The 72,089-nt window shown below is 40.9% G+C and overlaps 1 long non-coding RNA gene across 1 annotated transcript; it reads right to left on the minus strand.

Annotated features, from left to right (window-relative positions):
* Positions 1 to 11,920: 11,920 nt before the first annotated feature.
* LOC113141139 (uncharacterized) lies at positions 11,921 to 58,265 on the minus strand. The gene is made up of 4 exons (XR_003296717.1): positions 57,682 to 58,265; positions 26,198 to 26,257; positions 14,444 to 14,508; positions 11,921 to 12,688 (listed from the first exon to the last, which is right to left on the minus strand). It is a non-coding gene; the product is annotated as an uncharacterized LOC113141139 (long non-coding RNA).
* Positions 58,266 to 72,089: the final 13,824 nt, after the last annotated feature.

Genomic DNA, 72,089 nt, shown 5'->3' on the forward strand with positions numbered 1-72,089 from the left:
GGGGAGACAGTACAAAGCTGTTCTGCACTTGTCTTTCAGTATGACTGGGTTCTTTTTGGTATCACTTTACATCAGCAGCACCATGCAATGAAATGTACATTACATACATCTCCCTGATTTCAGCTTTAACACAAAAATGATGTCATTGTGTCGAACTGGTTCTGCCCCACACCTGCACAACTACAGTGTTTGCGTATTATTGGAGACATAGACATAGACTAGTGGTGCATACCCTCAAAGACAAACATATTCCCACCTTTAGAAAACAAAAATATAATTGGAAGCACATTCTCACCTTTACAAAACAAAAATATATTGGAAGCAATCTTTATTCCAACATATGGAGCTACTTCGCTTAATTTTTAATGCATTTCCCCTAAACAACACTGTATGGTAAATGGTCTTATACTATACTGGACCAGTAAAACCAGGAATCAAACCACCAACCGTATGGTTCAACCTGCTCTACCTCCTGAGCAACAGGCATTGTATCACTGCTATATCAATTCATCTTAAATGGTAGATGAATCTGCTGGGTTTTTATCTCTCCCACCTTTTGTGTTTCAAGGCAAGGTGAGCCACAGGTTAACTGAAGTCATCCATTGTTTTTTTTGTAATGTCTCTATCTTATTTAGCTACTGTTTGCTTTTCAGCCCACACAGAGACAAGATTCTTGTCAGTGGTTATAGATGACATCATGAGTGAGAGACAGTTCATTAGAATACAAGTTGCTGCGGAAGTGGGACTATGTCATTTTTATGTAAGATAGAAAAAGAAGGAGAAATATAGTGAAGTGGGAATTAGGAGGTGCAGCCCACAGTAAGTCATGAGTTATGGAGGAATGAAGTTCCAGTTTAACTCCATGTCCTGTACAGAGAAGCTGTACAAAGAGTATAGTGGCAGAGGCCTTTCTTTTACACTCCTTCTTATAGTCTGTTAGTTATAGAATTCAGTGATTTTGTTACTGCAGATTCTGAAGAAAAGCTGAAGAATTTCTAAATCAGCAAGAAAAAAAAAAAAAAAAACAAAGAACATTATTGCTTTCTTTTGTCTCCTGCCTACTGGTAATCCTGTAAGACTTGACTGGTTTTTGTACTGGACTTACTCAGAGCTGTGGTTCTGAATCTCATCTCATCCTCTGTGCTGTCGGCACAGTTACTGCTGCTAAATGCACAACAAGGGTTTGAATTTACACTATCGTTTTTGGGGGGGTCTCGGATGGGGAGAGAGTTTTTCAAACTATGGGACTAAATAAGCACAGAAATCAAACCATCTTTTTTGGAGATTGCACATATTGCATACAAATAGCACATTGGCATCCACATTTTTATACCACTGCCTTAACACACATTTTCACACAGGTCTGCTGAATACAGTGTGAGAGTCCCTTTAACTTTACAGGCATTTAAGTACAAACAAGGACAATGCAAACTTTACACACATTTTCCCTAAACTTCATACAGCAGTCCTTAAGCGAAAACAAATAAAATTATGTTTCAATAAATTAAACAGAATGAAAAATTCCTACCTTTGAGCAGACAGAAGAGATCAAACTGGACTGTTTACAGATGTGCTCTACTGAGTTGCTGTTTTGCAATTAGGCCTCAGGTTAGCTTTTGATTTTATTTAATCCACCAAAAGCAAAATGTGGCTCATTCTTCAGCAAAACTTTGGCTTATACAACAACAACACCAGAGTCAATGCTAATGTTACAATGGCTTAGCCACTTCTGGGTGTTGTTCGAACTTTCCCTCTGCCAGTATTATCATCTTTGGTGTTCTTTGTAAATCAGAAGTTAAATAAATTAAGAAAGATTTGCTTGTGTTCATCTTCTTGTGTTCTGACACTGTTCAAAATAACAGACTGGACTTATCGGTTTCCTAAAAATGGCAGATACAACAATGACCTCGATCTTCTTCTTTGGTGGCCAACCTGATTGCCAACCTGACATTGTATTACTGCCACCTAATGTCTGTACTCTATACCACTGTCCTATTCTTCAATATTTTATTTATTAACTCAGTCCTCCTCAAATATTATAAAAACACACAAATTCGACTGCACTTTTTAAACTCAGCTCTGCTAATACCTAATTCCTGGAACTAATGGCTTTGATGGTGCCAAGTTAATATTAAAACAATGACTTCTTCTCCTTCTCCTTTTCTTCTTCTTCTTGTCCTTCTCACTCACCCTGTGGATATTAAATTTATGTATTAAAATATATGGGACAAACCTCATCTGCATTAATTCATTAGGAGACAGAATTTTATTTAGCAAAATGGGACAATCCTGTATTATAAGGTATAGATGGGACCTCTATTTCCTAAAGGAATTGTAAAGTAGCATCAACATTAAATATATATATGTTTTGGTTAAAGTTATTATGTTGTGCTGATTTAAAAGTGAAAATAGTGCCCAAATAAGTGACAAAACTATCTTTATTCAGACCTTTGATACAGCTGTAATGAGTGACTTGCATATCTTGACTGTTAATCTTACATTGTATGTCTCATTGCAAACACTGTCTGTGTTTGTGAGTGATAAGTGACTGTGTGGGTGAATAACCAAAAAAGAATTAAGACAGAACACATGCAGCATTACCTGTCTGTCACTGGGAGGAAAAGAATAAAGAACAATAAAACACTTCCGCTCATGCACCTTTGGCAAACATCCATTTAAGTCACAGAAGGTATTTGGCTTTGGGGGCTGCCTAGTGATCATGTGATTACTTTGTGTGTAGGAGAGAAAGACAAACATTGCTCTACATTTGAATGTAAATGCTACAAAAACAATGACTGAACTGCACACAATATGTTGATAGAACTGTACACATTTTAGGAAAACGGTCTTTCCTGTAGATGAATATCAGTGTGCATGCACTGTCCTGTCTGGTGCTATTCAGGTGCAAAGGAGGAGAAAGAACGGAAGTTGAAGGACTTCATGGTGCTGTGTGAGGCAGCGGTGGGTGGTAGGGGTGGAAGTGCAGTAGAGATAATCCCCGGCTTTTGCCCTAAGTCCTGTGCATGCTGGGCAGATCAGGGACTGAGGGAGGAGTGGTGCTACCCCGTGGCAGTCACCCAGCTCCGAGCCCTCCACCTGACCAGCCTGGCAGCCTTGCAGTGTGCAGGCATGGAGACTCAGCCTTCAACTTTGATCAGGAGCTGCTGAATAGTTACAGCTAAACCTGGCTTAATAGGCTTGAGCCTGCTGTTGGCACTGTGTCCTTAGCACTAGCATGCGCTGAGTGCTCTCTCATATGCAGTGCCACCATTTCCTGGTCACCTCAAATGCTTTATCATATCTCGCATTTTAAGATTTACTTGCAAATGAGTGTCTTGAGACATATAATAATAGCTATTGTTATTATTAAGTGAGGATGAGGTGTCCTGTGTATCAATGAGCAGGACAGAGGGGGTCATTGGGTTAATGTGTTCAGTATGGCTATGCATTTGGCCCTGGGGAGAAATGAAGTTGAGAGGTTAGCCCAGGGGTCAAAAGGTCAGGTAACCCCAGAGCACTGATCCAGGCCAAACAGTGATTCAGCTGGAGACCCTGAGGAGAGTCTCCTTCAACCCACACATCACTCTGCATGCAGTTGGGAGCACCAGCTGTTAAGAGGAGCAACTAAGGGAAGGAAGAAGGGAGAGGTAGAGAGGGAGCTCAGCTGACAGGATGTTCTCCAGTCCCAAGACATTCTTTCACTCCCATCTACCCATCCCACACTGTGTTTGTTATCAATCATACTAAAGTCTTTCTTTGTTCACATAAAGCAAAGTTTTAACATTTTATGTTCTTATATGAAACATCTATAAGTAATGCCTTTAAATGTCTTTAAATGACATCAAATCACACTGAATAAGTTCTGGATGTGCATCCAAAGAAACACTGTGGTGTCACAGTTAACTGGGACCCCAGTGGTGTTGAACTGTGGGCAGTTGTAACCTCTCGGTAACCCCGCCACCACCGCTGTCATTATAGCCATCACAAGAGTTCTAATCATGCGATATGCAAAGTTTGGCTCCATCTGTGAAGCCACAGCTTCACACCCATGTCCATCAACTCGCTGACTGATTCCAACATGCCCTGGTTGTAAACACATAAACAAAAACCTAGCACTTTGCTGAAGGGATTCTTTAGGAGGGATTCTAAGCTGACTGTTTCCCCAGTCTACACTACAAAGTTGCTGTCACTTCCCTTTTTCAAATTATGGCAAATAACTCCCTCTTTTTGCCTCTTTGAGGGGAGTTCCCAGGTGCTTTAAATGAGAGGCTGCAAGACAAAAAGATTGTATGAGAAAAGGAAGGATAGCCTTAATTTGGCTAAAGAGCACTTAATGGTCTTACTCTCAGTACGTATCAAGTATGAGTAAAGAAATGTGATCAGATTGAATTTGAGGTAGGTCTCTTTGGTGTAGCCTTTTATGAGGTGAACAAAGATTATATGACTGTGGGTTAAAATAGGCATGCTGCTTTCTCACAGCACAGAAAAGAAGAAAATGAAAGGACCTCAGTGAGAGTACTTCATAGACTAATTGTGATTTCTAATCAGACCACAGTATATTTGCATTATATCCCATGAGAAACCAGGATTGAAGCAGGTGCCAAATTACACTCACCTGCAAAGATGACAATGTCATTCAAACTGCTGCAGGTGGAGATGGGACTATTTGCTAATGGCTTTTCTCAGGAGGCTTCAACGTGGGAATGTTTTTTATCCAACAGTGAGTGAGCACAATGAAACTTTTGACATTTGGATTCACAGAAAGAGCTAATCATATCATGCCAGGATTTGCTAAGAAGCTGTACTGAAACACACCTGAGAGAAGTACATAAACAAAGCAGCAAATGCACAGTTAGAAGTTCCTGTATTTTCTCAAGCTGAACAATGTAAAAAATGTAGGCTGTATTTTGGCACAAAAATCTTAAAATCAGATTTTGAAAACGGGCTGGGAGGCAAACAGTCCCCTGATCCTGCCCTCTCACTCAGACGCATCCCAAGAGAAAGGATACATGGAGCCAACCACTGGAAATTTTTGCAAAGTCTTGACTTAGTCACATCAGGCGCCCACCCTAAAGCACTGCTCACTGTCAGTGATTGGTGAGTGTTCATACAGGCTCCAGAAAACCAAAACGTGCCTCAGCATATGAGCATGTCACACAAAGCATCCATATTCATCATGTCTAGCCGTTCGGAGTGAAAAGGGGGTTTTCAGTGTTCCACTTTGCAGTATTATATGTCATACCTTCCCACTGAGAGAAGCTACTGATACACTCTATTCCAACCCTTTCACTGACTGGACAAAGGCCAGTCCAATGCTTTACTACATCCAAATAAAATTCCCTTAAATTAGTGAATTCATGTTTGTTTCTGAGGAGAGTAAAAGTAAACTCTGCTCCAGAGTAGCTCCGCTCGGTTACTATGTTGATTTAGCAAATGGACTTGCTGAGTTGTGTCCAGACAGTTTTGCACAGGTAAAATGCACAGAGCTTAGATTCTTTCTATAAATACTGTACCAGTGTTTTGAAAATGATTCATGAATTCGTTCGCTTTGAAGATAGCAGCATCATTTAGAATATAGTCAAGGTTCACCACTGAAGAAACAATCAATATACTGTAAAATCCTTATCTCTCACCTTTTAGTGTGACCATTCCAGCCACTATTCTTACCAAGTCCTGAGCTGAAGTGATCAACCTCTGGGGATATAGTCATATAAAATGCATTTAATGTAAAAATATAAACGAAGAACATTCATGCTAAAGACACTGATATCTATTCAGTGGTGTATAACTGTAACCCAATCTATAAACATATTCTGATTATTGCAAAATGTGTCTGTTACTTTTGAAAAAATAAGTATTGTGTGAATGTAATAATTATGTAATGTGTTGATCTTCTTACTCAAGATACCAGTTGAAATGCACCCAAAATGGATAAAACATGATATACTCAAAAGAATTACAAATGGTAGGGAGCCTTCTGCTTTTGAAGAAGTAGAAAGCGTTTTAAATTTCTGGCAAGGACAAGAACATTCTGGGGCTCAGTGATAAAATCGCACAATGTCAACTTTCTGGGCTACATTTCAAGTGGGATGAGCAAGAAGACAAAACTGGTTTTGAAATGTGAAGAAAAACCCTGAGTGTGCAGTATTTTAATCATCCTTGGCTTAAAAAAAAAAAAAAAGGCAGGCCTAATTTTGTCTTAGATTTCTGCCTGCAGGATGCACATTGGATTTAACCTTTACCCTTATTTGGTACAGTTTAAAACATTCTCTCTCGCTCTCTCTCTTATATATATATATATATATATATATATATATATACAGTTTAAAACATTCTCTCTCTCTCTCTCTCTAGAGATATATATATATATATATATATGTGTAAACAGGGCTGACTACCCTGAGAGCTGATGGCTATCGACCAGTCCAGGCCCAGGAATGACAGGTCTTATCTGTAACTGGGATTGGCTGTGTGAGATACATGTCTGTCTATGTGTGTGAGTGTGTGTGCAATACCTGCAGTATGGTTTAGGTATGCGCTGTTCAAATCTCTGGAGGAATGGGTTTAGGGTTTATGAAGAAAGACATGGGAGAAACATTCACACAGGATTATTACATAAGTGGCACAACACCACCATCTTGTTTGTACTTTCATTGTGATAGATGGTTGTGTGAAACCTTGTTGTTCATCACCCTTCTGCCAGCTCTACACATCAGGAAACGAAATTCAAGTGCTCCATGTAAAAAGGAACTTTGTGTGTGTGGGTCAAGGGGTCACTCTGTTCCCTGACCAGAGGATTCCTGCAGTGTGGCAGGCAGTAAACTGTCAGATCTGTCAGGATAGAATTATAAGATTGTGAAAATTCAGTGTCACACCATATGACTAAAAAACAAAAAGTCACTGAATATATATGCATAATGAGCAGAAATCATCAGCTACTGGGTAGAAGAAAATGACCTATTTCATTTGGAACTTCAAGCTGGTTCATTATGAGAACTTGAAATATTCCTCGAAATGAGTTGGACTGATTGGAGGGATCATTGATATAGTGACATTTTTAAAGCTATTGTACAACATTATTGTCCATGAAAGCAGAAGACTAACCAGTAAAAAAGATGTCCAACTTATGACAAAGTGAGTAAAATCTCTAAGAATCTGCAGGATGTATGAAATAATTTTGAGAAAAATATTTATCACATCTGAAACAGGCAGTATGGTAGACGCCATACATTTACATGCCTGTACGGTAGGTTGTTTTTGGACATTTCACATGTCAGCACATGATTTTCACATCTGCTTTTTAGGGGAATTGTTCTAATTATCAGCTCAAAAAATGTTGCTTACGATTTTATTTTAAAAACACAGTACACATAAGGTGATTTTTAGAAAGTAGAAGTTAGTATATATTTTTATTTTTAGAGCCTGCAATGTTGTTTGCATATCACACAAATAATGGGGCCAACTTACTGTGACATTTCTTTCTGACAGCTTCAGATGAAGACATCATTAATTCATGCAGTTGACAGGTTGACACCCTGTGTCTAAATTCACCAGCAACATAGTGAGACATCTTTATCTGACTGTGTTTCCCAAGGTGAACTCCAGAATAACACCAGACCTTCCAGTGAAGACGACAAGTACTGACCTGACCTTTGGCTTGACCTTTATTTCACAGAGAGAAGAAATTAGCAACACTGTTACTGTCAGGGAAATGCACCTTTAAAACGCTTAACATCTTGCATTTAAATTTGATTCTTCCTCTTTACCAATCAGTAAAGGTCAGGGCACCAACGCTGCTGTGCTGAATCACCCTCTGCTGGAAAATGTACAGATTTCAAATGAAAAAAGGGAGAAAATAAAAATCATTTGTCATAATTTTCCCCGCTGGACAGATTTGGCAATGCATCTAGTCGGCAAAAGTTCAAACGTGGTGTTCAGTGGGCTGGGAGTGACGTTCTCAACCCAAAGTGTTTGAGGTTGTCTCTGAGCCAGGATTCTGAATCCAGGAGTGAAATGGCCTGTCATAGTGATGTATGATGCAGAGGGGACAGAGGTTCAGCTTCATGCTGGACCTGGGGAACGTCTACCACGCCCCTGTATTTCATGCAAGCAAGCAGGATGCAACACGCATAAATTATTTTACTGTTTCATACACAAATATGAGGAATTATGATATACTTACATGTAGAATGTGTGATTAGGAGGTAGATACAGTATGTTGACAACTGTGAATTAAGCTAACATCCTAAGGCACAGTGGAAGACACTGGACTTGCTAATCTGCGTTAAGAAATTTCCACTTGCTGTGGGACGTAAAACATAAACTCAACATGAGAAAGTATTTAATCATAGATAAAATGTTCATGATTACTGGTTTCACTTGAGATGATGCATTTTTTAGTTCCTCTGTCTATAAATATGTCTTTTCTTGTAATCACTTCTCTAGAGACCAGACAGAAAGGAAAGGGAAATGCTGCTTTGAATCAAAATGTGCTTGCTCATAAGGTCAAGCTCACATCATCTTTACCATAATTGAGAATACCCCCCCATCCCTTATCCCCCACCTGCCCCAGGGCACCACCACCACCTCTCTCCCTTTCAATTTCTTTACACTCTCTTCTGATATGCCACGATTTCCATCCTCTCTATCGTGCCCAACCCCACCCCCCAAAACTCTCCCACACCCCCTTGCCCCCGCCCCTTGCCTTGCTACTGCCTCTCTGCATTGATGCTGATAATTACCACTGAATGGATCTGCAGATTCCCATGGATGTCAGTGGAGCCTTTGGCCTGTTTTGCTGCTCCCCCTCCTCTTTCTCCTCATCCTCTCCTGCTTTCCGAGTCTCCCCTTCCCCTGCTCAATGGGGATTAAGCATGAGGGAGAGAGGCGTGGGATGGAGAGGGTGAGAGAGGGTGGGTGCTTGCCCAGACTAAAAGATGGTTTGCCATGAAACTGCCTCATCTATGTCACCTTGCCAATCAAGCCCATCAAACCTGAATAAACCAGAAACACTGCTGCATGTTTTATGACTTTTGGGCAGTACATACCATTGATGTCATTATCAATTTTCTGTTGATGTATTGATAAAGTTCTTACTTTGGAAAATATGATCATAATAAAGTCAAGGTGTATCCCATGACACATTAGAACGAGAAAACCTATAAAGAACAAATGTGGAAAATACAGAGAAAAAGGAAAGTAGTGGATTCCCACCATTTCTCCAGTGCAAGCAGAGCTAAGTGTATCGACGTCATGGTCACTGGGAGCCCACGCACCCTCAGCATGCCAGAGGAAACTGATACCCAGTCAGCACTCATCCAAGCTTGAAAACCCACTAAAGCTGTGATTTCTTCCAAAGAAGTCCAGGGAGGAGTCAACCAGCACACCACAATTAATCACATCACACCATAGGGAAAGCATGAAGAGGGGCACTTTAAAGTGGGCAAAAAACCGGGCATCATGAACTAGATAAAGACAGAAGCTGTATGAGAAGCACTTTTCCCAGTAAAACCAGCGTGTACCAGTAGAAGTACTACTGTGCATCATATGCTGTTTTTTAAGTAGCATTCACCATGAAACGTGGACCTTGTCCAAGACCAAGTGGTAATTCTGTCATTTTTTTTTTTGGACGCAGCTTCAGTTTGAGGAAATGGTTTGGAGTATGCTTAAAGGCATCTATGCTGCAGGAGTGTTTAGAACCAACAAGGTTTGGCTCCAGGCTGCATGTCAACCTCACTTCAAATTATCCTCATTAACAACAATTCCAAGGGGAAACGGCCATTTGTATGTGTGTGATATTCTGGTGTTCAGGGCCTGTAATGGTCCTGGATGCACACCAAAATGAAAAGTGGCATTTATTAGACAGGGTCAGTTAGAGGTATTTGACGTCATACACTGATGTATGAAGGAACACCCCTTTACTGCCCCTTTTCAGATTGTGGGCACATAGAAAAAAAGGAAAAGACAATCTGAAAACATGTCATGCATCCCTGCATTTGGCTTCTTATTTTCAAACTTAACATAAAACTTCAACTTTAAAAATACCTGAGTAGATACACTAATATATAAGAAAAGGCAACAATAAAACTCATCTACAATCAAATGGATGTAAATATTATATTATAGAGGAGCCATTGGCTGTTCATGGTCCCTCCTTAATGTCCCCATATCTACCATCCCATGAACACACACACTCTTCTTGAACCTGAGAGAGAAAGTGACACACAGTGATACTGAACACTGGTAGAGTTTCAAGTGAGAGTGTAGTGTTCAACAAAAAACTTGACATTAAAAGTTTGTGACTTGTCACTTCTTGCTGAAATACTTTCACAGTTGCAGGGAGTTCCATCAACACTCTCAATAGAAGACAAGTGGAATGAAGACTCAATATGAAATCCAAGACACTGTTCTTCATCCCTTGCCTTCCTCCCATATCCCGCTATCATTTTCTGAGACTCTTTACTGCATACACAAGAGAAACAATACCTGAGCTCATTATGGACAGCCAAGTCACAATATACTGCCAAGTCCTGCCCCACGGTTTGGGCCTAATTCTGTTGTCTTGGCAACCCAGCATCCAGGAACATGCAGGGGAGGGGTGTTGGTTATGTGCTGGTGCTGGTTGTGATGTTTTGGGGGAGGGGTGGGCGAATGATGTCATCCTGTGGCATGGAGGGGGCCAATCAAACCCTGAGAAAATTATGTCACCTTTTGTTGAGCCGGTCCATTCAGGGCTATAGAAGTGCAGTGAATTGAGAGCAGCAGAGAGGTCATTTTTCCCCCTGAGTTGTGTATGTGTGTATGTGTGTGAGAAAAAACTGAGGAAAAAAAGGAGGGGGAGGCAGGGAAGCAGGGAAATGCATTGTCAACATGCTAATGTTGTTGACCGTAAGCAGAGCCATAAAGATGTCACGAAGCTCAACTTCCAGAACATCAGTGCTGGGGCCTTCACACTCCTTTTCTTTTTCAGATGGCACTGACCTCGTCCCCCACAAATTTGATTCATAATATGAACCCTATGATGCTTTAAACAACTTGTCAGAAAATTGTCAAGCGCTAGAATAAAAGCCTGAGCACATTGCAGTGGAGTCTAGCCTGGTTGGCTTTGTTTTATTGCAGAGCGAAGGACAACAATAAGCAAACCCTTGAGGAATAATTACCGGCTTAGAAACTCTGCCACCCCACACTCCTGCGCCAATGTCCCATTCCCCGTGGAGACTGCAGCTTTCCCCCCCTTGAGCCAAACCCTATTGAATCACAGCTGAAATTGACAGTGAAAGACAGTTGAATGGGAAGTCACTGCTGAACTATTAAACTTGCTAAAATGAATTGAAAACAATAAATATATTCGTAGTGCATGCTAGAATATCTTTCTACAGAAGACTGGGCAGCTGTAGGGAACTTAATCCACAAAACAGTGAAAACTCCCTGCAGTTTGGCCTATGATGACCTGTGACATTAAACACTTCTCTGTCATCAACACGCATACAGAAACCTAACAGCAGGCAAACACAATTTCTATGATGTCATCTTTGTTAAGAAATGTTATTTCCTCAAATGTCATAAAAACAAATGATTTATTCAACGTTATAATGTTTTAAAATTGACCTATTACTGACACTAGTATTAGTGAAGTAAAACCCTGTCATTTTCTATAACAATTCAGATCATTAACATGTAAATGTCACATTTTGTCTTTTCACCTGCACAGGAGTGAGAAAAGAAAAGAATTGCAAATACTGGTGCAAGTAGTAATGAAGCCAGCTTGACTAACAATAACAGCACACACATTTGTATATGCATAACGAACATCACAAAAACATGGCATCGCATCGGTTATTAATCGCATAGATCTGCAGCTGCAATAACAAAATAAACAGACAGGAGCTTGGATACACATTTTTATTTCTGTTAATGGGGTTCCACAGATACAACACAAGTTATGGAGCTATAACTCACCATGAAAATAAACAGTTTGACAGGATTATTAACTAACAGGCTGCCAATGTGTCATGATGAAATGCAATGTCAATAGCATTTCTGGTTTGCATTCATCATCACCTTGACTACAATGGTTTCTTTGTGATCACAATTAGAAGAGGTTGGGCTAAATAGTCATGTTGAAGAATCTGTTCACATCTATTCATTTGTTTTACTCAACAAAGACATTTCTTGTGCTCCTCATTAGATCAACTTTATATGGTATTTAACAACATTGGTCCTTCATCAGTAAAAATATACTCTTAAAAAAAAAAATTGGATTATTTTCTAGAATAACACAGTAAATGTCACAACTAGAGTCTATGAGCAACAATTTTAATAAACTCTGAATATCAAAAACAGATGTATAATGAATTAACCTGGATTAATAAAAAAAAACAATTAATCCAAGTTCAGTTTAAGAAAAGTCAAACAATATCCGTTGTGGTAACTACGGTAACTCTACATTCATCAAGTTTACTTTCAAGCACCACCCCAGATACAGCTGACTGATCTGTTCCATTATATCTGAATACACTCCACTGTCCTGCTGAGTTTATACCATAGCTTCTCCAAGTCAATCTGCTGGTGTTGGATCCTGACAATGACGCTGTCGGTGATGGAGCTCATGCTGTCAGCAACCATGCCAGAAGCAAACATGTACTGCAGTGGATTCTGATCGACAGTCCAGCCAGAATTTAGCATGATCCTAGGAACATAATACAGAAACCATTGATTGAGTCCAAAACCCACTCGAAGCTCCAACATTGACATGATTCTGAATCCCATACAAAATAAGAAATGACATGCTTCTCTGGCAAGAGATTCGTAAAACACCCAAAACTGATCAACTCAAACTTCTGATTCTTTCAGCAGAATTGATTTGGCTGCTTTCACAAACTTTCCACACAAAAAGAGATTGAGGATTCAAACTGGCAGAACCACCCAGAGCCTCATCCACAGCTGAAATGATGATATTAAGAGTGGTGGCAAAAGGTGGAGTGTTTTGCTTCCAGCAGTGAAGATACAATCACCAGGCCTGCTCATGGTGCAGCTGGAACGAGCCATTTTTCAGTCCAATGCCAGAATTTAGATGTCACCCTAGTATTGCCTAAGGGCTTAACAAATCGGAATGTACAATACCTGCTTTTTCACACATGTCAGAATATCCCAAAGTGAGGTCATGCAGGTAGGTGACCTCTTGACAACTCATACTCTGTGTACCTTTGCATGTGCATACAACCACCCACAAAGACATTACATTATTTTCCCCCACACACAATCCACTCAGCCCTGTGGTTGCCATGGCAGCAAAGTGGCAGAACCGGCCGGTCCCACCTGTTCTTTGCCCAGGGACGGAACAATGTGTCAGAGGATAAGAAGTCATCCATCAGTGTTTCTCATCTTCTTTCTGCCTGTCTGCACTAAGCTGGTTTACCTGCGAGGAGTCACGTTCCACCAGCGTACAGGATGTGGCCTCACTCACAAACTCTTTCTTCATCTCCCTCCTTCTGCACTTCTCTCTCCTTCCCCCTCGGCCTCACACATCATCATCCTTTCCCAGCTTGCTTCTCCTGGCCTAACCTACAACCACTGTCTCACTTTTCTGTTAACACTCTGTTATTATCTACCCACATTTTTGATGTGTGCTTTCTCAGCTTCACCCCTAAACAATCTCTCTTTTACCTGATTTTTTCTCTCTCTCCTTTCACCTCTATTCTGGTTTTTCCCTTCCCACGTTTCTCCTCTATGCCTCACGTTGGTTTAGAGCCAGCAGAGCTGCATCAGCATACAGGACCAGGCCCCAACCTGCCTCTGAGTCTCAGCCTGCTTGTCTGTGCCTGGGGCTATGACTGAGGCCAGCCCCTATCTCCCTCCCCCATCAGCACATCCACTGTACCTGTCTGCTAGCTCCCTGCCATCCACATGCACTGTTCCCCTTCATTTACTGGGAGAACCAGGTAAAAGAAAATAATCTAAACCTAAAATCTATAGAAAAACACTAATCATTTTGGGTTCAAGCATGTTTGACCTCCACTGAGAACTCCCACAGCTACCCTGACAGGCGCATGTATTCGGTACCACTACTGGCTTCCCCCTGCAATCCCATCAACAGGACTCTTTGAAGGCCACCGACTCTGTGGTGGGCCATCAAAGCATATCTTCATTCAGTTCCACTGAAAGGATCTGAGGCTCCTCAGAGAAGCTGTGTTTGAAGTGATATCTCTGTGGCACTGCATTCTTTACTGTGCAGTCAGGACTTGAGTTACACAATCAAAAAAAGCAAGAACATGGGCATAAAGCCAATGCCACCACCCTGATCACGTCTCTTATACATGCTAACTGTGTTTGAATCTACCATACTCTGGTTGTTTATAGCAACTGTCAGTGTAATAAAGCTTCACTGTGTGTGATCACATATTCTACTGAATGAAGATCAAACAAAAACCAGAGTCATCCCTACCTGTTGAATCTCTTGGGATCATGTTTCCATTACTCAGCCTCTTCTCAGTGCTCACCTGAGATCAACTGAAAAAGATAAAGGTGGGAGAAATGTAATGATTCAGAGAGGGGCACTTTCAAGGGCAAACATAAGAACTGAAAGGAACCAGATGTAATTTAGTGCAGCTTTCCCCAAATTTGCATTTAGACTCCAGAAAACATTTATCTTCCAACCATACAATTAGAGAGAAAAGAGTTCCTTTCTCGGTTTTCATAGGTAAGATCAGGTTATAGCACACGAGTTTACAACTTTTGATGTGCAACATGTGATGACAGGCCAAATGTACACAGTGCTTCAGTTTAATAGATCATTATTTCAAAGCTCATTCTGTAACCATGATCTCTCCAAAGTACAATCGCTGCACAAATGCAAACAGTGGCAAAAAAAAAAATGTTATTCCACCAACAACAGTAATATTGTTTTTCTAGGGCTTAGGCTATCACTTAACTTTGCTGACTACCAACCAAAACTGGTTTAAAATGACCACATGACTAGATTTTCTTCACAATCTTCCCAGAACATTTGAAAGTGAAACTTGAATCAGTGACACAGATTAGCTAACTCTGATGTAAATCTGTGGTTTCAGTGGAGCTATGCGGCACCTGGCAGCTCAGGAGAATTGAAGCACTGAAGCGAGTGGCTTTTTCACTGCATCATTTGAAATTTGCTTGGTGTGCTGGTTGGTACTGCAGATACTGGATCAGGAATCTTGCAGATTTCCCCATAGAAACACTCTGTCAGTGTTGAAGACTAAAGCTGTGGTCTGTTGACCAGAGACAACTCAGGTCCCTCTTCATCAAAGGGTGCTCTCTGCTTCTAAGTTTCACCGTCCCAGACCCGTTACCTTGGAAACAAGTGCACTGTTTCCGAGTGACACAAAGCCTGAACTTAAAAACCTCCTTTCAGGTTGAAGGCTCCAAGAGTTGAGGGGAAAACAGCAATAACAGGACGGCAGGGAGAGAAACTGAATACCAACAAATTGCTTCCCAGAGTTTCTGGAGGATATGGTAAAATGATTCTTTCTTTTCTCTCCCTTTTAAAATACCTTTCCCTGGCACCAGGCACCATAGGTAGTTGTATGCTGGTCCCATTTCTTTTATATCCCTTCTTATGTTTCAGTTTTTTCTAGCTATCATACCGAGCTAAGTGAGTTATCGTGTTCACCAGAATGCTGAAGCTGCATGTGGCTAGGCTAAGCCTCCAGATGAGGTAATGTTTAGAGGGCTGGCAATACAGGAGAAGGGTTTCTCAGGTCTTGATTAGTCTAGGGGTAGGGGCTCTGTCCAATATTGGACGACCCTTTGTGTGGTGAGATTACTACCTTATGAAAAACTGCCCCTGCTGACACTCCTGATGAGATCAGAGCTTCCTGTCTGCTACATCTTCCTGCTTATGAGCTTTCCACACTTGACAGAAAACACACAGTGAAACACGAAGCGCACACATACGAGCCACTTGAAAAAGATCTCCTAGGGCATGCTCTCTTCTGCTGTATATGGTATGACTACAAGAAAGATGATGGAAAATAACCTGCATTTATTAACAAGGCCAGATGACACACAAGCATCCTTAGTTGCTTTTACTGGGGTCCTCTCCTCTAGCCACTCTCCAATGAAAATCACATGATGGACCATATTCAGCTCTGAAAAATCAGCTGTGAATCTCCACCCCCAAAAAACATCAACAATGTAAAAACAAACAAACAAAAAAAAAAACAAAAAACGACAGCATACAGAGCTTTCAGGGGATTTGATCCTAGCAGTCCTCTGAAGAGAGCTGGGGCTATAAGATGATTCCAATTATTTGATATAATTTCTGATGGTCCATTAGTTCAAAATAAAGCACAGACTATAGAGACGCGTAAACACAAAGTTGCAAACAAGACCTTCATCAGAGTTTGAAGCAGAACTGTACTTTTTTCCAGATGTGTAAGAGACTGTTAATTAGCAATGGTCTTACTTTCATGTAAGTTTTCTCAAATGAATCTTAAAACCAAGAACAATGGAGTAAGTGTAGCATGTTGGTTTGTAACCTCAACACCTTTCTATTTCTACTGTCTAGGAGGCTGTACTAACAAATATACAGATTTCTGCAGTACACTTTGAAAACAAATTAGGTGTAAAAACACAATCATGCAAACTCACATACGTATAATATACGTATATGTGCGCGCACACACACACACACACACACACACAAACACACACACACACACACACATCATAGTCAGGAACACTGGCACAAAGTTGTGCACAGCATTATGTCAGTGGTCCTTTAAACCGTCATATGAAACGACCTGTTCCTTTCTGCAAATCTGATTACATATCTGTGCTGAGGTCTGCAAGTCCACACAGACATTTAAGGCTCAAAACACACACACTCACACACACACGCACACACACACTCAGTTTAATCAGATTTTGCCCCACAAACCTTCTTGTGCTTGAGAATGTACATAATGCACATAAAATTAGTGACTCCTGGAAATACTAGCTCAAAATATACATGTAAAGTACACCTATGGACTACATACAGTAAACTAAAATGAGTGTAGCTGAGGCTGCAATAAGAACAAAATAAAACAATTTCTATGTCACAGTAAAATCATTGAGGGCTTTGATAAGCTTCCACTCAGCTGCTGTTTGGCAGTTTTGCTAAGGAATGAACACATGTGGAAACATGTTTATAGTGTGTTTGGCAGAAATGCAAATGATAAATGATTTTCAAATGATTCAAGCCCTATTTAGGTTACCAAGCACTGATGTGTTAAGCAATAAAACCACTCTAATTTCTTCTTCCAAAATCAGTGCCAAATTTGTCCAATCGATATTTTTTTACTGTTTAACAAACTGAATTATCTCACTAATTGATTTCCTTTGCAGATAAACACACACAGTTCATTTAACACAGTAATAGTAATAGAACATAGTATGTAAATACTTTCATACGCTTTGCTTCTGAGGTACTTAACAATTCTGAAATCTCTAAACATTTTAGATGTGCATCTATCTGAGGTTTTGAGTCTAAGTCACAGTGCAGGAGAAGTTGGCTGGCTGCCTGCTGGTGGACTGGGCAATTTAAATCACACCCATATAGGAAGCACAAATTTCTGTCATTACAAGATCTACATTACAGTCCGTCTGCTAATCACAAAGCCCTTCAGCTACATTAGCATGTCACTCTGGCCCATTTGTCTTTACACCTTTTATAAGAAAACATGAATGACTTTTATGACAAATCTAATAAAAAACTGCAGCATTCATCATAATAAATAAAACTGTAAATAGATCATCTGTGTAGCTCACTGCCTAATTGGCTGTACTCTTTGTGCCCTTGGTGTAATGGAAGTCAGAGGGTGGGAAATTGTGGGTGGCAGGAAGCTGAGACAGTTGTGGGCACAATGGGATGTCAGGACTCTGTCAGTCAAGTTCAGCTCAAGCAGGTCATTCTCTCTTCACAGTGACATCTGAGAAGATCAGCGATGGAGACCGGCAGTGAGAAAAATGGAGGAGCAGAGGGGCCATGCCCTGGGTTAGATTGCACTGAATGCTCAGATAAGACGACAGGAAAGGGCAGAGTGGGGCAGGGCAACAGGGGAAACTCGCTGCGGCTACTGTTACCCTAGGAAGAGCTCACTCGTCCCTCAGATCACTTGCCACACCTGTGGCCAGGATCTGATTAAGTCACAGAGCCTCCAACTGAACCTATGTGAGGCTACTTCTACAGCGACTGTATACAATAAATTATTGCACTTTCGGTTTTACACATTTTGCCCGAACAAATACAAAAATGTGTGTACAAAATGTTGGAACATTCCTGGCATTCACTGGCTTTCCATTAATTTAGAAAGGAACCCGATTTGCCAAGACACTTCAAACATACTTAACACAGTAATTCATCAAAGTAAACATTTCAACATTTTTGTCAACGCCATGTTAAGTCCTTTTTGGTGCCTCCATGAGCACACTGAGATCTGAGGTTCTGACATATTTACTACATATGCAAAATTGTTGCTCAAGTCAGAATAATACATCAACAAAAATAAGTAAGTTAGTGGAAATGCTGTGATGTAACACAGGAGGCATATGGACATTCGTACAGCACATATTCCTGACAATATACAGACAGAAACACCAGTAAAATAAACCACTATGTAGTATCTTCATCTGGAGTGCATTTCCTGTCCCCCAGGTTGGCATGTGGCCGCTGGTTCATGTTTTACACCACTGGATCTCTCTGTTGTTGTTCCATGGCTGCACACAGAAACAACTGTCTTACCTCTGAAACTAGGACAGAACTTTAGTGACAGGGGGGAATGACCTTAGGCTTCTGTTCTGTTTTGTCCTAAAGCAAAGAGATATACTCCCCACATCTGGTGGATTATGGGCGGTTTAGGATAAGTTCAACAAGCAGAGTTCTCTGTTTTGCTTAATTTGCTCACAAAAAAGCAGAGCAATTCTCTCTGTCATGCACTGACCCAAAATGTTTAAGAGGATGATAAAGTTACGTAAAGCAACCCTTTAATACACAAATTAATCAGTTTAACCCCTTTGTCCTTTGGTGGAAATACTGTGAATATAAACCTAATATGTGATTTGAATGTTACAAGATCACAAGTGAGGAGTTTTATTCTGTAGCAATGGCACTGACTTAACATTGTCACCAAAGTAATGTTCTGTTATCTGTTTAACCAAGCAGAAGTAGTGACCATAGTGACCAGGAGCAGTCACAGGACCTGTGAAATGTTTTAGAGTGAAGGTAAACAGCCTCTCCCATGGTGGGCCTGTACCCTACACAGAGTAAGCACATGTTTCCCATTGTGGTTAAAAGGGAAGGGGATTTAAGTGTTGTGCAGCCAGAGCCACAGCCATGTACCCTGTGGTGGGCTCACAGCACTCTCAGGTTATTCAGTACTGCTGATACAGCCCAGTTGTAAGTGGCTCATGTGTGGGGATAATACATGGCCAGGTCTATCAAATGGACTAGTCAGGATCTTTCAGAGGTTGAATTTGAGGCCTTTCTTTGGCGCAGGGGAGGTGGGCATGTTACTTTGTTGACAGAGCTGCCTGACTGAGGTTGGCAGACATTCACACAAACATATGGTAGGTAAGGATTATGAAAAGGTGTTGAAAAGAAGTGGATTTTGGTCTTAACAGACCCAATAATATCCCTATGAAAAAGAGATCACCTTCAAATCTTATATTAAAGACCAAAACCGGAGAAGAAAAAAAGAGAGCAAAAGAAAAAAAAGAAAAGCAGAAAAAAACAGCTTAATTGTCGTTGATTTTGGCTGCCAAACTTGAGGTTTTAACCTCAGGGCGTTAGGGTCAAATAGGCCACAGTCAGGTTCCACAGGGGACAGTTAAAGCAGGAGACTGTGAATGTGCAGCCAATTAAAGGACACTTTTTAAAAGGCAAATAGTGCAAGGGACATTGAGGAAGATATGCATAGTGGAGCATGTCTGCACTTACAAAAACTGCCAATTAACCAACACCCCATGAAGATCAGCTGTGACTGCTTCAGCTGGAGAGCTTCCATGTGCGGTGAGTAAAGCAATCTTTCTGTGCAGGGTAAGAAAAAAAGCAGGGGAAGGGTCAAACACTCTGCCTGTCTCACCCAGGCAACAGTGTCTCTACTGAATAGTTTAGGGGTCTGACAGTGCTCTGAGTTTGAGGGTTTTCTCAGCTTCAGTCAAGAAAAACATGAATTTTGCCTTAATGAAGTTATGTAAAAAAGGTCTTGTGTAACTGTATGTTCAAATTCTGATGCGGACTGTGCCTTTAATGACTTGAAACGTTGGTTGGCTTTGCCCCAAATTAAGTTTGGCACAATTAACTTCCAGTTCAAGTCAAGTAGCTATACCAAAAAATTATGAGCAGTCTAACCTTTTGACCTTAATGTGTACATGCATAAACACACATAATTCCATACTGGATTGTCAGCCCTGTAGCATGATTATATCAGTTTGTGTTATTGCTTGGGGTATGAATTAGGGACTCGGAACTGTGTTCGGGACTTAAATGTTTATGCAGATATGCAGACTTTCCCACCCACAAAAACAATGTATGAGTGAAAGAGTACAGCATGTTAATGAGCACGTGCATGGTTGTGTTTTGAAACTAGAACCAGATTTATGTAGTGTTCAGGATCAGCTCAGTGTTCACACTGAACACGTTTGGTCGACTCACTAAAGCCTGTTCCCTCTCTGGATTGAGGTGACTCTTGCCCGGTAGTTTCATGGCACACGGAGCAGATAAGTACTCTAGGCACCACACTCTGACCACTTTGTCGTACTTCATGACCTCAGTAGGTTCTGATTCTGATGACGCCAGACTAACATTCAACATCTGATTAATTGGTTTCTACAGGACTCTGTGTTCTGTTTAAAAAAAAGTATAAGACAAAAAAACACTTTCTGGGGCTCTGAATTATTAGATCCAAACATGCCTCCAGCTACAAGCACGAGAACACAACAAGATGCCTGGATAAAATCTTAGTCCCACTAACAGAGTTTTCCTATTGACACTAATCACAGTGTTACATGGGAGTTAGAGGGGATATTTGTCAAACTCCCTTGATTACAAACATCTTTCCTCAACACGTGTTTGTGCACAACATACCAAAGCCTAGAAGGACATCTTTGCATTCACATAATGTCTACATACTGTCCATGCACACATTAACAAACAAGTAAAATTCCTTACATAATTGTCCGGGACTGTGACAACGGAAAAAGGTGGGTTGAGAAACATATCAGGCTAATCCAGCCAGGGATTAGGAACAGGCAACTATCACAAATGATAAACAAATGACTAACATTCCCAGTCTGTGTGGTTACAAGCTCCAGGGCTCCAGCTAGAACCCAGTAGGGTCTGGATCCAATCCCTGCTGTTTATCAGTGTGAGTAGAAGTGGCCACTTGTGAAACCTCCATGACAAACACTCGGGGGACAAACCTAGAATGGTGAACAGTACAAACCAACGAAATCACTCCTCCCACTTTAATTTACAGCTCAGACCTCAAAGACCATAGCCTGATATTCTGACGGCCATTTCGTTACCACTGCATTATTCACTCTGCCTATGCCTTCTTGTTCTGTATTTTCTATGGAGTGACGATTTGATTTTCTAGTTTCTAGGGACTGCCAAATTCAGCCACTCCTTTGTCATTTTAAATTGACACTGTTAGCACAACTTAGGTAAGTTTAAGAACATTACCAATGTACATGTAGAGATCACATAGCGTTTATGCAGAGGAAATGTTCTTACATGCAAAGTGACTTAAAAGACTTGTTAATCTAGGTCACTTTATAGACTTTATTGGTTAATCATAATCAAATCAAAGTTGCAACTATAATTTTTTATTCACCAGAACACTTTCAAATCTGCGATATGAGTGCTGATTCAGAGGTCTGGGACCAGGCTACAAAGTTTCCTTGCTCAAAGGCATAGTGGGATGAGAAAGGCAAAAACGACAACACACCTTATTCGCATTACTGACAAAATATTGATTGATCTTCTAGGCATCATTACCAAAATTACTGATTACTGTACAGATAAAGTAATGTGCCATAAATCATGTAATGGGGTTGGGTAATGAGCATTGTGTGATGAAACAGATCAAAGGTAAAGCAGTGAAAGCAGGTTGTAATTTTTTCAGTGCAGGTTTCTGCAATGAGGAAATTGTGCACAGGAGAGAGGGCTTTCACTGGAAAAATGTAGATACAGCACATTTTCCTCCATTTCATCTACAAGCTCTTTTGTCTTAAATGACATCAGATGAAATGCTTCACTAAGTCTTAATTTGGGGGGAGGTTCAGAGTCCATCTCACTCTGCATATATGTGTGTGTTTGTTGGTGTGCTGGGAAGTAAAATCTTCTCTTTGCTTTAATCCATCTATTTTGTTAAGGCCCACTGTTCAGAATCAAGGTGGAAAACTGTCGAGACGACAGCGTTTTGCCTTCTCAGTCTGTCTGGCCTACAGTGCTTTACCTGCTGAACTCATAGACTCACCAAGCCCAAAGGACTCTGTTGCTTTAACCCCATCCCCAAGCATGTCCCTGGCTGGCACAAAAGCCATCTGGGGTATGGCTGAGAGCTTTAGCAACAAAATAACTCTTTCAATCTACACTCTGCATGGTTCTGACTGCAGGGCGCTGAGGTCGCCAATACCAAGACTCTTACTGGACCTCCTCCACCCTTCTAATCCTGGCCTACATGACTGACTCCAACTGAAAGCCCCACACGCCCGAGGTGGGAGCCAAAAGCATTGTGAGATTCAAAAAAGACCACCTGCTCATCAAACTAAAGTGCACTCACTGAAGGCAATGGGGAAGAGAGAATGAAAAGAAGGGGTGGATGAGAAAAAATAAGTTAAGAATAAAAAAAGGAAACGTCACTGCTCTTTCTCTATGATCTTGGCAGACAAAAGAACAAATTGCATTTCTGCGTCATGGCACCGGAAGGTCAAAATTGGCATAGGGTCCCTCTCAGTACTGTTTGTGTGTGAGCATGTTGCTATAGGTTCCATCAGTTCCCACAAGAGAGATGAACAGGCGTACCTTTCAGCCTTTCATCTTGGCTTCTTTTGTATTCTGCTACACTTGTGTCTGTTGTCTCTCTCTCGTGTATTGGGCAGAATTGACTGTTATTATTCCAAACAGCATTATCTTTATTAATGCCACAGGTCTCAGGACTGTGCACTCCCTGGGAGCTGGGTCTGGACAGAAATGCAACCAATCTCCCTAGATAAAAGCTCAGCGGAGAGCTGTATGCAAGCCAGACAGCTCGGACAGGCCTTCATCCTCCCTCCTCGTTCTCAGACAGAGGTATAGTCCCTACAAAGACTAAGATATCGCTTTAATCTTAGCACTTTCAGACAGAAACATTTGAACTGGGAGCAGCTCTCTAGAAGGCAGAAGTCACTGTGGTTTGTTAGCCACTAGTCAGACAAAACAAATGTTGAATATTTTTTAGCAAGTGTATTTTTATAATATTTAAAAATTGCAACAAATATATATATATTATAAAAATGTTTTGAAAACTTGGAAAATAAGGGGGAGATGTTAAAGCCACAAATCCACGAACTGTTATTGGTTATAACACATGAAACTATATCTTTTGGTGCTAGAGTTTATGAGGGTGCCATCCATTTTTACTATGGGTTATACTGTTGGTGTCTCTTATGTACTTGGAGCTGAAGCCATTTCCCAAAGTCAGCCATGCATGACGAGTTATTTTAAAGGTGGTGTGGAGAGCTGACGTGTGGCCAGGCCAGGGCAGGGCAGTGGCTGGGGTCTCGGCTCAGTGCCTCAAGCCCCTCGCTCCAGTGGTCACACAGCATCAGCTCCCGGCCTGAACCCGGACACTGATTTATGGGACTGGAGGATTACCATCAAACCAGCCGTGAGGACCACCCAAATGGTGGCACAGGATGACAGCCACACGAATACACACACAAACTTTAATGTACATATTTACACATATATCCATAGAAATCTGCATCACTGACTAAATAAAGAGTTAAAAATAAACATAATTTTTTTAAGATGTTAAATATTGAGAATTTTAACCTAAAGTAAAAAAAAAAAAAAAAAACACACAAGCAAGAAAAGCTGTACTTGCTTGTAAAGGCCCTGTTAACCACACAAGTAGAGTGCAATGGATTGCTTCAATTGAGGCCTCATTACACCACAACCCATAGGAGACACTTCAGTAAAATGCATATATAAAAAAAAAAAATCATTTTCTTTCCCAACTGATAGCTGACATTCAACTTCATCACAATGTTTAAAACTTTATTTTCCATTTTTGTCAGTGCAGGCCAGGATTTCTCTCATTTTCACTCCAAATGCATTCACCACCCTTAATACTTTTCCACCAAGTCACATTTTCATCCAACATGTGTAAATGCACTGAATAAAAGAGGAAAAGGTGAAGAAAAGCACATATTTTTCACTTGCCAGGGCACAGCACAGCTCAACCACAAGGCACCAGTTGGATGAGCTGAACAATAAGAGTCAATGATAAATCGGACATGGTGCATTCCTTGGGCAAACACTCATTTCATTAAAGAGAGACAGGTCGGCAAACACTCACCTGCCTTAAGCTAATAATGTGTGAGGCAAAAACACACATACACAGTTAAGCTTCCTGATCAGTTGAGACAATGATGGGAATTAGACTGTGCAAAACTATGTTACCATAGGACCAGATTTGCTTAGAAAAACTAAAAAGCTCATCTCAGAGAGAGCCACATGTAGCATTTTTAATGACAAAAGTCACCATACCAAAGAGAAATGCAAGACGTCTTTGTCCCTTTGTGATGTATTATTGTAAAGCATGGAAATAGACTTGTACACAACTACAAAGCAGTGTATATGATAGGCTCATTCTGTTTGGGGTTTCTCTTAATCACTGTGCTGCAAAAATAAACAGAAATATAATGATTTTAACCAAAGCCACCACAATGGCTGCAGGAGGAGAATTTAAACAGCTTACATAGGATATATTTATAATAGGTTGCACATTATTAGTCACATGTAGGTCTGGCCCCATAAGCAAGATATTGTCGATTTTGTGGATGTGGATGTGCATTTCATTGTAAATGACTGTGCTTGTCTGTCAGGAAATCACTGAAGACTGTGCTCACTTTCCTACCAAACAAATCACACACATTTTCCCCTAAGGCCTTGATTCGCAGGACAGAAAAGCAAAGCTCCACTGACAACACTGCTCCACTCAGTGGGATGCACCCTCAACACTTCCTGACCATGTGAATCCTCCTAGCTGCCTTTTGATTGGACACTCGGAGGCGGTAGAGGATGAAGAGAAGAGGGAGCGATGGTAGCGGAGGGCGGTGGGGAGCTAGCTGGCAGCGGACACATGAGAGAAAACAAATTCCTGTCCCATTTCCATGGTGATGAGTCAACAGCAGGTTGGGGGAGAGCAAAGAGGGCTGTGGGCTGCAGGGCACAAGCTGACCTGCTGTAGTTAACAATTCATTCCCGTATCCGGCTCCCAAATGATTGGGCAAACACGAAGTGTTCTGGAGTCAAAAGAGCCCCAAGGGACTGAGAGAGGGGCATCACCCTGGGGTGACACTCTGACAGGCACACACTAGTTGGTAGAGGGTGGACCAGCTGAAACAAGAAGTAAGGCATAGGGGGCTCCAGTGGTGAGGTGGGGGGGTGATAGGATGTGGGAGAGTTGCTAAGTGCATTGAGTACCATAGGCACCAGCACAGTCACAAAACACTACTGATGGCCTGATGGCTAGGGATTTTTCTGGCAGTGTAATTCAATTATTTGTTAAAATACCATTTTGAGGATGAGAATAATCTTTTAAGCACACCACAATAAACATCACCCAGTAAATTCTGCCCAAATAGTTAAAAACATTTGGCTACCAGTTGTGCCAACAGTTAAAGTAAGGGTTGCATCAGTTTTATAAGCCGAAACCAAAGTAACCATATAAGTTTCTGGAATATATCCACCTTGTTACAGATAGTTGGAACATTTAGCACATCTGGGTTAGCTGGACTCAGCCAGATGTGGACAGCCACAAAACGTCATTGAAGAAAAACTACTGGACAAACAAGCTGGAGATGAAGACACAGCCAGTATAATAGGGATACATTGTCAGACGCAGTAGAGCTTTGCAGAAGAGAAGTTTAATGTTTGCAGTGTCTTTAGAGACATGTTATATATACTCACCAGAAGATCCCCGTGATGCAACAGGAGGTTGACATCTCATTCCAAGAATTTAGATTCTCTCTGAAAAAAGGAAAAGAAAATCAAAAGAGGACAAACGTCAATTCACACGTATAGCACAGTGTTTTATCTGCTTAACTTCATTTATTCAGCTGGATTCGTTTAAGTGAAACAGTGTTAGCATCTAATATGATGTATGAATGGAAAATGGTTCAAAGCCTCAACCCACAGGACTAGAATCTAAAACACTGACCACTTTACAGTGGAGCAACTGGGCAGTTTGACAATAACGGGTCAGAGACAGAAATAACAGAAGAGCGACGGGTGGATCTCATCAATGTCGAAGAACCACAAAACTTCAATAGTGTACTTATATTAGGCTAGACTTTACGTAGTGTTAGGTTTTGTCTCAGTCAGCACAAGTTGTCATATGCAACTTTATGCACTGTCACGGCTTGGTCTACTCCCCAGAATTGCAAACCAAATCCCATTATCCAATTGGCCATCTAACTCAGAAGGGCTGAAATGTCACCATTACAACAGACCTTTCACTGGGCAGCAGTGAGGAGGGTGTGTTAGCAGAGAGGACCTGTTACTGGTTCTCCACTGCTACTCACGTCAGAGCACAGTGTTTTTATAAACACTGCTGAAACATGTCCCTCCTTCGGTGGGAATTAGGATGCTCTTCTTAATAATCCGTCCAGCAAAGCTTACAAATGAAAAACAGGGACCGCATCGATTACAATGCATCTGTTAGAAAAAAAGAGAAAAGAAAGGAACAAAACAAAGGAAAAAGTAAGATCTTGATAAATATAGCAGATGTTGAGAGTCATTTCTCGAAAGGTGTGTCATACAGGGAGCTTGGGACAAACCTCTGGCCATGGCTGAGCTCTAAATTTAGCCTATTTACCAAAATAAAAAGTGAGCTCAGGCACTGGCACAAAATCTTTCTCCTCCCCATTCATGACTTCAATGGTGCAGCCAGCGTCACTCATGACGAAATACAAACCATATAAAACAACAACAGAAAAAGACCTCTTCAAATACTCTGAGTACATAAAGAAACAACCACTAATTAATGTTCCCTGTAAATGATCCTATTGTGGCAATCCAAGTTCAAATCAACAAAAAAATCAGTCTTTGCACATTCTAATTTTAGACCAGAGTTTGAGCATGAATTACCTTTTACATAACAACCTTAAACAGAAAACATACTCTAGTTTGATATTAAGAAATTAAATGAATAGTAAAGAGACAGTGGATAAAAGATGTATGACACGTGAATGAAGCTACTGTGTTTGTTTACTGTATCCAAACATGCTTGGGATGAGCTAGTGTGTGGCAGGCTGGGGAGGAGGATGCTCCTCGGCCAGGCTGAGGACTAAGTGAATCAGAAGGCCCATCTAAGCTCTAAGGCATGCAGGTATAAGGCTTGTAACTAAAACACAAGCATAAACACATGCGATGTCAGGGATTACACCCTGCAATATCGCCGCAGGAAACCATAGACAGCACAGGTGTAACCATTGCCACAGATACATTCTTCCCCATCTCAGTTCTGCCAGTGGAGGTCTGCCTGACAGCTCATCATCTACTCTTGTTGGCTGTGTGAAACCTGTGTAAACATCTGCAGGCGTTTGTATGTCTGTGTATACGTATGTGTGTGTGGAGCGGAAGTCACAGGTGAGCAAGGGGATTATCACCTAATCATGTCATGCTGAAGAAGCCTTGCAGCACAAGATCGCATTATTTTTCAGAAACTGTAAAATATCTCCTTCAAGAAACCGCCGTTGTTACATTGTTGTCTAATTGCTCCTGAAGTCTGAACTCAGATTTGATCAATCAGTTTTGGAAAATATGAACTAATAAATCAAAGTGCTGCAGAGAAAATGTTACAATACACAGATAAGATGTAAACTGTGTTTGTTAAAATACCAAAAGATTATGATTTATTGAAAGCAGCAGGGAGGAAGCACATTTCCTCAGTGAACAGCACCCTCTAGAGCAACACCACATTCAATCCTGCATCTCACTCTCATTTTTGCTGACAGTCTCTGCATAAACTGCAGTAAAATAAACTCATTAGAAACTATACCTTTGTGTAAAAAATGCTGATAATCTGTCAGTTCATTCAGTTTTCAAAACAAGTGTGTAGATTTTTTTTTTTAAAGATATAAATATGCCAGTTATCTTGTTCTCTGGCTTATTTGTGAACCACATTACAAAGGGGAGGTTGAACCAGTCATTTTCCCAGTGTGAGCTGATAATGAGGCAGGCTGTTATTAAGATGTTTGCTTTAATCGTGTGCAGGGTTATTAGGGCTGGTTTACAGTACACAAGAGAGATTAAGGTAGGCCACGCATGACGGAAAGAACTGAGCAGGCCAGCGATAAGCCAGCTACCTACAACTGTGAAACGGGCATAGAAATATGAGCTCACAGCAGGACATGAAACCCGGGAAGACAAACCTCTCTCCCTCTCGCTCTCATTTTTTTTTTCTTTCTGTCTCATTCGCGTTCTCTCTAAGCGTCAAACCATGTTACACAACCGCAAAGGAATGCCTCGTATATCAGAGACAGATTTAAAACAAGTGGAAAAGAAAAGAACAGTAAAGTGTGGTTCACAGAGGGATCCACAGTATAGAAGCAGTAGGTGTTGTTTGGTTCCTTTGCATTTACATAAGAAGACGACATGGCAGGGAACTTGGCAGTACAGTAAAGGCACACTGCAGCGTCACACAAGTCCAGACACATACGCACCTAACTACTTCACACGTTTATATAAACTAAATCAGCCTGAGAAGCACTACAGGTTTTCTCTATATTTTTCTATGCCATTAATAAAAATAGACGTTGTACTGTTTCAAAACATTTTGTTGGAATTTAGGGAGCACTTTGAAATTCATCTTTTTATAAGATTCCAAACTTTCCCACAGAATTCCCATCCAATTAGCCCAGGATACTGAGCCTGGAACGGGGCACTCATATGCTACTTAAATATGACACATAGTACCCACCACCCAATATTTATCAGACCTGGGTTACATTAAGAAAGATGCTATTTCCTGACATGCAGAGAATGTTAATTCAAGCCTTAACTAAAATCAAAAGATTCTTAGTTTCATTTTGAAAGAAACTTTTAAGTGTAAAACTGAGCTTGACTGTCAGTAATATAAGGTAAATCCACATGTTTATATTTACTTACCCTAATAGCTTAAAGCACTTTGATATGGAACAATAGTTCTATTTGGTTTACATTAGCACTACCTGTGTCTTTGTTGCTTTATTTTATTAGGTTGCACAACAAAGTAAACCACAAAATCTGTGATTAAAATATTTCACTCCTCCTTTTGGAATGAACGGCTGACTGAATTAGTAAAAGGTGTGTGTGTGTTTGTCTATTTGTGTATCAAGTTAGCAGAAGGTCAGAGTGGTGAAGTATTAGAACACTGTTTGCTCTCTTCCATGTACTCTTGGGGACCAGCCTGTTTGAGAGTTTGAACAGTGACGTGTGAAACCCATAAAAACAGGACATAGCACTGTTAGCACTCTGTTTGCCTAAGAACACCCACAGAATGGACTACCATTTACAAAACAAATTCGCCTTGTCCATCAAACCCTACCTGTTGAACAAGGTGTGACACAGACCGGAAAGGGTTGTTGTAAGAATATCGCCTTGGTGGGATGACTTGCCATTTGTCCAAATGTTGTCAAGGATGCATTGTTTAATTTTCATGAGAATAACTGCTCTTTCTTTCGTTCTTTCCAGGAAGTCGGAACATGTCCACATATTTAGAGGCACTAACTGTAGATTGTATGCAAGGAAACATCTCTGGTCTTTCTTTAATGATGATTCACACCATTACTTGAATCTTACATTTTTAATCCAAAGGCAAATGATGGTTCTATAATGGTGCCTTTTTTCTGCCTCCTGTCCAGCATATAGTTAGTTCTATGAACTGTTTTAATGTAGTTTTTAGTGAAGATTCCTGACCTATGTAACCCATCAAAACAAACTGAAGCATATGACAGTAAAGTTTGGGTGACACTGAGTGTAAATCTATCAACCAGAACATATGAAAAGAGGGAAGAGACACCACAAGATTCTTGTCCCTTCCCCTCCCCTATTGCCATCATCCTTGTATCAGAGGAGCCATTGGGAGAACTGGATGTGATTTGTATGTGTGTTTTTGAAGAGGGGTGCTCATAAACAGCCATGAAAGGGGCCCCTCTATTCAGCCCGCCAGCCGAGATGCGTTTCACTGGGCCAGCCTTTTGTTTTCTTCTGTTCACAAAACCGTAAGCACAGAAAAAAGGGGGTTGATTCTCTTGATGTGTGCAGGCCCAAATGATGCCATTAGATTGGTGCCCGCTTTGGGTGAAAAAGACTTCAGCAGCGCTTGATGTGATTTAAAACATGCAGGAGAGAGCTGCCTGCAAATCCTGTTTGGGAACAACACTGGAGGAGAATAGAGAGGCACAATGACAAGCTACTGATTATTCTATAGTATGCAAAATTGCTCTCAACTCCATGAGTGCCATGGGTGTTAAAACAAAAGATGTGGAGCATTCCATTGTCACGTGATGAAGGTCAATGTGCTGAAGTGGCGCATGGGGTCAGGAAGTTCAGCAAACTTCCCACGCTACCTTACACCATAACATCATGGTTAAAGCCTGCCACATTCTTCATTACTGCCAGGGGACGTTTTTGTCTACATGGGCCAGTGCCCAAGTGCCCACATTGATAAGCCATCCAAAGAATCTGTATACAGAACTTCCTCATCAGCTTGACAGGACTAACACATCAACTACACATCCAGGGTTAAAGAATGACAGAGAACGGAGGACAAATATTCTCAAAGAAATCAAATATTTTTCCTATGAATTCCAGGGAAAATTTGTATGTTAGTGTAGTCACAGTGATGCAATAAATACACATTACACCTATATAATCTAGAACAATTCTAGTTGAGCAAGCAGGTGATCATTTGACAAGTGCCATCCAATAGCATTGTCTGGCGCACATCATCATGGTGCCTGTTCTTCAAAAGCAATCTAATAGGCATGGGAACCTGACAGTCAACAAAAGGATAGTGCCAAACAGAACAACTTGTTCTGGGCTCTGGGTTCCACTACACTCTGCTCAGCCTTCATTTCCAGCTGCATTATATCTTAACATACCTTAATTTCACATGGTGTGAAAAACCTCATAGCCATACATTATTTAGTCAGATAGTTTGTGAGGCTGATAGGGGCTATTTCAGGGCAAGGATTTCTTTTATCATGGGTTTGAGGTTTTAAAGAAGGAACCAAACTAGGTTAACACAGCAGATGCAAAAAGAAGAAACTTCCAATCTGAAAATCATTACTTTAGAATACCCGCCAGGTGAGCAAACAGTGAGGTAACCAGAAACATTCAGTGACTCAGATGGGCTCCAAACTGATGGGTTTTCCCCTGCTTGGCATGGCTGTCTGGCCTGCCAGGCAATATCACCTCTAATTGCACATGATGGGATAGTCAAATGCTCTAAAAACCTTACTTATCAGTGCGTGTTAGCAACACGGTTTGAGAAGTAAGTTTGACAAGTAATTCACCAATGCTGAGACCTGCATTTTAGGAGGCTTAACACAAATTCTAAACACAACGTGCTGAACATAACACCACTGTGTTATCATACTGCACAACATAACACTACATCCATCATACTGCACAACATGGCAAATAAAAAGCAATAAAAAGCCTAATTAACTACTTATAAAAATCTATCTTTATGCAATGCAAAGGTGGTTGACAGACTTCAGTAATCAATCAAAGGCCTTGGAGTCCAGACTGCTCTTGAAAAAATGCCAAGACATACAGTTTGCCAGTGAAGTTATTTATGTGTCAAACAAAACAACAGAATCCTGTGTCTTTCTTCTTAACAGTGAGGTGGAGCTAAGCTGATTCAAGTTCCACAATTATTTATGACGTTCAAAATTTACCAATCCTGCACTTGATTTATTTCTGATACTTGCTGTGGCCCCTGATAGTCTGTAGTACGGCTTACAACCTGGGTTTTCAATTTAGCTGCCAGAGCTAAGACAGCCAGTAATGTTGCAGTACATTTACATGTAATATGTAATGTAATGCAAGATGATATGTGGTTACATGTTCTTAATGCCTCCTTGAGAAAATGTGTAGCAGGTTCTCAAGAATAAAAATATAACCAGGGTAGACCCTTGAGGCCATGATGTCACTGGAAGCCTTTTCCAGGATGCTTGATATGGGTCCTGTGGGCTCCTGCTGATAAGATTGAGGAGCAGGTCATTATGAGACCCTCAGCAAACTGCCTTTGGGCCAACAATGCTGCCTCAGTCCCAGCTATCAGTCCATCTCACCACAGACCACATGTGGGCTAGCTGGACACAGGCAATTAGGACTGTCAGAATGAGACCAGCTTCTCTTGCAGAAACCACAGACCACCATCTCCACCATATAAAAACAATTAGTACTACACATTCAGGACAGAAACTTGTGAAAAAAAAACCACAAACATTTTACAATTTTTTGAATTGAATTGAATTGAATTATAGTAGCTACATGTAGAACTCTTTTTCTGCAACTCACTGTAAGTGACATTCAGCAATGTCAAGTAAACTTTTCCCACCTCTCCACTCCTAAGTGACCCTCCTTGTGCAAGCACCACTGCAGACTCTCTGTTGAACCGGTTGGTGGTGAAATCACTGTTCATTGTGAAGCCTGTTGTCATAGATACACCCAGGTGCTGCTCACGAGCCAACACCACGCTGAAGAATCAGAAAGCTAAGGCGCTCACTAATCCTTCTCCATACCACAGTGTGTCAATAATCAGGAATGCACTGCCTAAACTAAAGTATTGTTCCACTGCCAACAAGATCACAAATATAAGCATTGACAATACCTCTAGGCACTGCTGTCTCTGGAAATGAAATGAAGAGAAACAAGAGTCAGAAATGGAGGAAGGAAGCTTTGATATCTCTCCAGACAGTTAATAGGGGTAAATCATAAAGCTTTCTACTACAGTGCATGGAGTGATGTACAATGTTATAGAGTTGGGGATTGACTAAGCTAAAGTAGTAGCTTCTTTATACAGCAGGACAAAGTCAGAGCTCCTGAGAAGACCAGCTGCTGTCAACAGTTGGATAGCTTTGAACTACAACTAAGCCCTGAGACAGCAGGAAATATCCCCTTCACTTCTTTGAACTCAGCCCCATTAGGGTCCAATTCAGAATATAAAATATAATAGAAAAATAATCTCAGAAGAATTTATACAGACACACCTGACAATAGTGTCTGATCTTTGCAGACAAAAGCTTCCAAACCAAACCCATGGCAGCCCACTGTTCGTCTTGTCATGGAGCAAATGTGTATTACTATGCTCCTGAGCATGGAATGTGGGTGCCATTTTCAGGATGACTAGGTGCTTTCTAAAACATATTCTGCATCATTACCCTTACATGGCTTACTTTATAAGAAGTTAAATAGTAGCTGACATGTTAAAGACATGTAAAGCAGCAGAAACCCAGCTGTCTTTACACAAAACTGCAGTACACACATTAAAATTAGACATTCAGACATGAGTAGTTATGAGAACATCCTATATCAGACTAGACAATAGCTGGGCTGTTGTCTCTTTCTTTCTTCTTTCTGTTTGGGTATCTGTGTCTTCTGTATCACAGAACAGAGAAGCGCAAAACTGGGCTAACGGATGTGGCTGAACTGGTGAGACCATTGTGGAAGGCCCCGGCTCTGAAAAGGTCCTGCTGAGAATTTTGTTGTGTGGGTCGGTTAGCCGCAGCCAGTTCTATTTCCCTGAGATGTTAAGTCCTCACTGCAAACCACAACAATAAGCATCTTTGTCAAGCATATTACTGTAAATGACAGGAGACGGTAGTGTGTCGAAGATTCTATTTAATGAGCTCCAGGTATGTGCTTGATTTAAACATCTGCAGGGCTGGGCTCCTGTGCTTTCAGTGTCTAGGAAAGCTGGTCTGTGAGCTGCTACATAAGTACCTTTAGAGGTTTAGCTGTGAAGAAATAAAATGCACAAAAGTATCACCTCTCAAAATACGATCGGAAATGAAACGGAATATTAAGACGTACATGTAACATTTTCTGTGCACTAAGCATTAATTAAATGATCTTGCACGATTTATTAAGAATGTTTAGGTTCAGACTGCTGATTATAAGTGAAATGGAGTTTGAAAGAAGACATTACATGGATAAACAGAGAACTTTTTTATTAGACAAAGTACAAACTTAATCTATGGACCATGTGGTCTTGAACAAATATCACAAACTTGGATTTCCACAATAGGATACACCACAGATTGCTTAGAAGAAGACAGATACACACTTTTCATAATGTTTTGGTGACAAACCTGATGGATTTAATCCCATCTGTACAAATAAAACAAGTAAATACTCAAGAGACTTATTGAAGGGTCTGTTCATGGTGAAAATGCACCCTGAAGACATAAAAACACAGATCATCTTGTTAAGTCAACAGGTCAGATGCAAACAGACAGACAGAGGTACTTGACCCTCTCTGTTAGGTTATATGTCAACCTGAACTTGAACCCTCTGTCACCTGATTTAAACACCTGTACAGATGAAGATGGTTGGTTGAGGATTATGTGACCCCAGACTTGCAGAACTTGGCAAGTGCTCACTCATCCTGATGTCATAATTCCTTGTGCAGTGTGCGATGTGAAGTCTCATTTAAGGTATATTGTTGAGTGTGTGCACAGGCTTGTGTGTGTGTCATCAGGAACCAAGCCAACACTTGCCTGCAGCAACATACACATGCACTCATGTCTTCACCCGCCACAACCTATCATTACTGCTGTCACGTAGCCACCTCCACAGCAGGTCTCACAAGCCCTGACAACCACAGGCACACACACCTGGAGGGCCAAACGCTTAGTTCCCAGCCCTGTGCTCCATAAATTCAACACACACACACACACACACACACACACAAACACTGTCTCCCCAACTGCAAATGTTTTAGTAATATTTTATTTATTTCCTTATCATTTTCAACAGTAGCTGTGAGAAATATCACCCAAAATGCCGAACCAGGTTGGCACATGCATCCAGGTTGCTCCTGTGACTAGACAGACAACACACCACAGTATGTATTCAACAGCAAAGTACTGAGAAATTGATTCTAAGAAGTTGATTAGTAAATGAACCTTCTAATCCAGTTTCAAGCCTGCGATTATGATCCTATGAGCCTGACATTTAACCATGATGGCTTCCTCACCTATTTTTCTTTATCTGTGTTTGTTTGAGCCTGGGCTACTTGAGAGTGTACACAGTTGAAAGAACACATAAGACCACTCAGCAAACATGTGGCTGACGTTGCAAACCATAATCCAGCCTCCCTGTTGCACATTCAAAAGCTGTCACTATGATAAATCAGATGCGAGACAGACTTGCGAAGATCCTAGTCTGCTGGTTTAAGTCCGCCCAGTGGAAACAGACACTTCGGAAAATGTTAATTAAGAGAACAACAGAGGGCCTCTGGAATGTGCCACCCCAACAGAAGACAAGAACCATTGCAGTTTGCCTTCCTTTGACATGTTACAAAGTTGCGCTAAGCCTATGCTTACTCTGCAGCATATTTCATTCAATGAGGGCTTGGTTTGTAGCAGGTTTACCTCATAAGTGTGTGAAACCTGAAGCTCACAGGCTTTAGAGTAAAACTGTGCAAATGGAGAATGCTGAAAAACTGCATGTCACACCTTACCAACTTAAAGTATCGTCATTCTAAAGATTGCCTAGAAAATCCATGCATTCCCTTGCAAATACACTGAACATTAAATACTCTTATTGACAATTAAAATTTGTAGTTTTCTATTCAGTGACATATATGGTACAAAATATCGAGTAGCTGCAAACTGTAATCTGCCAAACATTGTAAGAGTTACAGCTGCAACTAAGCTAAAAGGACATAACTGACACCATCTTCACTGGAAATTTAATTCTACTTTTCTAATAGCTCTCAAGCACTCCTCTCTTAAAGGGTAGATTCACATTTTTTCCAAATCAGTCTTAAAGTGGAAGTCCACTGATTTTACATACCAGAGACCACAAATTTCATAATGAAAAAAAAAAAATGTGGCGATAAAGAGAGGGATTTTAACAGATCTCTGCAACCTGCTCCTTATCTCACTTGGGACAAGTGGCTCAAGACTATAATGCTTGCTACTAGCATAACATACCCAAATAACTACAGTACACCACACTAATAAGTATTTCAGCTTCATTGTGGGTAATAGGCAAAGAAAGTTTCTCTGGTTCTGCTGCAGCAATTCTCACGCTTTCGTACTGTCCACTGAAAACCTTGCCTTATGCAATGCAGGACTTTCTTCTTTTTCATAATTTCTGAGCCTATGCAATTTTGTGTGCGGGTGTTGCCTACGTGTATGACTATATTGCGGGTTATGGATGACCTCATCGAACCCTACAATACACAGGAGATGTGTCTGGGCAACATCAGGTCCGAACTAAGCCACACAGCCCCAATGGTGTCTCCCCGCTTCATTTACATACAACAATATACAGTTCCACAGCCCACTCCCAAACACATGTACAAAAACCATTCATGGCATGTTAAACTCAATCTCAGTCAAGTATGTGTTTGTGTTTGTGTGTCTGTGTTGGCCTGAGCAGGGTGTTTAGGATGCATTAAGTACGAAGGTACAAGTATTGTTTGTTCCAATACATATATATAGAGAGGCAGAGAAAGAGAGCTCCTCTGCTGAAAAACAGAATGTGATTGCTGTGAGAAATATGCAGAGCTGTCTCCAGTGAGAGAACTGGGGAAAGATCCAGCCTCAGGATATGTGTGTGTGTGTGTTCATACAGAGTGCTCAGGCAAGATCAAACAAAGCACATCCAGGTACAGTATGCCATCTGTGCTCACCCCTAGCCCCCCAAAAAAATGTACTCTCCCCAGCCCCCTCCAACAGCACTTAGTCTTTGCCGTATACGGAGTGTCAGAATGAAAGAGACCTTGTCTAAGAGCCTAATCCTTAAGCGATTAGTCAACACGTCTCGATTAAAAGCTGGCAATGCTACCGTGCCCCCCACCCCCTCCCCTTCATCCTCTCCAGCAGAAATGGCAGCCCATACAGTGTGTCATTAGAAAAAAAAAATGGTGGAAGAAGGTTGGTTGGGAGACGCTTTCATTTGAGAGAAATACATGAGACAGGAGCTTGACCTCGACAAACAGCCCTAAAGGGGCAGCAATAATGTCAACATATAGCAATAATAATGTCAACATAGGAGCCCTGTACGCAGAAATTGTTTTTTGTATGTATGCCCATTCCCTTTCTGGGTTTCTTCTGTAAGGCACTATGAGAAAGAAAGGTTAAAGGGAAAAAAACAGTGACACACACACACATATATATGGAGTTATATATATATTGTTTTTTTTTTTGTTTTTTTTTACAGATTATCCTTTCATCAGTCATTGTTTGCTGTAAACAGCCATTTTGGAGCATTGGGATTAAGCGCAGAGTCAGGTATTTCCCCTAATCAGCCTCATACACCCTTGCTTTCCATCAACATAAATACCACATCTTAGGGGTATTCCCATCCTACAATATGCCAGTATTTACTAAAATATTCTGACAACACTCTATACAATTAGCCATAAACTTTCTAACACAACTCTTAGAATGGGTTTCAGGGCAGAAATAGTCACCAAGTGACAAATAAACAATGTGTTTGTGTTGAAACAGGTGAAGCCATGTCTTTGAGGTGTTTAATCATGTGTTCTTTACCACTGCTAATTACATACTGTAAGTAGATCTTCAGGGAGACAGAAGATGTTACATCTTGTAATGAGAGCTGAAGGTCTTTCTCCTGACATAGAAGAGCCACTCTCTTATTAAAAAAAAGGAAAAAAAATTCAAAAGCTTTCCAGGATGATTATTTTTTCCATAGACTTAATACTAGCCACAAGCCCTGATCAGTTTATGTAATTACTGTATAACCACATAACTATCGGTGGCTTAGTTGCTTCATTGTCATTGTGAGTTTAAGGCATTTTTCTTAATCTGCTCCTAGTTAACCCATGGCAGCTTGAGTATCAGGAAATGACCTTTGACCGCAGGGACAGACTACTGTACTTCCCCAATCACATTCATCGTGTGCCTAACCTTGAATGAAAGCTCAGAAAGGGAGGGGTGTGTCTTTGGAGACCGGACACAGAGAGGAATCACTTACCACTTTCCCCCAGAGACCTCAGTGGAGTTACACAGAGGAGGGATTCAAATAACAATGGCAAGAGGGAGGGGCTGACTGTTTCCTGAGATCACATGTTGTTAAGAAGCCCACAGCACTTGCCAACCAGCCAGTCAGGCAGCCAGGCAGGCAGGCCAGGGTGAGAACACACATGGTTTTAGTTTGGCTCCATGTTGGACTGGGAGGAAAGAAGGGGCCTGGTAGCAGGAACCCTCCAATTCTCACTTCCTGCTTCTGCTAGAAACGTGATCTGTGTGCCCGTCGTTCCCATCAACACAGAGCACAGTGTTCACCCAGCAGCCAGGGGGATAGCATGTTCATGCACAGGGCACCCCATCACACTGAATCAGCCTGTCAACGTCCTGAAACCCAAGCTGGTGTTTCCCTAATGAGCTGAGGGGATACAGCAGAGACAATCCCATTCAATCATGCTGTCAGTCCTCCTGTGCTACAGTGGCAGGTTAGGTGGCATTTCTGCAGGAAGCACTTTTCAAGCACAAGGACTGATAATTAAATCAGATCAGTCTAAGCGGGTAAGGCAAGAGGTGAGGAGGGTTTCTTTCTCTCTTTTTCATTTAAGAGCTACTATTATTTTGTCAGCAGCAATGTCAAAAACAAGCAGTCTTAAAAGCCATAAAAGCAGCAACCAAGTTTTTAAGTACAGTACACAGATATGTACATCTGATAAGTTTAGTAAGAGAGGATATACATCTGTGACACACGGGGAGAGGCCGTAATTATAGGTTGTGCAACAGGTTTAATTAATTTTACTACCTGAAAGCAAATTCAATGTCACTTAAACTCCTCCTGGAAGAAAGACCTACAGCTGACCTCACCATCCCTCCTAGACAGCAGAAGATGAGTCACCTCAGAAAACCACAGGTTACATTTGGACACATAAATCCAACACACTAATAAAAATCAGTCATAAGGGCCCTACATATATGCACCATTGACCCAAGTTTGAACTGATTATTAAAAAAAATAATAAAACACCAATGGAAAAAAAGTCATCGATTTGGTCCAGGAAAAAAAGCTGCACAATATGCAAGAAATAAATCTGTTTGCATCGGACGTGTGTGCTCTGTGTGTTCCTGTGTGATGTGTGTGTATTGCCATTGCCCGAGCTCAGTTGTTTATGTTCTGCTGTATCTGAGTCAGCTGGGCCCTTGACTGAATACTTGCCCTAGCATGCAGAAGGTTTTAACAGTGTTGCTGCAGGAGATGGAATGACTGCATTATAAAAATACACCACACCATATGTCCAAATGAGATCCCAAACCACACGATGACAAACTGTAGAATCCGGCCTTCAACCCTGCTTCTGCACTCTCACAAGCTGACACAGCCTCATCGCGGCTTTGGGTGATCCACTCACCTGCATTTACTTTTAGAAAAAAAAAAAAAAAGAGAACAGGATGCAGTGACTTCCAAGCGAGAAATTGCTTATTCAGCATTCAGTCCCCACTTGATGGAAAAATGGGACTGAAAGACATCACAAGGGAAAATTTGAGCCTAAGAAAGCCCTCAGTTAGCTAAACCCCTGGTTTTCAAACATCCTGTCTGTGACTCCAGAGTTTACAAGTTTTAAGTCCACCCAAACACATCAGCAGGTGATTAACTAATGTCCACACTCACTCTAATTCTCGTTCCTTTCCTTAAAGATGTGCCAGGCAGTGCCATTAGCTGGTGTAGTGTGTTTGGGTAAGATGAAAACACCCTCCTGGCTCTTGATGACACTATTCAGCCATAGAGTGAGACAGTGTGGGAAAGGGAGCAGCACAGAAGTGCACATGCAAACCTTGCTTTGGCAGTAACGGTCATCAGTGCTAATTTAAACATACACAACCACAGTGCAACCAGGTCAGACATGGCTGCGCAGCTTTTGCATAAAAAAAAGTTGCTCCTTCTGTGTGAACCTTCCCACCAAAGTTCATTCTTGTTAGGAAGCAGTCAGTTCCCTCAATCAGAACCTCACCCTATTTCTTCTGCATCTCCAGTTCTCTCCCTCTGTGCTCTCCTTGTGTCTAATAACAAGACAGAGCATGTTCACTGTAAGCCTCTTGGGGGGTGAAAGGGATTGGGAGATTAAATTTATTTTGAATTCCTTCCCCTTAATGTGGCAATTACCCCCCCCCCCCCCACCTCTTCTTTGCTCTCCAAGCTGCACAGCACGGAGTCTGTTCCAAAGCACATCACGTTCATGTTGTGTACACAGAAAGCATTTTTTTCACCCCCAGATGAATCTCAAACTTCACAGCAGAAATGCCCTGCCACTTACTTGACTTAAGGTGGATTAGATGTACGTGTACTGTTGAAAGAATATGTGCAGTATATGAATACCTTAGTTTAAGAGGGATATGCAAAGACCCAACCAAAATCACTGCTGTTTGTTGGTTATCACCTATATGGGATACAGTGTTATATGCTGGTGTGATGAAAGCAGATACACAGAAAAAAATTTAAAACACTTTAAGGGTTTAAATGTCATGTAATTTTGTTGTAAATTGATTTTCTTCAGGTCAGAAACACTTTTTATTGTATGTATAGATATTTTTATTTTTTAAACTTGACGTAAGTAAAAGCTGATTGACAAAAGTACAGCAGATTGCCAAATGCATAAAAACCAGAATTCTATTGATCTTAATCACAGCATTTTACAGCATCATAAACCAGATCATTTGTGTCTAATCTTACTAAGCAGATCGGAAATTTGTGTGTGTTAGCTGTGCAAGACGCTGCTGTGCCATTTGCATCTGCATCCATACAAAGACCAGGAATGTGATGGCCAAAATTCCTCATCAAACCACTTGTGCAACAAAACAAGCCTGGGATGTGACATTTCTTGATTCAATTTCTGTGCCAATTTTGAACAGTCTGTGTCCAACCTCTCAAAAGTGACACACACCCTCACACTGGTAAATGAATGCAACCAAAAGGCTCCATTTCCCTCTTTTCTTTTGGTTGGAGGGCCAGACACAACCCCTCTTTTCACTGCATTTTCACACATTCCATGCATCCAAATGGTCCCATTTTCTATCAACTAAGCTACTTAATTGACCATTCTATACAGGCAGGGATTAGCTGATAAGAGAGGGCAAAGAAAGTGAAGGAAAGCAAAACAAAAAGGGGAAGTAAATGGTCAGCTGCGGGGCAGCAAGACAACAAAGGATTACCCTGTCATCTGTTCTGTGATAAAAATACATCTTCAGATGTGTGGAGAGAAGGAGGAAAGCCTTTGTAAGGTAGCCAAGAAAAACGTGTGCTATCAGGCACCCTCTCTCCAGGAGAGAACAGAGGAAGGCCCCTGCAGTGAGGATTCAATATTTCCTTGACCAGTAGCAACAGTTGAGACGCTCTGTGGGCCAGAAAGTCTTTCCATTGGTCTGTTTTCGATGTTCTCTCACAATGCTCAGCTCATCTGTCCCCTGCTCTCAGCTTCTTCATACTGCTTTACACCGCCGCCCAGGGCCCATTCGTGTATTAAATATTTTGTCGTCACATTATGTCGTAATGTTCTAATCTGTTCTTTCCATTGTTTGCTGAGTTGCCAGTATGTTCTATGATTTTAGTACAAACGAGAAAAGTAGGGCTGTAAAAGAATGTTTCGTGCTGTTGTGAGATCTCCAAGCTCTTTAGAGCAAAGCTGTAGAATGACTAAGTACAACAGGGACTGTCTATAACCTGAGTACACACACACACACAGCGAGAGTGCCAGCTGTGCCACTGACGTAGGTGGAGTCCGAGTATCAAGCCAACACAGGCCTTTATAATCGTGCTAGATTTATAGGTGTGGTGCCTTGTGTTCTATATCTAATTACAGATTTTTACAATGATAGCATGTTAAGTGAAATGTAATACAAGAGTGTTAGAACCAATGCTTTGACCTAGACATAGCAGCCCATGTAGCCCTACCTTTTAATCTCACCATATAGGGTTTCAGAGAAAAGGGTGATATGTTTCCTCCTTAGGGGTGCAGAGGTAAAGTCACTGGCAGACGACTGATTTTTTTTTCTTCTTCTTTCATTTTGTCTTTCGTTCAATTTGCCTCTCATTGTCAGGCTTATTCCTTTTCTTCCTTTTTCTCATTCCTTGTCCTCTCTCTCTCTCTCTGTCTGTCTTCCTCATGCATGCACATTTACTTGATACTGCATTTGAGAAATAAAGGTGGCATAACTTCTGACATTACTTAATTAGGTTAAAACAAGTCAAAATGGCCCACTCTGACTCCAGGGAAATTCCAGCTGTGGATGACTGGGGTTGCAGCGTAGTGGGAGGGGTTTTGTGAGGGCAAAGCAGTGGAGTAGGAAGGGGGGGATGAAAGTCGAGCTCCATCTCCTTGTGATGGATTGGTACAGACATAGGGGAAACTTTACACGCTGTTTATTTGACCATGCTTTCCATGATGCACACATCATATTAAAAACCACAAATGTTGGGAGAGGAGTCAGAAGAAAGGGCTCTTTCCTTCCCTCAACAATACCTGAGCTGTTCGAGCTAATTTATGCAGCACTAAGGTCTCAGTGAGGGCAGAGAAATCCACTGTTTCACGTATCACTCACTAGTTCTCTCTTCTGCCACTGTAGCTCTGCAGCAACACGCTGAAAGTGTCGCAAATGCACACACACACACGCACGCACACACACACACACACACACACACACACACACACATTATGTAGACACTCTAATGCATCTGTCAGTTGTCAGTATAATCTCCAGTCTAGTCTAACACCTGGCGATCAGCAAACAATTATAAAGCCATCAAGCAAGCAAATCCTGGTGGTGTTGAAACCATGATAAAAAGGTCAGGAGGTGAAAGTGCTGACAGATTTTACATCATAAACTAGCCACACCGAATCCAAACATGTCATATAATGTGTAGAATGTTATTCAAAATATACTTCTTATAATTCTATAAGGCATTTTTCACATCTCTAAGAAACAAATTCAAACTATCACATTTTACAGCAATGTCAAACATCACAATTCGTCAGCTGAGGAATCCTTATTGTGCCTTCACATTTGCAGAGCAGATGTCTTGATTCAAGCATACCAAGAAAATGTGTAATTCCCTCAACAAGATGAGGGACATAAAAATGCACACAGAGACAGTTAATAAAAACTGCAACATTGTAAACATGAAAACAGTTTTGTTTTCTAATACCAACATGTTTTCCTGATGATTCAGCACATGGGATATCTGCCTCTACAGTAAATGCTTGCATAATGCTGGATTCAGTTTAAGTTGATTAGCTGAAAGTGAAGACCACCCGTGTTTGCTCATATAAAACCTGTGGCTCTCATGTCCAATCACATATCATAGATCAGACTGTTTATGAGACAACTTGTAAAGACCAGAGGCAAAGGCTTAGCCACATGTTTTACTGCTCTGTTTAAATAATCAGGTACAAGTAAAACAAACAGCTACAGAGGGGATGTTTAGCAAGGAGCTCAGTATCCATCTCAGGGTAATAAGTATTCATTAGTTTTAATAGCCTGGCTCCTGGACCAAATGAAATGAAGTCCAGGAGACCACATCCAGCTAATGTAAATAAACCAAAAATCTCCTCCACTGTCTGTCTTGAAAATTTCGCTCACTTTCATTACAGCTTGTACAAGAGTACAGCAGGAACTAGAAGATTATGCTGTTCTGACTGCAAAGTACAGTTCGTATTATGGTTAAATTACTGCACCGTGTGCACACATTCATCTTGGAGATAGGAATAGATAACAATAATAGAGTAATTGATGTTCTGTGGGTCCAGATGTAAATAAAGTAATTTTAAAACCACACTAACTTTAAAAGCATCAATACATGTAAATCTTTTATTTCACCCTTGGCTGTTTTGTTTTCAGGTGACTGCTAAGACTACAAGGTGTTAAAATAAAAAATGTGCGGGCCGCAAGTCAAGGATTGTTTAATCTTCAATAAAAGTTTATAAAATATATAGCTCCACTGACCCAGTGGTTATGTTTTAAGCTTATGTTAGTCCATTAAGCAGATGCTGGTGTTTGGTGGCACATCTTGATTCCACCTGAGCCCAGAGTGAGGCAGTGAGACAGGCCTAGTGGTCCAGATCCCCCCCGACACACAGCATTGAACATAAACATGACTTAGGTCTGTTTGAGGAGAGGGAGACCCCGTTTATTTATGGACATGTCTGGGTCTGGAACACAATTATAGAAAGACAGATAGAGGAGGAGAGGGACAAAAAGAAAATGGTAGAGGGCAGCGCGTTCAAACACACACATGCGGATGACTTCCAGTATGGTCAGACAGTTGTGTGCCTCTGGCCCACCTACACAGCAATAGCTGAACATTTGTGTGTCTGTGTGAGTATGTGCAAGACTAAATGTGCCTATTCCCACATATCATTCCTTCTTATCTACGGATTAAGTCCAATGTACAAACTATAAAGTAAAATGTCTTTCTAAACTGGATGGTGAAAGCAACCACTTTGAGGAACTAATTGAGCTCTCTGTGACGTCAAACGCACCACAAACAAGCACATGGTGCCAGAACCACTGGCTGCATGGCGGCAAAAGCAGAGTGAGGGTGTGAGGCCGGAGAATTCAAAGAATTTTCCCGTGTGCTTGCCGGTAAAAACCAAGCCCACTGTAGGTTTATGAAAGTAGGGCCGAGCAAGACTCTTTTCATCTTTGCTGCACTCTCTTTACCTATATCGGTTCAATCTAGACTTTTACAATAAGACTTTACAGCTTAATAGCCTAACTACAGAAAGCCAGACATCATAAGGTGTTTTTATGGATTGCGTAGCTCCTTTATGACTGGGTCAAATGTCATTGCTTTACTGTACAGCAAAGTGGCAAAGTGGCAGGTAGATTTACGAAGGAAGAGCTGATAATTTTGTTTCATAATCACTGCAGAGTCCTTGACATGGACCTGAGAAACAAGGATGAAGAATGAGAAAGGCTTGATGAGCTGATCATTAGTGTTGGTGCAGAGATCTGCAAAATATTAATTTGTGAGGAAAATCAAAAAGATTTGTCCCTTCTAATATTTTTCTTTCTAAGATTTATTCATACAAAGTAAAACAAGGACCAAATAAAGGTTACAAAAGATGCTTTTACTTCACAACGTTTTCGTTTCTTGGTAATAGTGTTAGAGCTGCCAGGAAGGAGGCCTAGAGGAAGACCAAAGAGGAGGTTCTTGGATGTAGTGAAGGAGGTCATGAGGATAGTTGGTGTGGGTGAGGAGGATACAGAGGATAGGGCTAAATGGAGGCAGATGATTCGCTGTGGAGACCCCTGAAGGGAGCAGCTGAAAGGAAACGAAGAAGAAGAAGAAGTGGCAGTAATCAGTCATTCATGTCAGCTGAACAGGCGTCTGCTCATTCTTCTGCCTCACTGCCAATGTCTTCTGCTTGTCTCACTTCAGCATTGTTACAATACGGCAACAGGGCAATAAACCTCAGGCTATGTGATCAGCACAGTGTCCTGACACAGCATATACACTTACACACACACACACACACACACACACACACCCTCACACACACACACACACACACACACACACACACACTGAAGTATAAACATTACACAACTGCACCAAACATATGAGCAGCTTCAGCTAATTCAGACCATGTTGCCTTTTAATGCCTGTTTATTTCTGACTCTTAAATTAAATGCTGCCCCCAGAGCTCCTTCCAAAGCAGCTCATTCAAAGAGCAGAGGAGATGCAGGGAAAAGAGGTGATAGGGAAAGTGGGATAAAAACAACAACAGGAAGGGCACAGGCAAATTGGTTTTACCCTGCACTGACCCAAAGGCACGGTTTTATCAATAAAAACAAGCTAAAAAACATGAAGAACAGTCCATTGTTAAATCAAACTCTATATCGGAAAACCAGTTCAAACTTTGGATTGTTTTTATAGTAATTTACCAAACCTGTTCTTCATATGATTAAAGAAATCTAAACTGAGGGAATCTGAGTAGTCAAGACATTTGAGGCTTAAGATTATCAAATGTGCTGGACTGTGCCAATTTCTTTGATCTTCATGATTCAGTGAATGTGAGAGAGGGAAAGGGAACTTTAATACCCTTCTGTCAGTACCATGTGGGGCTTTATTGGTGTGCTGCTGCCATTCTTGCTGCCTTGGCAGGCATGAAGGACACGGAGACCCAGGGGGCAGAGGGACTGGCCGTTGCAATCTGCTCCCAGCCTCTCCTCCCTGGTTCAACTGGACTCCACCAACCACAGTACAGGCCAGTTAGTCTGCTGCATGGCGCCATAGTTCTGGGAGGGGTGGAAAAAAGTCCAACCTCACCTGAGTGACCGTTGCCCTGCCTTCAAGGCCACCAGGCTTTCTGTCAAGCCTCTGAGTAACAGTAAACATTGAGACCAGCTATTCTGACACCAATACGTCCACATAACTCCCTGCTTTTACAGGCCATGCAGAGCACATAATCAAATGTTAATGCAATATGTTGATTTTAGAAATGCCACAGTTGTAATTATATTTGGAGGTGGATCATCCATTTTCATGTGCACTGATTCTGGGACACAGACTTTGGAAGTTTCAGCGAGTATGAACTTTGTGATTTAACTGAAAAGTGGGTGTCCAGCGGGTGGCTTGTGTGTGTGTGTGTGTGTGTGTGTGTGTGTGTGTGTGTGTGTGTGTGTGTAAGAAAGAGAGAGAGAGAGAGAGAGAAAGACAGATGTCTGGAAGAGACTAAGTTGGCAGAGTTTACAATGGAGCAGTATTGGCTTTGTAAACAATCGGAGGAACACACACAAACACACACAAGCTCCCCTACTTACGCCACACTGTAACTTAAGCTTACAACAGCCACATTCTGCTGCTAATGTCCTTCTTGCGTGTATAAGTTGGTGTTTATGTGTGCATGTACACATGTCTCTGCTTCTACTCCAGCTATGCTAAAAGTTGTGCTCCAGACTCCCCCCTCTACAGCTTTCCACACCCCAACACACATGCACCCCATTTAGGCTGCTGCTGATTGAGAGCTACAGCAGAGACTGGGGGTAGCAGCATAAGAGGAAGATGCAGTTATTCATTTTAACTGCACTAAGGTTTCCCCTGCTTTCTAACTGTGATACTGCCAATGTTACCCATGGAGGGCCTGTGTTACAAAGAAGCAATAAGAAAGTTACAGAGAAATGCTCACCATGTAATGCTTTATTGCCAAGCTGCAAAATGTGGTTAATGCAATAGCCAGAAAATGTAGCATTAAAACTGTGGAATTCCAGTTTGTGAACAAATGTTTTCCTAAAGCCTCGTCTACCTGAAAAGTACAGAAAGATAGTGAACAGCAGCGTCAATTATTAACTTGAACAGTAGACAAAGGTTTACTTGAGCCATCGACCAGACAGATATACACTCAGACTTCCTCTTCCATATCTTTGCCAAAGCTCCACCTTGGCTTGCTCATTCTACTTGCACTGCCATGCCTCAACATATTGTCTGCAATAAACAACAGCTTGGGAAAAACAGATCTTTTCCCTAAAGGCAAGTGAGGTCCTACAGTACCAGCCTGCCTGCCATGGACACGTCTGATCAGGTTCTCAGATCAGCTAGTCTGCGGTAGCTGTTACTAAAGGCTGTGAAAGTATTTAGATGTTCGATTATTAGTGAGAGATGAGCATTTTTTTAGAACTTGAAAGAGATAGTAAAGATAAACAGCTGGGAGTTGTGCTGCAACCATTCACTTCTGTTGTGGGTTTGCAATTACCACTCTGAAAATGAATGAGATTTGACGCAGGTGCTAATGTCAACACACTCTCCACAAAGGCCTGAAAGTAAACTGGGTATTGCTAGCTTGTACTTTCCCTGAGAATAAACAGAACAGAAATGAAAAAAAAAACAGAAACAGGAGCAGAGGCAAATAGAGACCAATACCTCTGATAAGTCCACAGGTTGGAAGTTGATTTTCGCAAGAAAGCAAGGCTTAGATAAGAGGGTTCAGTAAGAATTGCATACAGTGTATGAAATAATACAAAGGTTATGCAGAAGGATGTGTGTGTGTGTGCGTGTGTGTGTGTGTGCATGTGTGTGCATAACTTTGTTGAACAGCTCTTCAAGATGATAAAAAGTTCCCTTAGTGACAACTCCAAAAACACAAAATCTGATTAGCTGTAGATTGTAGATAACCTGCTATGCACACGGACTAGTGGTAAATGTATTGCTATGTGTGAAAAGTACAGACACGCTGCATTGAAACAGAAATACACTTACACTATAACTTGACAAACCTACTGCATGTTCGTACATAAAACAACACAATGCATGAACTTAACTTGTGCAATGAAACAAGTAATATTAAACACATTACATGGGCACATGCAACAACAGTTCATTTATGATCGCGACTTCGTCCCATGACACTCGTTCACATAATCCTCAACTGACAGAAACCTGAATAACTACATACTCAGAAGTCTGATTTGTTGAAAGCAAGTTGGTCAACGTTCAACAATGTAGTGTACACGCTGAGAGGAAACAGAAGACAGGACTTTCCAAAACAGGCAACGCAGCTCTTACGAGAATCTGTTATTCACTATACAAATAGAACTTCGCTCAAAATCATGAGGAAATTAAAAAGAATATTCCTGTTTCAACAGTACTCATAAGGAGGTCCATTTGCAGTGTTCAATGCAGATATGAAAGCACAGAAAACCTGTTTTTGTTTGCATGCATCAAACAATAAATAGCTATAATTATGAACTATCACTCGGGCCTTGACATAACACATCATATAACTTCAATAACCTATGCATTCATAAATACCTATGAAAACTAAACTGTAAGTAGCATTAGATTTGTGTTGCTGTTACTGTAACCCAGTAACAAGTTGCCCCACCTGTTTCTTAACCTTGTCACCTGTATATTCCTGTCATTCATGTGTTGTGCCATGTGTGGTGTTCATAGAGGACGAGCGAGCCAACAAAACACTAAAGCGTTTGCCAAGTTTCAGTATCGTGATTCAAAAAGCCAAAAAAAAAAAAAAAAAAAAAAAAAGGACAGCTTGCTTATGGTTTGGTTTGCTGTTTTCGCATTGCAATTTAACTCCTGAGCTACACCACCATACATTTAAAATTATATCTCCTACTTAGCTAAAAGTCTTCTGAAATTTCTTGTGTTGGCTTACTTTGAGCAGTCAACATTAAATTCTGCACAACAGTTGACTCTTTTGGTTCAACAGCATTTCAACTTGTAAGGCCAGACGAGGGTTAGAAGCAACAGATTTATTGAAGATCGCTGTGGGTTTATGAGTGTCGGTATACACAGAATCACACAGCTACTTTGATCTTCAAAGGCAGATGAGCTAGAATGAGGGGCAATAAGATAATAATGCCAATATACACTCATTACTCCACAGATCACAGGTTTTACTGCTACCTGAAAAGTACCTTTTCCTTTGATTAGGGCAATCTTGTTTCATGTTGCCACATTGCCATCTAGTGGTCAAACTTAAGAGTCTAATTCCTCCACTACTGACTACTGTGAAATGCAGAAATGTATATGATATCCACTGTACCCGTAAAAGGAATTTAACTTTATGTGCTAATTTAAAATTCAAACACACTGACAAATAATATATATAAAGCAATTTGTGAAGCAAAACTACATGTACTCTTTGCATGTGTTTGTAGAACTGATTCTACTAATTTCTTTCATTAAATAAATTATAATCAAGTTAAATGTATCAGCAAAAAATAATCAAAGTATTTGCTAATTATAATATAATATAATATAATTAAAGTTTAAACCTCTCAAAATATATGTGATGTACAGAACATTGGTTCCCTATTCACATAGACTATTCATATAGACTTATACATAATAAACTGGAGCACGAACATTACTGCCCACACCCTGAAAAAGAATGATTCTCTGCTGTACTATGCAGACAGGACTGAAAAGGTAGGCAGGTAATCAATGTTGGATATTAACATGTTTTAACTTTTCACGAATTCCAGGGCTCTTACTCTGAAAATTATTTGACAACTAGAGCCTACAAATATATAGGCAGCACCTGGACAATAAGTTAGACTGGTCACAGAAAACAGACATTCTATATAAAAAAGGACAAAGATGTCTTTGCCTTCAAAGGCGGCTAAGGTCTTTTGATATATGCAGAAAGATGCTGCACATTTTATCAAACTATGGTAGCAAGTGTGCTCTTTTATGCTGCAGTCTGCTAGGAAGGCAGCATAAAGCACAAGGATGCAAGGCAGCTGGACAAACTGATGGAAAAAGCTGGTTCAGTAACTGGAACAAGGCTTGACTCACTGGAGGCTGTGGTGGTGAGATGCACAAAGAAAAAGATAGATGCCATCCTGGAATACACTGCTCATCCCCTTCACAACATCCTGATGGAGCAGAGAAGCAGCTGCAGTGGACGACTCACCACACTGCACTGCAGGACTGAACAATACAGGATATCCTTCATCCCCACTGCCATCAGGCTCTACAACACCTTAGCCAATGGCAGATGATTAACCAACATGAACTGGACTGATACTGACTACTCTTACTACTAATTATTCATGAACTACCTAAATTTTCCTTCATAGACGAATAAAGTTTATCTCATCTAATTTCATCATCTATACTGTATTGTATGTTACAATAAGTAAGTCATTTTGGAGCATCCCAGTAAGTCTATGGACAGGAATCAAACTCTGACCTCTAGTGGTGACATATTGAAAGTGACCTGATTGTATTTCTTGGCCAGTTGTCGATCCATCCATCCATCCATCCATCCATCCATCCATCAATCTAATGTATCTAATGTATCTAATCTATCTGATCTATCTAATCTATCTATTTATCCAGACAGCACATTGTCAGGGTACTGCACAAACTAATTTACTGGCCTTCTAATAATTCATTAAATATATTTATCTGATTTATTTTTCTTCCATCACTCATATAGAAGCTGCTAAAAAAATAATAAATGATAAATCTACACAAACTGTTCAGAAATATTATTTTTAAACTTAAGACTTAAATGTATCATTTACATGCAGCAATATTCTGGCCAAACTTGGAACTGGTGTGAGAGATAGATGCTGGTCTTAGAGATATAGCTGGTGAAGGTTTGTATATAGATAAGGCAAATGATCCATCCATCCATCATCTATACCCGCTTATCCCTTAACCAGGGTCACGTAGATCAGCTGGAGCCTACCCCAGCTCTCTTTCAGGTGGAAGGCAGGGGTCACCAGTAAGGCAAATGATGCACCAGTAAAAATAATTAGATTGTAGTGGTTTGCACATGCAACGTTCAGAGTCTAATTTTAATTTGGTTTGTGAGGGACTAAAAAATAAACTACAAAAAAAATGTGTGTTATTTTTTGCACAGAAATGTAAAAGAAGCTTCAAACACATGATACAGTAACTAAGGGAACAGATGGTTAGAACATTAAGCATCAGATATGATTGAAAAATGCCAGTGTAGTTTTAGATGGTGGTTTTGACTATTAGTAAAGTTAGTATAGAATCACTTTGCAGTTTTTATTTTCTATGATGAAATTCATGGGAAGATAATAAGCTTGTTGTTTGAACTGCAAACAGCTTTGAAAAAAAATCCTTCATGTTCTAGTGTTTCAAATTAGATGCATAAACCTCAAGTGGACAAAGGAGGAATTACAGGTCAGAAAACTAAAAGTCTGCTAACTGGAACTGTTATTGTGGAGATTGTCCACAAGGGTGCAGCAGAGTCTAAGATATACACAAACGCACTTTTAGAGTCAGTTACAGGCTGCTTAACTTAATGCCATTTTTGCATCACAACAAAGCATTTACTGAAAAAACATATAACACAAAGTAAATTTTTGTCATATAATTACATTTTATGAAGCCTGTTAGTTAATCATTTTAAAAGTCAAACAAATTCAGCAACAGCCCACTGATAATAATGACTGCCTCTTTTCCACAGGCTGCTGAATGTGTGATGCCCTGTGATGACAGCCTGATGTCTGGACAGCCTCCAGCCGTTTTAGCTGTCATTACAGCAGTTTGGTACCGAGTGCTTATCTGCGCTTCTGCTCATGGACACTGACAGCCACTTCTTCCACTTCATAGCCCATCTGCACTGAGGTGACAGAGCACAAAATCATGGCACTTAAACAGGGGAGCATCTGGCTTCATCATCCAGCCCATAGCTTTTACATGACATGATAATTTGTGTGTATCTTCTAAACATCAGGGCACTTAACAGTCCACTTTAATTGCTCCTTTTATGTGGAAAGCAGTGTGACTAGGCCTCATTCAATCTCCTTTAAACAAACCAAATAAAAACAGACATGCACTAAAAGCTATCAATGTCACATGGATCTCTGTACAAAAGCACTGGACTGAACACGTACACAGATGTCTGAGGAGCCTGGTGGTCTGCTGTGCCGCAGGGAGGTCACACAGAAAATTACACGCTCCTCTTCACACTGAAAATGTATCCTTTATCCTCCCCACTGAGGATGAAAGAAGAGGGAAGATGAGTGAAAGACTGGATCAAATGAAAAAAGGCCCAACCCCTGAATGAGAATGGTTTACTTGTATAGGTGTGGGTGAAACACACTGGCGCTGCCATGGCAACCCACACCCAGCAAAGTACAGGCCGAACATGGTCACAGGTTCGGTGGAATGCGACATTTGTGAGAGCAGAACAAAAAGGGAGGAATTTTCCCTCCAAAACGAGATCATAAAAACAAGACTGGAGGTCAGTTTGAGAGAAAACTGAAGCAGGAATGTCTGGTATTTTAGGCACTGCAAAACTGAGATGATGTTGAATTTGTGTGTGTGTATGTGTGTATGAGGAAGACCAAGAGAGCACCCAAAGGATCACCCTAGACACCTGTCAACTTTGCATGCACAACAACCATTGAAATTACATTCTCAAAACAGGGAATGACTGAAAAACTTTGAACTTCAAAACAAATCTTATTGACCTTTTTCTGTATTCAACATGTATCATGTGCACACTGCAAACACTCACTGTGGCTTCATCATCTGCAAGTATTCTGTGCACTTCTTATTCATTACTGTTCCGCAGATCCACAGTGTCCTTGTAGTGGAGTGGGTGGTGCATGCATGTGGCAGGGCCTGAATGGACTGCTGTCCTGTCTGTGTCCAGGCTGACAGAGATGCCCCTGTGCTGCACTGTGTGTCTTTGCTGTTTACTCTGTGCATGTGTGTGTGTGTTTCAAGGGTTTGCTAGGGCCAAAGAGCCTATACTCCACCCACCCTTCATTCACCTTTTTACACTCACCATCTTTCCTATGCTCTTTCTTCTACTTTCTTTTTTAGAGTCCAGTGTGGCACAGGAGGTCAAGGACAGAAGGGATAGCAAGATTTAAATTAACATCAGATAATGTGCAGCACGTTTTATCACCCAGGAGTAAGTGGCCGACCATATAGTTGAAAGCTAAGTTTAGCTTACAGCCATAGATGTAGAGGTTTAGCAAAGAAAACAAGCTTCAAGTGTTAGATCCAGAGGCATCACTCTGAAGAATCCTCACTCATTCTCACCACTTCCTCTTAACCACCCTGCCACACTCTCACTTAAACACTGTCTGTCTCCCTCAACCTCCCACTTCCTGATAACTCCCAGAGCAGGATAACACCCCCCTGTGCACACACACTCACAAACCACCCTCTAAATTGTGGTTTCCCAGTAGGAAATCAGCAATCTGTGCTATTACCCATGGGTTTTTACGCCTCCTCTCTCCTCCCTTGTTTAAACAAAGCATCTCTCCTTCATGAGTATCATTAGGGAGAAGACAATTGTTTATGAGGAGAAAACCCCACCAAGACTGTGGCAACAGACCAGAGAAAAACACAAAAAAGCCAATTCATTCAAAGTGGTTCAAAGGCATGGCATGACTGAAGACTATGGTTTTAGTATCATAGGCAGTTTGATAAAAGCACTTGCTCATAATTTGGTATGGTAGAACCGTTACTATTATTATTTTAGAGGGGATGACCACCACAGGTTATTTGTGACAGACTTAATTCGCCCATATTTCTTTCAAATTTTAAATCTGTGAAATACTGTGAGAATCTATAACAAAACAGCAGCTAGGAGGAAAAACACAAATCCAGGAAAAAGAACACTTTACACAGTGGTCCCTGCTTTTCAAACCTCCCTCTTTCTCCGTCTCTCACACACATAAACACATGGACACAAACACATACACCTCGAAACAAAGGTGCCATTTTATTCAGGAAGGGTCAGCAGTTCTCTCCATCAGACAGGGGCTTGTTCTTGGTCAGAGGCTGCTGCCCAATCTCAGGCCACCCTCCCCTGGCTCAACCGCCCTGCTCTGCTCCCCCCCACCCCCTGCCTCTGGCCCACACCACCCTGGAGACAAACTCCCCATTGTTCCTGCACTACTAATAAATGACAGTTCTCCTGTTCAGACAAACTTTAGAGTCTTTTCTAAACACACACACAAACTGTGTAAATAGAGCTCTATATGAAAAGATACACAACGGCTTTTTTACAGCCTGATATTTCTCATGAAGCTCATTAAAAGGTTATCCTGTGAACTGAGCTTTGTGCCCTACAGACCTGATGAGGTAATGGTGAGGGCACATTTGCAATAAAAACAGGATGTAATTAATGCGTAACAAATGTCTCTATTGCTTTAAATTCAGGGATCGGAAATGGTCATGACATTGAGACACAGTTCACCAGGAGGTCATGCAGCTCAGTCAGTGTTGTCACCTGTGTGCAATATTACACACACACACACACATACACATACACACAGATACTGAGCTCAAGCCAGGCCAGGACCCAGGGTGAGTCTTGACTTTGGACATGATAAATCACCACTCAACTAAAGCTCATAAACACACCATTAACACACTCAACCACAGCAACTCGATCTGTTTACCTTAACCACTGTGCTGAGGACTATCGCTGTCTGGGCGGTGTGGGGGGCTGATGTATATGTCTATCACTGGGACCAGCCAGCTCCACCTCTGGGCCACAGCTTCAACATTGTCTCAGCTCTACATGAGATCATTTTCCAGGACTCTGGACTCAATTCATACAGACTAAATTTTAACTTAAAAGACAAGATTAGAGAACTTTACAGAATCACTTTTAATCTCTTTATGTGTTACCTGATTTGTCTAGATCACAATTTTAGGTAAATGGCTTTAATTATCTAGCAAACATCATCTGTGAAATTCTGGCTAATTATGCATTAATACTATTACGTATAAAACAGTTTACAGCTGCCTCTGAACTCCAAGTATTAAAAATTATGAAAAAAAATTTCCGGAAATGTTGAGTGGAGTAAATATGGGGTTGTTAAGTGAGTCTGACCCTGGTATGTATATGGCTTTCTACTGCGGTTCACCACAAGCATATCATATGACAGCACCGCCAGCACTTTCAGCTCTGTGAGCAATCTCCTGCTTTACTACTTTCAGCCATGGACCAAGTCATAAAGGAAAGCATTAAAAAAAGCGCATCAATTATAACGTTACAGCTGCTTCGATGTCTAACAGACGGTAATGAGTATATGCGAGTGGGCGTGCACGGGTGCATCTGTGTTTGTATGGAGCCTACACAGCACAGGGGTGATGTTGGCCATGTGCAGGACAGATGCTGGGCGAGCAAGGTCACGTCATGCTCCCGCTTTGCCGTTCAAATGACAAAAGGAGGAGGAGGAAGAAGAGGCAGAAGTAGTGAGAAGAGGAGTAACAAAAAAAACTCCAGTGTTTAGTCAAGGCCTACTCACTGACACAAAGTCTGTCTTTGTCTGCCTCCCAGGGTGCCAGATAAAGGAATTCTTGTGTGTCGGGGGCTCTGACCGAGTTTATTTGACACTTCAGCTCCTTTTGTGAAGCAAGTGTCCCACCGTCAATGCTGGCCATGAGAGTCACTTGGCAATAGACAGAGGGTCCCTCTTCAGTGGAGAAAGGGGGTCTTGTTTGGAGAAGATTTTTAATGGAAGGGGTGTGGGGGGTGCAGAGATTGAAGGGAGGGGGTGCTCAGTCTGTGCCTTGCGCTGTATATGGACATATAGTGGGGCTCTGTCCCCTGTTCCAACAATAGATGGAATTCTTTATTGCTAAAGAAGTGGATGGGATTGAGGAGTGAGAGCTGAAGGGTGAAGGAAGTGGTAGGTGCTCTAAGGAGGTGGAAGGTTCAACAGATGACATGCATGATCACACACCTACCATGAAAGACATTATATCACTGTATGTTCATTAAACATGAGAATGCCTTCCAGAAGAACAGGGAAGATCCCTGTCACTAACAAATATCATCACATGTAACAGCAGGTTGTGCCCAGATGAAGCATTGAACATCATTTCCCTGCGTAGCAACAGCAGCATAGATTTGATCTCTTATACGTGCCATGTGTCAGGTAGTAGCAGGTAGTACAGTAGGTTGTATTAATGTCATGGCAGGCTACTCTGCAGGCCAAGTTATGATTTACTCCCACCTGAATGGAGTCACTGTGGGAGAGGTGGGGGGACTAAACGTTGCCTTCCATGAACAGTATATCCAGAGTGGTCTTTTGTTTTGTTTTTTTCCTGCACCTGATCTTTCACAAATGATTACAGGTCATGCGTCTCTGAATAGACTGTGGCACTGCAGGTGCATGTCGGGGCCTGGGTAAGAAAGCGATATAAATGTGTATATATAAAAATGGATCAAGTAGACTACAGATGTTTAGCAGTGACAGTGCGTCTGAAATACATCTAAGTCCAGTGTGGTCAGCTTTTAGGGTGAGAGACACGCGTGTAATGAACCCAGAGAATAACGGAGCGGTGAACAGGTGAAAGTAAATATGTGGAACAGACCAAGAGTTTGACAAGGCATGTCCCATCAAATACACCCCACTCCACAGACCCAGATTAGACCCTAACCTTAGAGGATCTGTCCTTAAGAATCTGATGGGAGAAGAGTTTGATTTTTAGCTTATATGTAATTTGGTAGTGAAGATGTAAGCCAGTTAGGTGTGAGGAGCAATAACGACAGATCCTTTGGTCAAAAACAACCAGTGTTCCACATTTTATTGTTAAATAATAATAACTGTGGAAATTAAGTTATTCCTGGTCGGGGCACTTCTTAGAACTTAGTGACTAAGCTTCACAATGAAGTAACCCAAATAAATGACAACACGATTTTTAAACACAAAGCCCACTCTTCAATCTTACGCTCCAAAAAAAAAAAAAAGCAATTGTGTTTTCACACATACCTGCATGATGATGTGATGTGTACTGTCTTTATCCAAAATACTGGACATCTGCTGAGAATCGCTCCCAAAATATATTCCACGATATTCCTTTTTTTTCCCCTCGTGCCAACATTCACAGCGTCAGAATTCCAAAAGCACATTGTGGTACTGGTTTTCTGAGACACTGGCCACACGCGTGTAATAACCCAAGACGTCTGTCCGACAAACGACTTGTCCAGCAGTGGGTCTAGGGCAGCAGGAGCAGCGGTCACCGCTCATCTCGCGTGAGAGACAGTATTTCCTTATATCCACAGCTACGCTCCTTAATCCATCAGCTGTTGCCATCGTCATCAGGTTTCACCCATATAAATAATATTTAATACTGATAAGACCACGTGTGTCACTGCTGTAACGATGGCATATAATCCTCTTAATGCGTCCAAACAATCCAAACTGATTCTGTAAATCAATGTGATCAAAGTGTGATTAATTCCAGTAAGAAGCAAACAGAAACAGGTTCTTCCTTCTGGTCCAGCGCAGTCACGGTCCCTGCTTCCACTCCAACAAGCTGCTGCTGCGCTGCTGCTGCGACGCGCTCCTGTGAACTGCCAGAGCCGCACTGAGCCATAGTTGGACCAGAGCAGTGTAGCACATGCTACTCACAGGCAACGTAGGCACGCAAGGCATCATGGTACCTGGAGTTTATTGTTGTGGAGGCCAAACATTTGAGAACAGAAGGATGATATGAGAATAAAACATTCAAAAATAACAAAACATAAAAAAAACATTTAGTGGAATGATATTATATGATATAGTGGAATTAGAGTATAGTTAAAAGCACTGTCAATTTTATGTGATTTATATCAAAAAGTAAAAGATCATCTGCATTATGGTGATTGTACCAATTATTATTATTATTATTATTATCATCAATATTATTATTATTATAAGAATCTAGTAAGTTATCATGTCATGAATCTAGCTGTTAAAATCTTGTTGCAATCACTCATCATCTGACAGATTGATCCGAGGTTGCGTGTGAGCACTGTGTGAGCAGTGTGAGTGAGTAATAATGATCATCTGTCGCTGTGCAGAGATACAGGGATGTCGGTGCCTTGAATCACCTTCCCATGAATGAATCTCTTGTCTTTCTTACCTCACTTTCATGTCCTAACCACCTCCAGGCTTGCTCGTATTTCTAGGATCATGGCTTTCTTTAAACTTCAAAATGAGGACTGGATTTCTAGGAGTGGAGTTAAGCCACAAAACTGAAAATGCAGCATAACAGAATGTACCCCACAGAACTTGCGTCAAATCATATTTTATCAGATTATAATATACATCTGTGTGGATATTTAGAGAATCTGACATGTCTGTCATGATGGATTGTTGGATAAACTGGGCTAAGTGGTTTCACCACACCACTGTGACTGGTGTCTGAACACAAGACAGAATGTCTAACACTTAGGCAGGTGAAGCGCCACTCCACCTTTTCCTTTACTCCTAATTTGGCTGTGCTCCAGTACAATCCAGGAGTACCTGAATTGCACGCGATTCTGTCAATTGCAGGTATTTGATGGCTTTCTTGTGTGCAGGGGTTGAAAAGTTGCTGGAGGTTTGCATACACAGCATTGCGTGACTAGAGCCGGGGATGAAAACACAAAGACATTGTTTTCAGTGATCAAACCCCCTTTATAGTAACTCAGCAGCATTCCTGTCTCGCATTCCTAAGGCACCGCTGCTGTGTGAAGGTTTTTTTTTTCCTTTTAAGAAAGTAAGAAAGAAAGAAAAGAAAGGTTACACATTTTTATCTATGGGTTACTGTGTTGACCCCAACACAAAGGTTTGCCCTTAGCTCATTAATCATTAATCGAGGCTGAATTAAAGTATTAGTAGAAGAATTTACCTTGTAGAGGTAATTAAGAAGTGATGGCTTCTTATCTAAAATGATGTGATGTTGACAATAAAGTCAACAGTTCCTCCTTCATTTATGCTCAGCAATCAGTCAGCCTTACACCAGAGCCAAATGAAATAGAACACATTATTTCTCAATGTAAGCATGTGCACCATGCATGCCTGTCTGCAGGTTTTCCTATATGTGTGTGTGTGTGTGCGCCCACTTGTGTGCGTCCTCCCATGTCTCCGCTCATGTAATGGTGTGTATGTAGGTATGCACTAATGTGGACACAAATGTTTTCCAGATTGGTGTGACAAGGATAATTATATCCAGAGAGCATAAAACCCAGGAAAATAAGGAATGCATCAGATGATTTAGGGGAAACCAGGCTGTCTGAGTCAAAGGAAGCTTGAGATGTTTCAGCAGCATAATTAAATTCCATACTTATATAGAGTACTTTCACACTGTGACACAGCTGTTAAATGTGTGATACACGGAAAGTTTCTGTCCAATGAGCCCCCACAAGCAGTACACTGATCACCTGAAAATGCTGAAACAGATCTAATATTTACTAAAACCGATGACCTCTATAGCGTCTGCTTTCAGCATACAAAACATAAAGGAGGACAAAGGAGTCAGTCATATCTCCAGTGTGTGCCCTGAGAGTGATTAAGACTAGAGGACATTCATTACTGGCCTCAGACAGAGAGGGGCTTCAGAGCAGAGCTCTTGTTTTGGACTGTTTGGATGTCCTAGCCCCTTGTATCTCTTTGACTACCTCCAACACAAGGCTCTATTCAGCCAGACTGGGAACAAATGTTTCCTTATGTGGCTCTGAGTGCCCAAGCTCCATAGACAGGATAGAGAGCAAGAGCATATGAGACCAAAAGACAGAGAAGATACATTAATGCAGTCCATACCCTAGCTATTTAACTACTCAGCCCATGAGCTGCACTATTAGGTGGGGTAGAAATGAACTAATGGAACTAAGGGGTAGATGAGAAAATGACAAGTATTTCCCAAGAAAAGCATGCCCTTAAACTGACATGGCCCCCACCACAGTCTTGCTAGCCTGCCACACTTGGTTTCCCCTCCTTATTTTCCCACTCACCCACTTTTCATGGTTGTTATTATATCTACATCCGCTTGGGAATTAATTCTGTAAATATCAGCCAGGAAACCTGAGGTTAGGTTCCATGTTGGCAGCTCATGTAATTTTAAGTACAGCCAGTATGCAGACTTCCGTCAGGTTTTTTGGCCTTACCGTGGGAACGGGCAAAGTGAAGCTACACAAAGGTCATGGCAAGGTTTCAGACTGACGTGGAAGAAGATTACTCATGTGAAAACTGGTAAAAAAAAAAAAAATGACTTGTGCTTGTTCTATATAACAAGACATAATATGGCGTGTACCTCTTTTCTTTAGAATCAGCCAGGATAAAGAGCTAATCCTCTTGTGCTATGAGACTGATAGGGCTGGACTCCTTCCAGCACCTCAGGGAGTCAGATCAGTGGAAGAGAGGCTCTTTCAAAAGAAACCATGTAATTAATGTACCCCCCCTCCCCCTCCACACCCCTTCCAAACTATGTTGCTCTTCACATTTGATTGGTGCTAACTATAAGGATTTTAGTAAAATCCCTTTTTCTTGTCATGAGTCTTTATCCCTTGCTCCCTTCAGGCTTTTCCCCTCTCACCCGGCATTAAGATGTCAAACTGTAACATTTGTTCTAATGTTTACTCAAACATGTTTTTCCACTTAAGGAGAAATTAAATGAACTGTTGGCCTGGACTGTCCACACAGTACTGCTGTGATATTTGTTTTTTTATTTGCAGGTGCCCTGGTTTATAAATCACCCACAGTTGCTGGAGGAAAATACTTTGAAGTCAGTGTGCAGCTTTATACCCAGACATGCAAATTTTGTCATATACAATACTGTGCAGTTTTTAGTCACTAAAATACACAGGATATGCTTTTATTATTTACATTACATTTCTATTTATATTGTATGGTTTTAATTTATCAGTTAACTTCCCTTGTCTCTTCGTGTGATCCCAGACTGACTCCACGCTGCTGAGATCAGGGCTCTGTGGGGGTGAGACCATCTGCTGCATCTCTTGTAGTTTTTCATGAACTCTAGTAGGTTCTTTATGGGTTTGTTGTTCTGAACCTGGTATCAATCGGACACCTGATAAGTGTTACGTGTTAATAATCTAATAATCCAATGAGGTGCAGTCTAATCACAGTACTGTATGTGTGTAATGTTTTAGATGTACTACAGTATTTTTTGTCATTGTTACTAAAGCAGCCTGTATTAGCTTACATTTTTTTATTAGAAAATGATGAAGGTAAAGCCAGTGGTTTAAATAAACAATCTAGTGTGAGGAATAGGAGTATCTGAAGTCAGCACATAAGTGTGCGATAGTTTTTGTCTGTGGATACTTTTCTAGGTGTGTATAATCTCAGTGGCAAGCAGTGTGTAGGCAACTGGGAGTGTGGCAGGGCTATGCGTGACTAGGAGAAATACACCTGTCTCTGTGCTCAGGTACGGGGGGGAGCCGGCACGCAGGGGCCTGCCAGCTGAACAATGCTCCCTATTGTACCTGCGCTCTGACTGCAGACGCTCACAGGAGAGGAAGCCCTGAGCTTAGTGTGTGTGTGTAGCTCACTCGCTCTCTCGTTGTTCACACAATCACACGACGTACACAGTCAAATTATTTATAGTACACATATTGTGCTGACCGCAGGCGCCCCCGGCTAAATCCCAATAACTCTGCCTTTTACACGCAAGCTGCCAGTCAGAACTGTGATGGACAGATTTTACATCCAATCAAAGACAAGAGACTAGCAAAAGAAATATTGTGTTAAATGTGTAAGATCTTTTGAACATTCTGCAAACACAACATGATCAATTTAAATATAAAGCACACAATATCTTGTCTACCTCATTAAATGCAGAAAGAATTCAATCCCCAAAAATACAGTTCTAAAAAAGTGCAGTTTCTATATTAAGTTTCATGGTTAGTAATCTTACCTTACAGTTACGCCTTTACACAAAGATGATTCACAGGTGTTAGTGTGAGTGTAAGGGTCCATCATAACAGAGCATGAATCTCAATATAAATCCACAATGTGTGTGTTGTTAAGTAATCTATTATCAATCTTACGCCACTCCAGCTTTTTCCAAGCTTTTTGTTCTGAGTAGAGATAAGGCACCCTTGAGATGGAGGGTCAAGATACTGTAGATTTAGATACAGCAGCTAACAAGACAGGCAGAAACCCAGAGAGAAAATGGCTGTAAAATGTCTGTAAATCACTGGAACTCTGGTTTCTACAACAAAGACTGATTCTCATTTTGCCTTGATTTGTTGGCCAATTATGATGAAAAGTGAACAGGACAACCACATGGAGGGTCTGGGACAAGAGGAAAAGCTGAACATTTGATTTCAGAAATTTTGGTTCTGGATTAAGCTTGGATGGTAACAAGCCCCCCTTCTGTCAAACAGATACTCCAGCTGTTCTAAAGATGGGGTTGGTTATTGGGTACTGTTTGGTGAATAATGTGTGACAACAAAAGAGCACAAGACTCTTTGAATTCATTATCTACAAGTCATAAAGTCTTTGTTTTTCCATAGTTTTACATGAACTGCTGCGAAGTAAATTCCATCAGTCAGATATCTATTCCTGTTAAATTCCTTGATGCATGTGTGTGTATGTGTAACACCAGTGGTATCTTACGTGAATGTGTGTGTGTGCTCACTGACTAACGCAATACAGTTTTCATAAAGGTAGTATTGTTAAGTTGCGTGCGAAGCTCATGCTTTAGGCTCTAGGTCCCCGCCCACCCCTGTAAACCACGGCCTTTTTTTCCTCTCCTTTTTTCCCTTCTACACCTTCCCCTTTCTTTTTGTTACAGGTAAACATTTGATGTCCGCACGCAATCCCCAGAGAGTCTCCTCCCCTTGTTCTCTCCCCAGCTCCCTGGTTTCTAGTCAGCGTTGCTCACACTCTCTCTAACTCACCGCACATGTACACACACCTCTCGCTCACCTATGCACACTGAGACACGTTACCCTTCCCTCCCCATTCTTCTGACATTCCTCTCCACACTGACTCAGCACCTGTTTTCTATGGAGGTTATGAGATCTTTCACGCTCTCCATTGCTCAGTAAATGGCTGAATTTCTGATTAACTGAAAACATTTGCTCTCTATCTTGTACTTTTTCATTTGATGTTCTTCCTGTGTTAAGGAAGGTTGTTATTATAATCTTTTTTTTTTTTTTTTGCAACTTACAATGCGGTGGAACAAATATGTGTGTTGGATTTATAATACTTTGTCCTCCGGGGGCCTGTAAATTCGTTTGCTTGTATCAAAATAAATGCCATGTACAAAATGTTTTATTTCATTTAAGAAAATCAACTTGTGACCAAAACCAAACCATGTTAGAACCAAATAAAAAATATAGCCTATCCCTAAATTCACACCAGACACAAGACATCTGCAGGGCCTCACTCATTTTTCATACCCACTCCTACTACTTGTCCATGTTATGCCTTGCGATCCTACTGTAATAGCACAGAAAAATATATGTCTCTTGATTTTTGTGTACAAATTGTTTGAACTAAAAAAAGCAAACTAATATATCCTAACTGCATCTTGAAATGAGAAAAAAGTCAAACCTAAGAGCGCAGTAGCATATTTTATTATTAGATGAATAGAGGTAGCTATTAGCCAATAAAAATATGGGTTTCATTTAATGTTTTAATTGATCATATCACACAACAATAAAAACATTTATAGATCACTTTAAACCTTTTGTAATTTTTAGCTTAAAAATGTGTTGCTGCCACAGGGGTTGAAATACAGCTTATACTAAGACAATATGTGTGAATAACATCCAAAATATTTATTGGTGCGTGTGAATGATTGTGATCTAACAGATGTTGAACACTGAGGGAAGGTAATAAAACAAGTCCAAATCTGGTGTGTGGACTCCAGCTCTGTTACCAGTGCCAATCTCAGTCACGCACACCCCTCAAGCTGCACTCCAGCAAAATCTCTGAGACCGAGAGAAGGTCTGACTGGTTCTGACACATCATGGGCGACCATGATGTCCAAGCAGAGAAAAACACAAAGTTTCTCTGCCAATGTTACCAGAGGCACATATGACTTCAATCAGAGCTAATGAATGTATGGGCAGAGGAAAATCTTTTAAGCTTGTTAGCAATATCAAACACACACACACACACACACACACACACACACACACAACACAACACCCACCCACATTTGAATGTCTGCACATATATTCATGTGCTGACTGACAAAACCAGACATAGGGTTAAATAAGTGCATATAGATTTCAGACAAATTCAGATTTCATGGTTACCACACATATTGCGTGCATTCCTGTATATAATTGATTACATATAAAGGCATAGATTCAGTGATTCCTCTAATTTAAGATGAACTTTATAAGTATGACGTTCAGGGGAGTTCAGTGTGCTCTTTTTATTTGGAAAGGAGCTGACTGTCATAGGGGTGAAGAGTCCCATGCATGCATAAAATAAATTATTTCAATCCCTACATTGTTTTGTCTCCTCTCTTTAACCAAGGGCTTTTGGCTCACTCCAACCAGCCCAATTAGTAGCCCTGCTGAAGTGGCATGCATTATGCAAATACAAACAGTTACTGTAGCAGTATAAGCAGCCCCCAGGGGTAGCCTGCATAAAGACTATGTTAAATGAATTTTGGAACTGTTGTGCCTACAACAAGTTACCTATTGTTATGCTGGCCTTTCTGCTGCTCCGGAAAAGCCATTCAAACAAGATAATCTGTCTGCGTCTCGTCAATACACCGCAGTGTTTCCCTGTGCTCAGATGAAACGCTGAGACAAAGGGGCTATTTGATTGGGAATATGAAGCAATTGGTGTGGGAGAAAAAAAAAGTGTCCTACAGTGACTGGATCCCTTGATGCATGCACAAGCTGTCTGATCCAAAGAAAGACAACATAAATGATCAGTTATCACCCAGCTTTTATAATCCCCACATTCTCTGTAATTTCAACATTGCCATATTTTTTCTATTCATTCTAAGCATTCTAATCATTCTCACTGTATCCTGCCTGTGTCTGTTGTTTCACAGATAGTTCATCTCTGCTGCTCTCTGCTCTCATTGGGAATAATCGCTGTTGTCCATGTAGCCAATGTCCTGTATATAAGGTGTGACAGCTGGGTCAGAGCTGTGAAAGAGCCGTATTGTGCTTCCTCGCAAGGTGTGCTTGGAAACAGACCAACCATGTGGCAACAAAGTGATGAAACATATTTTCTCTGTAAATTTGCACCACATGGCTGCTAAAGGAACCATTGTTTCATTTCATTATCTACATCAAGTGAGTAATGAAATATTTCAGTATGTATCCATAGAACAACAGTAACATATATGATGAGTTTTGGAAGGTGGCAGGCTGGTGTGATGTTGCCCTACGTCCTCAAGTTGTACCACAGAGCCACACAACTTATGACTACTACTAACATTATATTTACAATACTATAAAGCAGGTTAAGTATTGGATGTTAGTGTTTTCCTCCAGTCCACCAACACAACCATAATGCTTTATCAATATAAAAATGTCATCCAGTCACAAAGGCAGTAAATGGATCACAGCAATGTGTTGTAGTACAGAGTATTTGTGTCACTTTCTCTCTGGTCGTGTCAGGTGGCTGTTGGTAAACACTACTCCTCACACCCCAGTCAGCTAATGATAGGGTTGAGCTAGAACACAATGCCTGCTTCCTGGCAGAGCTGTAGCAGAGAAAAGAACAGCACTGACAAAGCAGCTTTGACATGAATACAAGAGGTGGATCTGCAACAAATGGATAGAAATTGCATGTTTTTGTGTTTCTTTGATGCATTCCTTCATGTAAGTTGGTCCATGTTGAACTTGAGATGTCAGAACTCTCCCTGTGGAGCAATTTGTACACTAGCGTGTTATTGATTTAATTTATTTATTTACAACAAAAAACTATTTTCTTTTTCATGAATTCAGTGTGATTACACTAAACCTCCTCTACGTGCAAGGCTCATTTAGTGTGTTTATAGTAGGTCTTAGAACTGAACTGCACAATATAAAATCCACAAATGCAGTGACATTTCTGGAGGAACAAGTGAACCATGACTTTCACTAACGTTGTTGTGCCCTCGCAACAAACATTTGCATGAAGGAAGTAAATGTAAAGTTCAGCCAAAGAAGTCATTGTTCAGTTCACCTTTGAGCTGACTTCCCTCTATCAGAAATCAGAAAGGTATGCCACCCACCTGTCAGAGTTGCGGCATTTGGTTTGCTGTTTTTTTTTTTTTTTGTTGTTAGTATGTAACACATACCATACATCACATTGTACATCACATTGTATGCATCAAATGTCAGTAATTACGGTGTGGCTGCATGACATTTAAATAAAGGATCATCATTTTTGCTGCCTTCTCTGTTTCTGTGCTATGAGGCAACACATCCTTAAGTAACACGTCAACAACCACTTCAAAGGAAAAGTAAAGAGTTCTGCTGACTGGTAAATCCAGTATGATTGCCATTACCTGTTAAATTGTCATTATTTACCCCCTTGGGTACATGGCAGCAGAGTGAGGTCACACTTCACCAAATTATGTTTGAAGCAGGGACCAACTCAAAAGGACTGGTAAAAAAAAAAACAGTACTAAATATAAATACCACACCAAGAAGTCTCAGTGTATGGATTCACTTTAGCCTGCAAATGATGTGTGAGAATGGTATGCTGACGTCCAACTTTTCTTGGTGACGCCGACTTATACAACTGTAAGCTAGCGTGACAGTCGAGGCAGGTCGGTGCGATCCCTGTGTAGACAAGCACAATAAAATTTGACTTTTGCCTTAAGGCAGAGGACATGAATGAGGAGGAGGAAAGAAACTACTCTAAACTTTTTGTTTTATTTTTTTTAAGTCCTTTGCCTAAAACGTAATTACACACAGCTTATCTCATTTTCATATTTAAGAAATCAGAACAATTAGTGTGACACAGCACACTATATGCACACATCAGGAAATGATCATTACAGTTACAATTAAATTCACAAGTCAGTGAAAACCCACCCAGCCTCTGGCAAATTAGTGAGTACTCTGAGCTCTGTTTAAAAGCCGTATGCTTTATGTAACTACATATATATCACAAGTATTCAGCTCCTCAACTCACAGAATATAAGTTCTTTCAAATGGGTTAATGGCATCTTTTAGCATGCCTAATGTTGATTTTGTATTACTCATTTGGGTCAAACCCCAAAGACATACAAGCTTTAGAAAGATCATGTTGAAGGGTTATATTAATATAAGTGTGTGTTCATTGGCTCAGGTTTGCAGCAGCGAACTTTAAGACAAAAATGTTACATGTAAAGTTACTCCCTGAACTATTCATTCTTTTAAACAAATGTACCTTCAAAACACACTTGAAAACCTGCACATGACAGTGACTTTGCAACATATTTCACACCATCTGCAACACACCCACAGCCCATAGTGTGCACCCGTATAACAGGACAATGTGGGCTTGAACTAAAGCAAACCCATAAAGAGTGGAAACCATATCAACAGTATAATCGCTTTATGTTTATTTAGTCAAACTGTAAAATGTGTATGGCTCCTTTTGTTGGATCACTGCAGTGGAAGGGAACTCATGGTGGTCCTGCTATATTCAACTGAATGACCGATAAAGGATCGGAGGGCAAAGGGAAGTGGGTAAGTTAAGTAGTATGTGGGAGTGGTTTGGAGATGTTGGCTGATGTCTTCTAAGGTGGTGTGTGTATGTGTTTTGGAGTGGTTGATGGGGGCTGAATGGGGTACTTGTTATTAAGAGGAGATATTGATGGGGGCCTCTTCTTTCTCTTTGCTGTGTAGACTTGATTATCTCTTCTCACAGGAAAGGTGAAACCAGGAGATCAGGCTCAGGAAAGGGGTTATGATGAGATAAAGAAAGTTCCATCTTATTCATAAGAAACAAAAGATGCACTTATATCATGATAATAGAGGAGCACAAGCAAAAAGTGTTGTTACAAATGAATTTGCTCTCTCTCTGTCAGGTCTTTCATATGACTGATGTTTATAGCACCGACAATGGACTGTTAACCTCACAGTAGCTCTTTATGATGGTGAAAGATCTGGATTTTATTACAGGCAACTATTGAAATTACTACTCATTCTTCTGTCCTGCTTTGAATTGTGTGAGTTCTGCCTGTGACACAAAGTCCAGAGTCTGCTGCCAACACACAGAGGATGACGCAGAGGATTGGTTCACCTACTGAACACCAGTCTGAAAAGATTAATGGGACAGCCAGTCAGTCTGGTGACCCCTCATTTCTCTGGGTCATAGAATCATCCAGGCAGACTAACAAAGTACGCACACTAACTTTCATCTTAAACATGAATGTGAACATTTACAGTATATACAAACAAATGAGATTTATAATATAACCAAAACAACAAAATAAACTGTGTTTGCATTAACTAAAATAACTACTCTACATCTATTGCTTAACATTGTTACTAAGAGGGAGTTCCATGTATTTTTGCTTTAGGTGTTTCTTGTTGTACACAGTATTATTATTCTACATAGGTGTGTATGGTTTGATAATATCACTCTAATGTCAACAGTGGTTGGTTGACTCATGTACTTGTAGAAACTATAACTATATTTATTCCCCACTGGAAGCTGCTGCAGGTGTTAAGGTTGTAGGTAATAATAAGTGAAATGAAATGAGACTGATGTATCACTGACAAAGTTTGATCAAATATAGACAAAGTTAAAATTAAAATTAAAATTAAATTTGGAATTAGTAACACACGCACAAAAATCACCTGGATTCAGTGTACATCGTAAGATGATTCAGTGTGAGAAGGTGGCACAGACATTCACACGTGCCGATCTGCACGCCTGCGTGTGTATCTAAAGGTATGTATATCAATCTAGGCGTGACGTCTGAGGCAGCATCCAGAGTCATTCCTTTGTTTTGCAGAGAAGTTAGAAGTTTTTCCCTGAGGGCTGCAGCAGCATGAGTGCGAGCTACGTGGTGCTCTGGAAACTAGAAAAGCGGTTCTTTTTTTGGATGGCTGTCTTGGCTTTGTGTGAGCGTTTGCTGGCACACTGTCAAGATCCTGCCCCTAGAGAGGGAAGATTAATGACAGCTAGTCACGGAAAGGCTTTACAGCAGCAGAACATTAGAGAGGAATAGACTGGGAGAGGGAAGAGGGAGAGAAGTGGGGGTGGCAAAGGTGAGGAACCACTGGTGGGAGTGGTAGGAAAAGGTAAATTCAGTGTGACTATGTGTGGGTTTGTGTAATTCAAAAAGTGCACAGTACAAACATAGATTAAACTGATTAATGTAATTTTGATAAACACTCATAATAGTTATAAAAACAATGAATACAATGATGGGATGGACTCCTCCTTAAATGTCATCATACTAATCCAGCTAATGGCCACATGACAGCTGTACTCTATAAGCTCAACACCTTTGCCAAATCCTGTGGAGGGTGACGGACAGCTAATTGCACAGGTTTTATTTAGTTAAGGTCTAGACATTACATCTGTTTTCTGTGCTGTAATGACACCTGAACAGACACTAGTGTGAATCCTCATCTAGTGCTTTGATTTCCCTCAATTTGTTCCTTGTGTACACTAAGACAGTTTGAGTGTTTGAATTTTTCTAACTGTTTCATCTTGCAGAGCAATGTTTCCTAAATGGCAAAACAGACACTAAGAGATGAGGCATGGGGAAAACAGAAAGGCGTCAACAGATGTTCCTTTAAAAGTAACCAGAGCTAATGTACAGTGAATGAACCAAGATCTGATAAAAGTGTGATGCTGCCAAGACTGACCTCTCTCCCTATTTCCCTGCACAATAACCTAAACCAAAGTTCCCGAACACCAGGGCACTCCCAGCTCACGGTGAACTCACTCTCACTGAGCTCCTGTTTCATTCCCTGACCACACAGCTGATGACCTCATTCATTCTGGAGTCCTTACCAAACTTTGCATTATAAATGAAAAATGATCCTGAGCAAAGTTTCTCAGATGGGACCAAAGATTTCATAAAATGAGAAAGAGTGAGGGCATGTGCATCGTTTTTTCAAAGTTGTTTACTTCATTCTGGATTCTTCCATTATAATGCATGGTAAAATGCTCCATTTCACAGTGCCAAGCAATCCTGACCACAAGAATGACAAGAAAGTTGTTCCTTACAGTCATTTCCATCCGGAGAACATCTCTCTGAGCACAGAGAGTGACTTCACATGACAGCATGTTGAAATAACAAACTAAGTTTTGGATTCAGCTAACATTTTCTGGGAATAAAGTTCATATTGGATAATTCTGTGATATATAACTTAGTACTAAGGTTTAGCAGTAGTGCAGGGTTAGGGTGTAGTGAACTGAAAAGCAAAGTTTTGGACATAGTTCTGCAGCCATGTAATGTGTTTGACTTCAACCCTGACTTTGACTGTCTCAGACCAGCAATCATTGTTGCTTTAATATCTTAACAGGGCACAGATCAGTTTCTGAGCCTTTAGGTGACAGTTCTTGGTTCATTCGTCACTATGGGCGACCTCTTTCATACTGTCACATTGTTTTTGCATTGCCATGAGCCTCATCCACTAATATTATCATCACATTAGAGCATCAGTCTAATAAAACAGAAAAAGAAAGAAGTGTACAGTATGGTACATCAGTCCGTGAACACTTTGAGTACTTCCATTGGTTCACCTAGAGCAAATTAATTTAGCAAAGCAAAACAGTCAAACCCAAACCATTCAGCTGTTTGATTTGGCAGACGATACTATACATACTACCCACAGCTGTGATATCTCTACATCAGCACTTTGATATCTCCAACTATAGGACAGATACAAAAGAACACAGTGCATCTGTCTCTAAAGATATATGGTATATCAATAATCTTTACACCTTTTTGAGCCAGGTCATATATATTCTTCTATTCCTTTGAGACTGCATTTTGCCCAAACACCTGCCACCCATCCTGCTGATATGACCAGGAGGAGAGCTGAGGGGGAAAGAGGGAAGGAGGGAGGCATGCTATTGTTGGCACAGTTCTGCAGGCTAGGGAATGTGTAAAGGTGGAGAGGGGGATTAAACAGAATAAATATTATTCTTACACAGAACCGCTTTGAATCAGCTCTGGACACCATATTTAAAGCTGCATGGCTGGATGAGATCATTCAGTGAAAAATGCTGCTGTGACCTGTACAAAAACGAAAAATGTTGTTGCTCAGCAGTAACAGGAAAAGACTGAAAGGTCAACAGGAATAGGAACAAAGAGAAGGTGAGCAACTACAAAGTAAATGTGATATTGAGACAATTACTTCATGTTTTTTAGAAGAGGTACTGTTCCACTTATGGAGACAGTGTAGTTAAGTTTTCAACAGACTGAATGTTACAATTAGCCAGTTTCATTGTGCTTTCCTCAAGAGGAATGAGCTAGATAACAATCTCACCAC

The sequence above is a fragment of the Mastacembelus armatus genome, chromosome 8 (assembly GCF_900324485.2).
Source record: "Mastacembelus armatus chromosome 8, fMasArm1.2, whole genome shotgun sequence".
In the NCBI taxonomy this organism is placed as follows: Eukaryota; Metazoa; Chordata; class Actinopteri; order Synbranchiformes; family Mastacembelidae; genus Mastacembelus; species Mastacembelus armatus.